General features: G+C 35.2%; 2 protein-coding genes, 1 long non-coding RNA gene and 1 pseudogene across 8 annotated transcripts in view; 2 read left to right on the top strand and 2 right to left on the bottom strand.

Moving 5' to 3' along the window:
* Window positions 1-3554: 3554 nt before the first annotated feature.
* On the bottom strand, window positions 3555-4304 carry LOC147547833 (uncharacterized). The gene has a single exon (XM_086667957.1). The coding sequence runs from the start codon at window positions 4302-4304 to the stop codon at window positions 3555-3557; it is 750 nt and encodes a 249-aa protein (XP_086524083.1).
* Window positions 4305-13425: 9121 nt separating this feature from the next.
* LOC147547832 (uncharacterized) lies at window positions 13426-14460 on the top strand. Its single transcript, XR_015238356.1, has 2 exons — window positions 13426-14028; window positions 14223-14460. It is a non-coding gene; the product is annotated as an uncharacterized LOC147547832 (long non-coding RNA).
* A 3383-nt stretch (window positions 14461-17843) lies between these two features.
* On the bottom strand, window positions 17844-21308 carry LOC147547831 (F-box/kelch-repeat protein SKIP11 pseudogene; annotated as a pseudogene). Of its 5 annotated transcripts, none has more exons than XR_015238593.1 (2): window positions 20878-21308; window positions 17844-20197 (listed from the first exon to the last, which is right to left on the bottom strand). The product of XR_015238593.1 is annotated as an F-box/kelch-repeat protein SKIP11 pseudogene, transcript variant X1 (transcript). The 5 variants fall into 5 exon arrangements; XR_015238594.1 differs by having other exon boundaries at window positions 17844-20194; XR_015238598.1 differs by having other exon boundaries at window positions 17844-20191; window positions 20878-21296.
* A 30709-nt stretch (window positions 21309-52017) lies between these two features.
* The window catches only part of LOC147547830 (ABC transporter B family member 19), a 7161-nt gene continuing 236 nt past the window's right edge, over window positions 52018-58942 (top strand). The window contains exons 1-10 of the mRNA XM_086670620.1: window positions 52018-53094; window positions 53184-53238; window positions 53331-53506; window positions 53793-53993; window positions 54079-54338; window positions 54445-54761; window positions 54864-55087; window positions 55254-56064; window positions 56200-56441; window positions 57706-58942. The exon at window positions 57706-58942 is cut by the window's right edge and continues 236 nt beyond it. Coding sequence (XP_086526746.1) covers window positions 52843-53094; window positions 53184-53238; window positions 53331-53506; window positions 53793-53993; window positions 54079-54338; window positions 54445-54761; window positions 54864-55087; window positions 55254-56064; window positions 56200-56441; window positions 57706-58914 — 3747 coding nt within the window. The 5' untranslated portion in view covers window positions 52018-52842 and the 3' untranslated portion in view covers window positions 58915-58942. The remainder of the gene's footprint in view (window positions 53095-53183; window positions 53239-53330; window positions 53507-53792; window positions 53994-54078; window positions 54339-54444; window positions 54762-54863; window positions 55088-55253; window positions 56065-56199; window positions 56442-57705) is intronic.

Below are 58942 nucleotides of genomic sequence, written 5' to 3'. Positions count from 1 at the left end.
ATATGAGTCTTAAAATTGACATATGAACTAGAGAGGGAGATCACTGCAAACCAAAAATAAAAGAATGAGTCTCCACCCAGCTGTTGACTGTGTACAGAGTACTGCTTCCATGGTTCCAAAAATTGCTCAATTTGTTACTTTGTACGGCCTCGACAAAACCAGGTAACAGAGGTACAAATGAATCTACTGACATGTACTATGCATCCCTTATGACTGCTACATAGAGACAGTGTTTTATCGAGACGAGTACAAGCTTAAAATAAAACCATGAATCTCCTTCCAGTTGTTGGTTGTGTACAGAGTACTACTCCCGGTCTTCTAGAAACTTTCCGATTTCTTACTTTTTGCAGCCTCGACCAAACCAGAAAACAGAGGAACAAATAAATGATGGAAAATTCATTACTCATGCATATAAATAACAAAACACAAATAATGAATTAAACCAAGATCCCTATTTGATGAATTAAAGAGATGTAAAAGGTTTTAGTTACTTACCCGAATCCATAGCTTGAAGATACTTGATATTTTAGTGTTACCCTTAAGATTTGGACAAAATCTTCTAAACCTTGAGAATGGACGTTGTTTCTGATTTCTCAAAATGGGAGTTGGGAAAATCACCTCTCTATTCTCTGGTTTAGGGATTTGCCCTGAATAATACGGGAACTGCCTAGGTAGTTATTAGCAGTTACCCAAGTAATTATTAAAGAGCCCATTATTCTTTGATAATTACTTTTGAGGGCTCTACACATGACATATTGCTAATACGCTCCCCACACTTCAAACTGATATTTTATGGTCCATAATGTTTAAATTAATTAGATCACATTTTGGGACCCTTAAGTGAAATAACATGTATTATGTAATTAATACATATATTAGTCCACATTAGTCATTAGTATTAAAAATACTAACAATCTCCCACTTGGACTTTATATGTTTCCCGAATTTCATAATACAAGAACCTTAGTGTGCACAAAAATTGTTATTTCACGACTTCAAATATCACGTACAATCTGGTTCATTAACCACATTAGCAAGGGATCAAAACGGCGTTCGTCGCATTAGTTCATGACTAAACCTTTAATGGTCACATTACTAACGTAATTAACAACATAGATCAAGTGTGGATGTGTAGCATGGAAATTGCATGCAATTGTGATCTAAAACATGTCTATTTCCAACTAATCCAGTGACTCCACAGAGTCCAACTTTCTCCCAATGATGTCCTCAATAGAAAGTTGATATCCTTATGTTCAGAGTACCAAATATAATACATAACTTCTGAAACTACGTAAGGTCAATACAAGAAACCAAACATTTCCAATGAGCACAACCAAATGGATCCAAAAAATTAAGACAACAAACTCCCACTAATCAATGGGATCCTAGAATCCCGATATAAACCACATACTTGCTGAAAAACTTTAGGCGGTAAATCTTTAGTGAGTGGTTCACCATATTGGAGTTTGTGTCAATGTGCTCAATGGATACCAAAAGACTCTGAACGTTACCTTTTACCGCAAGGTACTACATACCAATGTATTTGGACTTTGAAAAGCTTTTGTTGTTATTTAAGTACAACTCAGCTGCCTAATCGTCATGTTAGATCCTCATTGGTCGTTTTGCGTATCCGACCACATTCTAACTTAAAGACAAAATTTCAAAGCCAAATTGCATGATTGATGCTTGAAAGCATGTTAAGAACTCTACTTTCATGGTCGAGAAGGTCATAGGGATTGTTTTACACTTTCCAATAATTAACCCTTCCAACCACCACAAAAATGTAACCTGATCTGGATTTCTTATGATAAAGATATCCAGCAAATCCGTATCGGAGCAACCCATGATCTCTCTATGATCGGTTCTCCTCAAAAGTGAGCATGTAATCTTTCGCTCTTTTGCAGTTATCACATAACCCGTTGGATGAACTTTCAACTGTCTAGGCTTGGGTTACTTGGATATCTACCCAACATTCCTTCAACAAGTGTCAAATCCAAACATGTACAAACTTGTGCATGCATGAGACTTCCAACCACAGACGAGTTTGGGATTGTCTCAGTTTCTTACTCAAGATCGAACTTCACAAGTTGGAGCAAACTAAACTTGCCATCATTATTCACTGACATATCTCCTAGCGAATATTTCTGGATGCCATAGAGAAATTTACGATATAGGCCTTTTGGGAAAGACCAAGAGTGTCCTTAGGGTGATCTTGGTCTATCTGGATACCCAAAACATAAGAAGCATTTCCAAGGTCTTTCATTTTAAATTCGCTTGAGAGAAAACCCTTGGTCTAATGCTACAATCCTATATCAGTGTTTGCTAGTAGAACCACACCTACATATAGTTCTAGGATCATAAATCCACTCCCACTGATCTTGAGATATATGCACTGATCGATGATATTTTCCTCATAGAACCGAAAGAGGAATGACCTCATCAAAATTTTGGTACAATTTATTTTATTTAAAGAATACTTCGTAAAGTCAGGCGAGAATACCTCTTCGAAGTTTAATCCCCCTTATGAGTAAAGTCATTGACGACTAGACGTGCTTTATATCTTTCGATGTTACCTTTTGAGTCTTTTTGGTTTCGTAAATTCATTTACTACCAATTGATCTCACCCTAGAGGTAACTCGACAAGATCCTAATGTTAATGTCGTCCATAGACTTCAACTCTCCTTTCATGACCTCAATCCAGTCATCAAATTTTTTTTGAGCCCATTTTGACTTCACTAGGAGAAGTTAAATACTTCAAACCTTAAGTCATAATTGTGCTCATTAAGATAGACAACAAAGTCATAGTGGATCTTCTAAGTGTTTCCTTAATTCAAGGTCGTTAATGTCAACCATAATCTCTCTAGCTATTCCTCTGTTTCTTTTAGAGGTTCTTTATTAACTAGTACGAGAAAAGGTTGTTCACTAAATGTGGGATTAACCAACATGGTTGTATCTGATTAAATACTTTAATTCACAGGCTGAACAATAATTATATCAAAAAAAATTTAGTTATTGTCAGTCGTGACTTTAAGACGAATATTTGCATACTCATCTTCAAACACAATCTCTTTATTTTGATTACTCCCACTGTAATTAACATCCTCGACGAACATGAGTTTCTTGATTAAAAGAAGGGTTGTTTGAGCGATCAAACTGCTTCCAGTAAAGGTATTCCTAATGCCATGAGTCATTATTGAAGCAGACAAGACAATGTTTGTCATTTCACGATACCTAAGGGAATGAACCCCAAATATCTTTGCCTGACTCCACATTCGCCTTTATGGTGTTTGATCATATATCTTTAATCAATTTAAGTACTATAATCCACAATATTAGAATTTAAAGAAACACTAAATGATCTATTTCAATTGAACAATTAAAACCAAATTTGTCCAAAAGGAAATAGAAATTAGTTCCGTCTGAATGACGGTACATGAAAAGTTTCTTCTAAATTCAAATAACAATCAGTACATAATTGAACAACAAATAAAACAAACACCGATTGCTTCCACTGCAAGGTTGTTCTACAGCCCACAAAGATGTATCTTTCGCCATCAATCGGCTTTCAATAGTGGAGGCAAACCTTTCTTAGCACGCCAAGCGGCGTATTCATAACACATTTTCTTCACGATACCAGTCCTTTTGCAAAAGAAACAGGAATGCCTTGAATCCAAATTTCTTTTGCCTTTGACTTGTGAAGTTATTGTGTTTGCTATACCTTTATCCTTCTTTTGCTTATCCAGCCTTTTTACTCCTGAAGTTGATGCTAGGTGAGCACTTTCTGTCTTTTCCTGGTTAATCTTATCTTCTTCCTGAACACAATGTGCAATGAGCTCATTCAAGCTCCACTTCTCCTTTTGAGAATTATAGGAGATCTTAAGTGTGTTATACTGAACAGGAACAGATATGAGGACCAAATGAACAAGTATGTCTTCAGACAATACAAGTCTTAGTTCCCTGAGTTTGGTCACCAGGTTAGACATATTCATAATGTACTCCCGTATGTTCCCCTTACCGTTATACCGCATGGTGACAAGCTTAGATAATACAGTGCTTGTCTCCACTTTCCCACTCGCTGAAAAGCGATCAAAGAGTTGCTTGAGGAACTCCTTAGCACTCGCCTTAGTCAGTCCACTGCTTATCGAGTCTGGAATTGAGTTTTGCATGATCATCAGGCTCATCCGATCAGATCTCTCCCATTTTTCCATAGCAACCTTCTGTTCAGTAGTACTTAAGCTGGACAGAGGCATTGGGCGATCCATCCTAAAAGCAATGTCAAGATCCATGCAACCAAGCACAGTCATCACGTGCTTCTTTCATTTCTTAAAGTTAATGCCGTTAAGCACCGGAATGTTGTTTATGTTGGCAGATATAGATGATACTAAATACAAAAGACAATAAAACACACAGGCTCATATTAGAGTTCAATAAAATCATGCATAAAAATTAGCAATTAACCAAATATTGCAATTTGTGGGCCCATTTCAAGATATCAAGTGTAACATTACTATCTAGTCTTTGGACAGAGATAATAACTTACTAGTGATACTCTCTGATATTGATACAAGATCTGCCAAGTGTTATGCCTTTCTTTGGACCGACACAATACTCGCATGACACCTAAATATATCACATATCTTAGTCATAAGGCAATTTAAGGCTTCCCTTAGACCTGTCAAAGTAACCTTCCTTTGGGCCGATCACTTCACATGGACTAAGACATGTTTATCTACACCAACTATGGTATTTTACCCGACAGAGGTCACTTTGGCGACATGTCAGTTCAATCCCATAATTAATGCAATAACCATCTAAGTTCTTGACAAAAATTAAAATCATAATATTTTGTGCAAGATTAATCAATAGCCTAACCTTATGTTTAATGATTATTGACATATAATCACTTAATCATGTTTCTTATTACTTATTAAGCATATATCAACATAGATATTATATCCACTAAAGGTTGATAATCCAAAGTACACATATGCATGAAATCATCGTCAAATTACCATAATTAACGTTGATAATCCAAAGTACACATATGCATTAAACCAAAAATCATATGTGCATTATTTAGTAGCAGAAACATGTTGTGGTGCCTTCAAACACCCAATTAAGGCACTCAACAATAACTCACAATTCATGCATTACAAATAAAACAAGTGCATTGACGTGAGATACATACATTACTCCAAAATGAGTAATTGGAAGTCTACAAGTGCCCAAATATGATGTTGTATGCATCCAAGATTTCTGTTATGAGCACCCAAACTAACTGCTAAAGGCACCCGAAACGATCAGCACCAGGTGTTACAGGCGCCCCAAAACTATAGGCACCCTACAATTGCTATAGGCACCCAACCTGTGGGATAAATCCACACAACACTCTATTGCTATAGGCACCATGTGAATGCTATAGGCACCCTGCGAATGCTATAGGCACCCAACCAGTGCTATTAGCCCCCCGACAACGCTATATACACCCCTGTTGCTATAGGCACCGAACCAAATACTATATGCACCCTAGTTCCTCTAGGCATCCTCGGTAATTGCTATGGGCGCCCACACTGGAAACTACTTTATTTATTGTCTGATATATATGTATGATAACGTTTAATACCTCCAGTATCTAAAGCAATGGTAATGGTATCAAAATTTCGCTAAACAAATTTGATTTAGTGAAAAAATAACCATGTTAGGAGGAATTAATGGATACCCAATTATCTCTCTAAACAACCGAATAAGAGAGATTATGGAATGGAGAAATTAAAATCTAATCAATATTTCTCTGACCCAAAATAGTTGAACCCAAAATAGTTGACAGAATCTTAAAAAAAATTATACTAACCAATATTTTCTCTGTAAATAACCTAATCAGAGAAATAAAACTTAAAATTGGTTATGGTGTAATCTGCCAAAAATATCTGTTAACTAATGAAACATTCAACGCATAAATGATGGGAGATTAAATTAAGGAAATAATAACTACTTATATTTTATCTCTCCCAACAGAAACCGAAGAAGATAATCCAACAGAGAATTCATAAGAATATCATCTACCCAAATATCTCTCAACTACCCAAATATTCAAACAGAGAGATTAGGGGAGAGGAATAGGGGGAAATAACTACGATCTCTATTATTCCTCCATAACCAACCGAATCACAGAAGATAGCATTCAAGATCTTTATTATTAAAATAAAGGAAGTTACTGATATTCTTTAAATCTCCCAAATATTTGCAGAAATAAACAGATTTAGGGATAATCTAAAAGCAAAACAGTTTCTCACGAAATATCTTAAACATCACAAACATGGTGAACAGAACACATAAAACCATCTCAAAATTCATACAAATAGTGGCTCTGATACCACTTGATGGAAAATTCATTACTCATGCATATAAATAAGAAAACACAAATAATGAATTAAACCAAGATCCCTATTTGATGAATTAAAGAGATGTAAAAGGTTTTAGTTACTTACCCGAATCCATAGCTTGAAGATACTTGATATTTTAGTGTTACCCTTAAGATTTGGACAAAATCTTCTAAACCTTGAGAATGGACGTTGTTTCTGATTTCTCAAAATGGGAGTTGGGAAAATCACCTCTCTATTCTCTGGTTTAGGGATTTGCCCTGAATAATACGGGAACTGCCTAGGTAGTTATTAGCAGTTACCCAAGTAATTATTAAAGAGCCCATTATTCTTTGATAATTACTTTTGAGGGCTCTACACATGACATATTGCTAATACGCTCCCCACACTTCAAACTGATATTTTATGGTCCATAATGTTTAAATTAATTAGATCACATTTTGGGACCCTTAAGTGAAATAACATGTATTATGTAATTAATACATATATTAGTCCACATTAGTCATTAGTATTAAAAATACTAACAATAAAAACCCCATGTGAGAAGCCACTTCCCTTAGTCTTTCGTTTGGCCTAAACACGATCCCTACGTTGGCTTTTAGCATGTTGGTTGATCCATGTAGAGAGTCTCCAACACAAATTGCAAAGCAAGTTAAGCCCGATTCTTTTCTTATCTTCTCCTTTATTTGATCGAAGGCAGCAGCTTTATCATCGTAGCTTTGCATTTTTGGAATCAAATTCCCCGTGCAAATCCCATTTTTATATACGAAGTCATTTGATACTACATAAAGATTGTGTTTATCTCCTTCTACCGAATGAAGGGTGGATTTTATCAAATCCGCACTCCAACATCGTGAAAGAATGGCTATTCTTGCATCAAGGTTTTCTATTCTCAGAATGCAATTGAAAAATTTGATAGAACAAGTCATGGCATCCCTCCTTTTTACAATTTTTTCTCTAGCTGCCGAACACTTTCTATGGTTATGCCCTCTAGAACCTTACCTTTTGTTACTCGACGGTCGGTTTGTTCACAAAGATTCTTTAACTTACCAAGACAAGCCATAACAGATTTATAAAACTGACCTTGCTGGGTTGTAAATTTGTCAAGCATTATGTTACTTAATTCCTCTTCATACATATCATTATAATCATCTGACAAACAATGAAAGTATCCTTTTCGCATCAAAGATGACTGACCAGATGGTTGTAAATCTCCCAAAACGGCTGCAGATTTCTCAAGACTAACTTCTGAGAGACCACAAAAGAAACCCATGAACATTTTATTAGGGTTAAAATCACTTGGTTTGGGGTATGGTGGTGTGTGTTTACCATGTAGGAACAGTACCAACAGATGCATAGCTTGTTTATATATTTTCACCATGACTTCAAGCTCTATGCTAGATAAATCGGACATTAGGTTTTTAAGCAACTTTTCTATTTTCAAACCTAGTTCCTGAAATGTAGAATAGTTGTGGATCAAATGTTAGTATTTTTTAATACTAATGATTATGTGGACTTAATATGAGGCTTATAATATATAATATGTTGTCTATTTCGATTAAGGGTAACTTCCAATAACTGGTTGGCAGTTCCGATCAAGTGGTATCAGAGCCACTATTTGTATGAATTCAGGTAAGTAACTCATTTAAATTTCATCTCTCTGTTCATCAAATATGACTCCTGAAATAGTTTCATTGTTTAGACTTGATATATATTTGATTCTAGTTTATAATGATGAAATATCCCAACAAGTGGTATCAGAGCCACTATTTGTATGAATTTTGAGATGGTTTTATGTGTTATGTTCACCATGTTTGTGATGTTTAAGATAATGAGAAACTGTTTTATTTTCTGCAAAATATTTGGGAGATCTAATATTTTAAAGAATATCAGTAACTACCTTTATTTTAGAATAATAAAGATCTTGAATGCTATTGTCTCCCCTAATTTAAAGTTAGATTATGTTAATAACTTTTAACAGAGATTCGGTCATGTAGTATCCCTCCCTCATGGAATCATGAATCAAAATTGTTTTGGATACAGTAACATTTTTTGATACTTTTGATTCCAAATATTTAGGTATATGTTTGGTTGATTATTATGGATGTGTAACAAAATTTGGATGAAATTTCAAAATGTCTTTGTTTTATGCATATATTTGAAATTCTTTATTTGATTATCATGAATTGACATTTGTTATCCATGAAATATATTGATACATATTGATAATCATTGTACATAAGGTTAGGCTATTAATTTAATCTTGTATCAAAATAGAGAGAAGAAGAGAGAGAGAGAGAGGAAGAAGAAGAGAGGGGAAGAGAGAGAGAGAGAGAGAGAGGAGAAGAAGAAGAAGAAGAAGAAGATGAGAGAGAGAGAGGAAGAAGAAGAGAAAAAAAAATAGGTTTGAATGTCGCCGGTCAGAAATTTGTCCGACCGGCGCCCCCTGCTGGAGAAGATGATGATGTGGCGAGATATTGATGCAGGACCCAGAAATTCTAGATTGGGTTGTTTTTAGATGTCACACATACCTGTGTCAACACTGCAAAATTTATAAAATGTATTGGCCAAAGTTATACAGATCGTGTTATTCATGAAGTAGAGAAACTTTAACTGTAGTACCCTTTTAGATAGAAAAAGCTGAAGAAGCTTTGGGTAGCAAGTGTCTGGGAAAATCATTACATTCTAAAAACAATTTTATCCTTGGGAAATAATTCACATATTTGATCAGTTAACCATGGGCATCAAGTGCTATTCTCTCTTAAACATAAAGCTATAGTTTTCTTCTCAATTTCTTCTTTTGGCCATGAAATCGCTTTTGCTGTGACGCTTGTAAAACCCACATCTTAGTTCTCCCGAAAAAATTCTGTTATTCAAATAAACTTAGTTTTTACGTATGTAAAATACCAATCATAGTTTGATGAGTTTTGACATGTGTTTGTATGACTTGTCGATAATGGTGATAGTTCCTCTACTTCATGAATAACACGATCTGTATAACCTTAGTTTTTACGTATGGAAAATCATTACATGTGTTAGACTGACGAACTTCTGCTCGACACACATTACAATTGGATTAATGTAATGTTGCGCCATATGACTTGTCGATAATGGTGATAGTTAAATGAATTACACATTCTTAAACTTCTACTTGTATGGCAGGGTCGGGTCTCGGGAGGCAGGTTGTAAACATCCCATCGTTCACGGTGAGGCTTGACTCACAGAAAGCACATTGATTTCTCGCTCACTATCCCGCTTGGAGGCGGAAGACCAGGCAGAGTGATGAGAAGGAACCAGAAGGCAGCTATCAAGAAAGCTGCAGGATGAGATGGAGATGGAGATGATGAGGATGAAGATATTGCGAAAACCATCTACCCCTTGTCTCATTTTGGTAGAATCATATCGGAATTACTCTATATTTTGCCAAAAAACAGTAAGGAGCTTATTTAGAAACCTTTTGAAGATGATCATATTAAGAAGGGGTTATGGTTTTCTTTTGAATTTTTCGGCTTCACATTCGAGTTTATTGTTTAAGAAAGATATTTGATTTCTAGATTGAAGTTAGTAGAGAAAAAAGATTCTGTTCTAATTCTGTAAGATTTGAAGATTATGGAGTGATTAGCATTTTGCACTTGAGACTTAATGTTAGCAATAAGAAGCTTTGAGTTCTAGTTGGTCACTACAATTGGCTACCCATTCTTAGGTACAAAATTGGAGATTTTGTTATGGTACACTTTTACTTACTTGAACTTGGCTCCTTGAATTAGAATAAAAAAACATCTTTTTACTCTTATTTTCTTACTTGTATTTAGATGTCAGACCGTTTCAAAATGTCCTGGAAAAAATAACTACCTAGTGCTTATACATTTATCACATCAAAATATCGATAAAATTTGGGTTCTATAGTCTATAAAATTACTATTAGCGCCTCTGTTTTCGAATACTTGCTCCACAAAATTTGGTCAATTGGGAGACAATAGGACACCTCTAGCATTCTTCTTAGTATAATATTAAGAATCTTCTCCTCGTGTCATTTGTATTTTTGGTGCATTAAACTTTGTGGTTAGGAATTTGACAGATGTTGGTCAAAAGAGACAAGGTCTATTAAGTGGGAGTAAGGTCAGACTTCAGAGTATATGCATAAAAATATCTTAATATTAAAATTGGACAAATCTTTCCAGATGGAAAATTGCTAATGTTATAAGTGGAATTTGCTTAAGCCCTAGTATAGTTCTAATGTCACTGATCACATTTCTATACAGAGTAGTTGCTTTTGCCTAAATCCAATGGAGTATTATATTTTAATTAGAAGATGAGACTGACGTAAATTAGTTTTATGAATCCTCTACCTAGAGTGAATGATTGAACTTTCAACAAAAAAAAAATAGAGTGAATGATTGAAATTTCTCACCATTTTCTAGTTCTATAATGACACGTATTCAATTAAACAAACAAATTCTTAAATATTTGTAGGTTATTTTTCAAATAGCCCCTAACTTTGTGACCAGCTTTCTTCCTAACCCCTAATTTTATCAAATATTCTCATATGACTCATTTTTTCAGTTACCGTTAGCACACCCTTAACTAGTCGTCACCTTCTCTCCTCTATCTCATCTTCTCTCTGCCACATCATCTTCTCGCCACCTCATCGTCTTCACCAGCGAGGGTCGCCGGCCGACAAATTTTCCTACCGGCAACCTTCAAACATTAACTTATTTTTTTTTCTCCCCTCTTTCTCTAAATTTTTTTTTCTCCTCTCTCTCTCTAATCAGATCTAAAGAGAGGTGGTATGTTCTTGAACAGACCGTGAAGGTGTTCTTGAACAGACCGTGAAGGTGTGTTCTTGAACAGACCGTGAAGGTGCGTTCTTGAACAGACCGTGAAGGTGCGTTCTTGAACAGACCGTGAAGGTGCGTTCTTGAACAGACCGTGAAGGTGCGTTCTTGAACAGACCGTGAAGGTGCGTTCTTGAACAGACCGTGAAGGTGCGTTCTTGAACAGACCGTGAAGGTGCGTTCTTGAACAGACCGTGAAGGTGCGTTCTTGAACAGACCGTGAAGGTGCGTTCTTGAACAGACCGTGAAGGTGCGTTCTTGAACAGACCGTGAAGGTGTGTTATTGAACAGACCTTCAATGGTCTGTTCTTGAAGATACCTCCTCTCTCTAGATCTGATTAGAGAGAAAAATTTAGAGAGAGGGAGGAGAGAAAAAAATTAATGTTTGAAGGTTGTCGGCCGGTAAATTTGTCGGTCGGCGACCCTCGCCGTCGAAGACGATAAGGTGGCGAGAAGATGATGTGGCAGAGAGAGAAGATGAGATGGAGGAGAGAAAGTGATGACTAGTTAACGATGTGCTAACAGTAACTGAAAAAAGGGGTCATATGAAAATATTTGCTAAAGTTAGGGGTTAGGCAGGAAGCTGGTCACAAAGTTATGGGCTATTTGGAAAATAACTCAACACTTATTTTAACCTTGGTGATTAATTGGTAACCCACTACTACTTTGTCATTAGTTGACAAGTACAAACAAACAAACAAACTTTCCCGCCATTATTTTTGAAAAAGCTCGACTCATTCCTATAATAATTATTATTTTATGCACAACAAAATCCTCTAGCTATGTACTTCACGTTTTCATTGTATCATAACGATTATTTAATAATAATAATAATAATAATAATAATAAAAAAAAAGATTTGGCCGACAATAATGCAAGGAACGTAAAGTCCCGTATAAGAACGAGAAGTTCAAATTTTAGAATTCCAAGAGTAAGAGGAAAACAAGACTATAATATAGGCTCCTAATGATAAAATTTCGAAGTGTTTCTTTAAGGTATGTGTATCCTAGTTGGAACTCTGACCGTACATTAGCTGGACTTTGTTATATTGGATTACATATTTGTATCTTTTTTAATTCTAAGGAGATAAAATCCTACGTTTAGTCAATGGGTGGCGACTGTCAAATGAAGGTGTGATTATTATTGGAATGTAATCAATCCTTATTGATTATTTTATCGCATGGGATGATTTTCAGCTCACCCTAGGATGGGTGGGATGGAATGTCAGTTGTTTGACAGATGTAATTTTATATAATGTCTAGGTCCCTTCTATTCATTGTCATTTGATTTTGAGTCGGATGACCACAAAACTTAACATGGTATCAGAGCTACACACACACGTGATTGGCTTAAATGCCACATGTGCGTGTTAGACTCAGACAACGTCAAACAGGAGAGACGTGTAAGAATAGTCCCACATGGGAGGAAATGTATCTTTCAAAAAAAAAAAACAAATCAGTTGTAATATTTGGTTAAAAAATAAGTCTATCACTGTCCGAGAGCTAACATTGTGATAGTCACGCATTACTCACGAGAGTTTCCGGAGACTAGACTATAGGTGAATGCTCGAGCTTAGTAAGTACCGAGGTCTTTTGGAGGGGGTCATGGAGCCTTCGTCAAGAACAAAACCCCGTATATGTATGATGTGTCTAAAGCGGGAACAATATCAATAACTGCTGGAGTTTGAGATTGGACGGGTCGGTCAGGAATTTGTTAAAAAAGGACCTGGTCGGTCAGGATAGACCATTATACAGTATAACAGAGAGAGTATACCTAACCTGACCCATCTTAGGTGACCTCGTCACCCGAACTAAAGTTGTGACGGTTTTTGTCAATGTGTGTATGATTTTGTGAAACTGTTTGAACCGGTCCACTTGTTCAACTACTTAATCCCTGAATCAGCTAACACGTACCCACCGTTTTCTACATCCACGTCCACGTGTCCATGCATTAGTCTCGTGATTATCCGTGGTTAATAAGTAAACGTCAACGAACACCACTACCCGATCTACTGCTCCCGCAAGCATCTTATAATCAAGATCCCCTCTCCAGATCATTCCAACTAACCAACAAAAAAATCATTGTACCACGTGGAACTCCTTTACTGGCGTCTATAAGATACAGGTTTAGATCGAGGAATACGGAATCACAACTCGTAGGTTAACTTGTCAGTCGTCTCTTATATAAATGAAACGTGGAAACTGATTCTTTCTTCAGTTTTCTTCTTCTTCTTCTTATCTGAATTCTGTTTTCCGTTTTTCAAGAGTTTCTCTCTCTCTCTCTCTCTAAATTCATCAGATTGATTAATCATGACGGTAATTAATCATGGAAATGAATCAAGATCAAGAGAAGATCAAATGATGATGAGATTGATGTTATCTTGTAGTAATACTAAAGAGAATTCTATTTCATCTGATTATTTGATTAATTCTAGTCAATTTGATCACCAGATTGATGAATTAAACAAGAAAGATTTTTCTGATAAATGGAAGAAATTATTTCGAGGACATAATAATGAAACAATGAGTAATGATGGATCATCTTCATCGGAAGAGTTTGATCAATCTCCGAAATCGGTTGATGGGATAGGTCACGAACATCGAAATTCTAGGGTTATTCATCATCAGATTTTGAAGATCAGAGAAGAAGATTCTCATCTTGGTGAAGATATAAACACAAAAGGAAAACTAGCGGTGATGATTCAATTAAGCTCAAACGTGGGTGCTCTGATTTGGTCTAGGCCGATTTTGCCATCATCACCTCTCAGAGGCAAATCTCATAATATCAATTCCTTCCACTAAAATAATCTTGAGGTTCGATGATTTTAACAAATTTTTTTCTGATTTTGATTCGATTTTAAAAATAAAAATCACCCAGGCGGGAAATTTTATTTTTGAACTAATAATTTGGTGTCACTTTTCCTTTAATTTTTGAATTAAAATTCTTGTATATATTGAATAATAGTGGTATTTGATTGAAGTATGGGATTGTTTTGTTTGTTTTACAGAAATGAAGTAGGAATCGGGTGTGATCTAGAGAAAGAGATGGAATCATGGTTAGCTTTACGTGGAAGTATTCTCAAACTAACAACACAGCACTTGTTTCTAGAGAGAGAGAGAGAGAGAGAGAGAGAGAGAGAGAGAGAGAGAGAGAGAGAGAGAGAGAGAGAGAGTGGGTGTGATGTGTGTGTTTGATGATGTATATAGTTAGTTATGTTTGTTAATGAAATATGGTTGTTATGGTAACTTCAGGATCAGGTTTGTGGCGTAATTATTTAGTGTAATGAAGCAAACTATTGCAAGAATTCTATTCCTCCCAACCCTCGATTTGCTTGGTCCGCCACCCTCGCACTGATGGGGTGACGTCGCGACGTCTCTCAAGAGAGTGTCTTAGGTTATTGAATATTGATGTACGGCTAAATTTAGTAAGTGGTGAAGTTTTTCATAGGGGGTTCGTGGAGTCTTCGCCAAAAATAAAATATCGTACCTGTGGGAGATGCAAACTCGACTTATATAGGGGCTAGATGTCACAGACTGATTTTTCCGTAATGTATAACTGACGAATTTTTTTTTTTTTGAATTGTTCAGCGTGTGCCTCGAACCCTTGACCTCTAAGGTATAACTGACGAACTTGACTTGACCAGTCCGTACGTTATGTTCTTAGAGCAAGTTCATTTTGTCTCCTTTGATCACTAGCGCTCCAAATTTAATTGAATTCAAACTAAATAGCATGCTTGACAGTTATCATGTGTCATTGACTCGAGACGTCTACAGGCACCTGACCAGCTAACTTGGGTATTTAAGGGTGAAGTTCACCTCCATTATCTCTTGTTCCTTCTTCTTTTACCAATCCTTTACAACTTTCCTCTTCAGAATTATAAGTAAAGGTCTACATGGATTGGGACTTCAAATCGATTTATGTTTGAATATGTAAGGTATAGTTTGCTACACAAAAATAATATGAATTTGGGTTACTTACAGAATGGGTTGGGTCCGGGACCTATCACTACCAAATGGATTAGCTAACCAGTTTGGACATGTTAGGTCTAGGACTGACAAGTACGTTTTGACGTATGTCCTCAAGATTTTGGTCACAGACGGGTCAGTCTAGAGGCTAGATGTCACAGACTGATTTGCCTAATGTACAAGTGACGAACTCGACTTGTCCGACCGTTATATCTTTAGGCAAATTCATTTTGTCTTCTTTGATCACTATAAACGCTCCAAATTTACTTGAAAATCAAATTAAGTAGCATGCTTGACAGTTTATCATGTGTTATTCACTTCTTAAATATTTGAAATACCATCATAAAAATTTCGTAACAATCCTTTTTGGCTAATTTCTTCTAGTAAATACATCTTGGGTGATAGGTTTATGCAAGAAAATAGAGTATGAGAAAGAGAGGAGAGTAAAATTAGAGAAAGAAGTGAGAGAAGAGAGAAATCATATAGGAAAACGAACAAGAAATAGAAGAGGAGCTGGAGAGAAACGACAAGTTAACGGGGTTAAGAATAGCTACTAATAAATTTTCCGGCGCCTAACATTTCATGTTTTTGGGCCGCCATCAAGTAGCCCCACCCGCCAATAGTTGTTCCCTCTGTCCCTCTTGTATCATGTTCTGCCTCTCTCTTGATGGACTTGCCATTCATGATAGACAATTGAATTATGTTTAGGTTTGGGATAGGCCTACTTTTGTAGTCTAATCTGGTATTGCTTTTTCATTAGGCAACACCAATGATAAAGAGTCTGAAAATTGCCCCGATACCAAAAATATTCATCAATGAGTTGAAAATCCATTCATCAGGAGAGATAGAAAATGAAGAAGGGCCGGATGCCCACTTTCACAGATTTAGGACTCGGTCAATTTTTATTAAATGAATGTCATAGACATTATTACACCTCGTATATTTTTTCATTTTTTTTGTGGAGTGGTTGTAGTTGGGACATAATCTTTCCAAAAATGCGGTCTAGTCTCCAATGTTGTTACAAGATAGGTCGTTTTAAGCTGTAGATTGAGTTTGTGGACGAGCTTCAAAAGCTACTTTAACATAGCACAACTCGCATAGGGAGATTTTTGCATAGGCAGGAGGACTACGATGATAAATCAGATAACACCCGCCATTACGTTCCACCTATAACCTATAGCACCCACAGCCGAACTCTGGGCATTCTTGTAGCTGAAAAGGGAATAGATGGTAATGAGAGGGGACCTGAGTCGCTTGGCATTTAACAACTGCCAAGAGTTAGTTCTGTTACTTTCGAACTGATAATATGTTTGTAATGGACAGTGTCAAACCCCTAAAAAAGTATATACGAGAGTTTATGACAGCGCGCTTGATTCCCTTACAACTTTCAGGTCAATAACAACCCATGACAGGTCTGGGCTTCGGGTGCCAGTGGTGAATGGATCGGGTTTCTCGTTTTCCTGACTGAAATCCCGACCTGACCTGACCTGCCCTGCCCTACCCTAGAATCAAAAATTTATTGGGATCAAGAACTGCATTATATTTGCCTTAATCACCTAAATAAGAGTGGAAGAAAATAATAGGTGGGGGCAACTTATAACAACACACCAGATCCAAAGCCAACCTAGGCTTAGATCTGACAATTTGGTCCCAAACTTTAACTAACTCAAACCTCAATCACTCAGGCTGGACCAGAGAAGAAGAAAAGATCTGAGAATACCCTAGTCCCAAAAGAACTGCTAAAAACATATGTACTTTCAGAAAGCAGAGTAGAAAAGATGGGTAAAGCCACACCAAATATCATCTGGCTGTTATGTGTCAACTGGGATAGGTTGGATGACATGGGCTGGTGGTGTACTTGTGTGGGTCAACCAACCTGAACCAGAAAATGTCTCTGAAACAAAGGAGTGAGTGTTTTTGTGGGTTATGGTGAATCTACCCAAACTAGGGAACCAATGACAGAAAATGGACTCCACCCCCACTGGTGTGTGACATCTCAAATGTACTGCAACGGTTTCCACTGCTATAATAACCATATTCTGCAGCCCACAAAGTAAAAGTTTCTGCATCAATGGCAACAACTTACCTAACAAGTACAATATGACAAATTACAGAAAAAATTGATAACATGGTTAAGCGTGGTTGGGTGGTAACATATCTGTCTCTCAACAGCGGAAATCAAGGTTCGAATCTTACTGTTTCCAAAAAACTATTAACAACATCAAACAATTATTACCCGTGTATCATGAATCTCGTAAAAATCATGTATCAATGGCTAAGTGAGAACTGCTAACATAGAAGACGAAAAACTTGTTTATGGAGCTTGGGAGAGAATTGCAGAATGCAAATGTCAGATCAGTATCTAAAACAAAACGAAACACGAGGCACGGAGGGGTTTAGTTGCATCTACTAAAATTGAGTATCAGATTTAAGCTTTGTTTCAAACTGCAATATCTAATACCTTTTGAAGAACTCATGGATTATTCTAGCTAACCACAACCTAGACGATATTTGCTACTTACTAAGCTAAGTAGATCAAATTCTTCACTCCCTGGGATGTCAACTTTCCATTTTAGAGATGGCACGTGATAGACGATGTACAGACAGTAAAACTGAGAAGAAAATAAGATGATGACAAATCAATATATGTGAGAGAATGCAAGGAAAACAATCGAGCCGAATATATCTCATTTGAAGACAAATACAAGCACAATAATGGTAAAGAAATCAAATACACTAATTCTTTTTATGCTTAGAAGCTTGAGATATTTTCATCGCCTTACCGATATAGCACAGGTGCTTTAAATTATTGTTGTAATCCCTGTGCTACATGCTGCAAACTTTTCAAAGCTTTCATGGTAATAGATAAGGGAAGAACGAGACTCGATTCAAATCCAATGGATAAAACTAAATGTTAAAAGAAAAACTCAAGATTTCCGTACAAGATAACATTCTACTGAATCTTGAGTAAAACCTGGAAATCTTAAGAAAAATAAGGCAGAGATTACCCAATTGCCAGAATACTATGGCTTGAAACAAACAAATCTTGTACATCCGTTCCAACGCTAGAGACTTGTACACGCCACCAAAATCTGACATGTCAGCACCCCATCACAGCGCAGTTATAAACAAAGCTCCCCGAGTGTCTACTGGCTAGTAGATTCCACTGTGGTGGGCCATTATTCGGAATCCATGCGTTTAGTTCTATAATTCCTCCACCGGACCTAGGTCCGCTGATAACTATAAGATGTTCGCCACATGCCCTAAATGCAAGTCCCCACCCGTTCATAGAAGCTACCCTCTCGGGCAATCTGCCCACTGTCGACCATGAGACTCTTTCCTTATCATACTTCATCAGCTCATTCTCGGCATAATCAGCAGCGTATAACTCGTTATTTACTACTGCAACAAGAGGAGGTGCCTCAGCCGGCCCATTCTGCCGAGGGAACATGTTTGGAATTTCACGCCATGTCCTTGTCTCTAAGTTATACTCTTCCCCACAGGTAAGCAAGTCCGAATTTCTTCCTCCAACAACATAAAATTTCCCATCCATAAATACCCCTGAACACATTTTCCTTGGTTTGTTCATCCTTGGGAGAATCTCCCACGTTCCAGTCTCTGCGTTATAAAGCTCTGCCACATCTGATACTCTTCCCCGTGAATCGCAACCTCCGGCAAGAATTGCAATGTCTCCTAGACTGGCAGACCCAAACAAACATCTGGGGGCATTCATTTCCATACCAGACGACCACGAGTTGGTCAAAATACTGTATCGCCATATGACATGAGAAGTGATCTCCTTGCCAAATACAAGAAGCTCTGTACCCACGGCGGTTGACTCCTTATCAGATAACATGAAGCATTCATTTGGGCGCATAGGTGGCAAACTCATCCATCTTCGGCTAATGGGATCAAAGGCCTGCCACTGGATTGCGTGACAAGAGAAATAGACCCAATGCTCAATTATACCGGTCTGACGCCTCAACCTATATAGCTCTCCATTTCGTATGAGATTACGGAAGCTACGATTCAGTTTGGCCAGAGAATTATACTCAGAACGTGAACAACGAAGCAGACAGTTGATTGAAATGTCTCGTCCAAGGGGCTGAATGAGGGAATCCATGTGCCCTTGGTCCCCATTTCCATCCTGATCCTGTGGATTATCTTGATCAACCGCGAGAAAAATGAAATCATGGGCCATGTTCATTTGGTTCTCATCTTGGCCCTGCTGATTATCTTGTTCACGAGGGACGAAGATGAAATTGTCAACCATATCCATCTGCTCGGCATGACACTGCACCTGGTCAGATTGGTTAGCAGGAGATAGGGCAAGATCATTCAAGTTATGGGTCATCTGCTCTCTCTGGTTTAGTTCGATTCCATTCGATGACTCTCCATCCCAAAGTAGTAAGCTTTTCAATTTTTCTTCTGATGGTGGTTTGCAATTCGTTCCAGCTTGATCTTCTTTCCCGTGCTTAATCACTTGCTTCCCATGTACTTCTTGTTCTTCATTTTTACATGATTGAAATTTGCATATCACCTCAATTTGTTCCGCATCATGAAGAACATCAGTTATCTCCTCAATCTGGTTCAAGTCTATTTGCTGGTCTTGCTTTCTCTTCCCGAGTAGTACTTTTTTCTCGTTCTTGCTTCCTGTTTGACCAAAACCCCCATGAGCTTGCTGATCAGATCCAATGGCAAGAGTCAGAGAGAGACTGTTAGGTGTAATTTGGGCATAATTTTCCTTCTCATAAAAGTGTGTTGCTTCTCGTTTCAAGGTTTTTCTCTCGGCGAGTAGCTCTTCTTCTTCTCCTTCATCTTCAAATCGACGCTTACCATTTGATACTTCAATAAGATGGTAAGTCATGTAAACCCACTTGCTCTCTTGCTCACAGGAGCTTGGCAATGCCCTTGAGATCAGACAAGACTGACTCTCCAACATGTCTTTGTAATTTGACCAGCAATTACAGAAGGTAATTTGCTTATCCAATTAATCCAAAGGCCTCTGTTTCTTCTTCTTCACCAAAACAAAATCAACAATTAAAATTCAACAACAACACAAGTTCCAATTTTTAACCTACTTCATCATGCACTGTAAAGGAAACATGAATTTGTAACAGAAAAATATCTGATCTTGCAAGTAAAAAAAGATAAAAACAAACCCTAATTGTACATAAATTAAGAAGAAAAGAAGATCATAACAAGTCACAAAATCTAATTTTTAGATTGATTTACCAAATACCCATAGATCGAAATGAAGAAAGATATAATCTTTTGAATCAATTGAGACCAGAATTCAACAAAATTAGAAGAACAAAAAAAGTATTGAGAAGGGGAAATTAGACATACCAGATCTAAGGGGTTGGTGGGTGTCGGGAGTGAAGTGAGAGAAGAAATTCTTTGGTTCTTCAGATAAGAACTTACAGGTAAAAGAAGATCTATGTAATCAAATCTCTTAATTTAAGTTAGAGAGAGAGAGAGAGAGAAATAGGAGTTTAGAGAGAGAAAGAGAGAGAGAGATCTGTTGTTGTTTAGTTGTAATTAAATGAAAATTATCAGTTTATTCTTATCTATTTGACTCATCTAGAGTACTAGTACTAAATTGTATTGTTTTTCCCCCTTTTTCAAAATCAGAGATAATCAAATGAAGAAAGATCTCGAATAAATTAAATACTAAAATCAAGACGTAAAACTTACGGGATTGGATTAGAATGAAATAACAACACCCCGAGGACTTCTTTGGAATTTATTGGATTTTCTTTCTTCCTACCTTCTTCTCCTTCCTCTCTCTTTCTCTCTCTCTCTAGACTCTCAATTCTCTCGTCCTTTCGATTATTCTCCTCTCTCTCTCTCTCTCTCTCTCTTTCTGCAAATCACGCCAGAAACCGGAGACTCTCTCTTTCTCTTTCTCTTTCTCTTTCTCTTTCTCTTTCTCTCTCTGGTTTGGAGCTATCTGCTCCTTTAACTCTCTCTCTCTCTAAGAAAATTCCACTTTCTCTCTCTACTTTTAATTAATTAATTTTATTAATTAATTTAAAGCTAATTTGGAATAAAATAATTTTAATTAACAGAAGGGATGTGGGGACCACAGAGGGGGTTTGGTTTGGGGCGGCGTTGATAGGAGAGACGAGGGTGGGGGGAAGAAATCGAAACCGCTAAATGAGAAATATTTTTGAGATTATGTCGCCACGTGTTTCTGTTTAGACGGCTTTTAGTGATGATTAAAAGTCTTAATTGACCCTGCTTTCTTTTTCCTTTTTCTTTTCATTTTTTACGCCTCTTCGTTTTTGCCCTTCTTGGATTCGATTAGGATTTAGTGAGGACTAAGGGGGGTAGTGGAGCAAGACTTTCGAAAGTCTGAGGCATTCAAATCCAGACATTTGAGAGTCCACGAAAGTCTGAGGCATTCAAATCCAGACATTTGAGAGTCCACGAAAGTCTGAGGCATTCAAATCCAGACATTTGAGAGTCTATAAAAGTCCGAGGCATTCGATTGTAGACAAAATATGTCCCAGACTTTGGTGGACTTCATAGTTTGATGAATTTGTGAAGGATTTGGGACAAATTTGGAAGCCAAAATGTCTTTCAAAAAACAAGAGACATTTGAAGTCCATCATGTGATCAAACAACAATAATAATATTAAAATAATAAATGTCTACCAAATGTCCATCAATGTCCACAAATATTCACAGATGTTTACGAAAGTCGAAAAATATATTTTCGAAATGTTAGTATAAATATATTATTTTAATTTGGCTAATTTCTTGATATCAACAATTTTATGGACATTTCAACAAAATTTAAAAAAAAAAAAAAGAAAAAACAAAATTAAAAAAAGAAAAAAAGGCATTTCTGGACCTACAGAAACTACACTCGACTACTTGATTTTGTTTCTTTATTATATTAGGATTTTGATATGCGGTTTGGGGTGGGTCGCGCTCAAGCCTTGGTCCGTCTTTGATTAGACCAAGGTAGTCCAGCGTCTGGAACAAGTTTAGGCTGTACTGGTCAACCCAATTTACTGATCACTTTCATGCCCAATTCGCTTTGACAAATAGTAGAAAAAACTTTTTATAGGAATTTAACTGAGGTCTAAAATTAGAAGTGGTAATCGTATCTGTCGCACACGCCAGAACGTGCACATAAAAGAGAATGCTAGTCAGAAATCTTGTGTATTGCTAATTGTGGTGAATATTAATTCCTCATGCCATGATTGTCCATGTCCATGCTCAAAATTTCTCGTCCTAGACATGGAACGACATGACAACATGAGTATCGTGTTTGACGGGTTTATGGTGTGTTTAACGCACCACAAACTTTAAATGGGTCGTGCCCACACAACACAACATTTTGATCACCACCACCCCACATGTAATCATATCGCAGTTAGTTTTCGTAAGATAGTGATGACTAATTCAAGGTAATCACTATTGATGCGAGACTCATATTTAACGTTTTGTTCATTTTGGGACATCAGTTTTGATGATAGAAAAACATACCACACTCATTAACAAGTTGTCTTTAATTATATTTTGCAAAAACATACAGATTGAACGTAGAAAATTGCTCTCTTCTAATTTTAAACTAATGCATCCTAACTCATAATCTTGTTTTCGTCCTTGCAAGTTCGTTCAGATTTCAAACTAATCCAACCCTATGTTATTCGAGTCAAGAATAAAAGGCATTAATTTTATTATCAGTCTTCTTCTTCTTCTTCTTCTTCTTCTTCTTCTTCTTCTCTCTCACCTCTCACTCTCTTTCTAAGTTTCCAATATGAAATTCTAGCCGAATTCGTGAAGGAGAGTTTCCACCGAAAACCCTTCATTCACAAAGATGTTCCCGGTCTGGAGACTCTTCATTCTTCGAGAAGATTTCTGATAAAAAAAACTCTTCAGCAAGAGTTGCCGCCCTTCACTGCGGTTCCTACTGGTGAAGGGGAACTGAGAGACAGTAAGAGTGTGAAAGAGATGAGAGAGAAGAAAAGAAGAAGAAGAAAAAGAAGGAAGAAGATGAAGGGGGAAGAAGAAGGAAGAGGAAAAAGGAAATAAAAAAGAAGGAAGAGGAAGAGAAAGAAAGACGAAAAAAAATCTTTTTCTTGTTCAAGTTTGAAGATCGCCGGAAAATTTGGTTAATCGGCAATCTTTGTCGAAGAAGATGACGAGGTAGCGTGAGAGGTGAAGCGGAGGAGAGAGGTGATGAAATGGAAGAGAGAGAGTGAGAGATGAGGTGGCTTTAATGTTTTTAAAGTTTTTGTGAATTAATTTTGTTTCGACCCCCTAGCTAGGGTACTTCCAGAAAAAGTTAAAAAAATTTGACCTTGGAAGAATCGGACTGCCAGACAAGCTTCTGCTTTTGTTGAACTCATGGGCAGCGGTGAAAAAGAAAGAAGAGGCCTTCAATCAATGCTTTCACCCGAAGTCCTTGTCACTGTGTAGTTCCTATAGTTGATCAAGTTATGGAGCTCAAAACGGTGAGTTAGTCACAAATTGGGGACTAAAACAAAATTAACCCTTTATCTTGTAACAAAGACCATAGCTTAAATTAACTGTTTAACCATAATATAGTCAAATAAAAAATAATAAACATCCACTAAAAATTAATTGATGACTTATAAATTGTGGGGAGAAAATAAAATAAAATCCCTTCAAAGAAGGGAAGTTAGGGCATAAACCCGTGTTAGATCTCAAAATAGGGCTAATATCTTCGCCTGAAAAAAAAAATTGGAGGTCCTTTTGGGTATCTAGCAACCAAGAATATAATGTCTAGGTCCTCTCCACTCATTGTTAATTGGTTTTGAGTTGGACGACCACAAACTTAACATGGTATCAGAGCTAGGCCTACACGTGATAGGCTTAAAAGTCACACGTGCTCCACGTCACCCGAAAGAAAAAAAAACACACGTGCTAGGCTCAAAGAAAGCCACACGTGAGGGGGCGTGTGAGAATAGTCCCACATGGGAGAATGGGTATCTAGCAACCAATAATATAATGTCTAGGTCCTCTTCACTCATTGCCAGTTGGTTTTGAGTTCAATGACCACAACTTAACACCTTTTGACATAACAATTTGATTTTATCCTTATCTTCAAAACGCATTATCAAGAATCGTAGCATAGTATGATGGTTCATAACGTATTATGAACAACTGTTTTTCGAAAAGATTGTCCGTAATTGTTCGTAACGTATCATGACTTTCGTATGCTATTCTTGTCTAGCATCACACAATTTGTATATGAAATTTGGTTTATACTAATTTTATTAGATGTTCATAACGTACAATGAACTACCGCATGCTATTATTTGATGTCATTTGACATATAACTAGCTAGATTACATCGAATAAATATTACAATATCTAAAATCGTAGTACAATGTGTAAAGTCATTTATTGCAGTATGAGTTGTCATAACACAATAAGTAAAATCTTGTTACATCACATATTATGAATGTAGTGAATTTTATTGCATTATGAAGTGATGAAATACGATCCTTCAAAAATACAATTTAAAACCGTGAGGCCTAGGTGGGAGACAGGAGTGTGGTGCTCCTCTTAAGAGGTTAAGCATCCTTCCCTAGTGAGGCCTTTTAAAACCGTGGAGCCTAGGTGTGCCAAAGCGGACAGTATCACTAGCAGCCCGGAAGGCTGGTCCGCACCATCTTATAACACGTTATCAGCACGATAGTCTCTTGATTCGAGTAAAGAGATTTAAGGGTATAGAGGAAGGATTGTATTGAAGGCTATCTGAAGATTGAGGTAAGTTGAGTGGAGAATAATATACTCAAGCATTAGTAACTAAGTTTGGTTAATTAAGTGTTCATTTTACTATTTAAATTATCTCTCTCTTGGTACAATTACAATAGATAGGGGGTTCTTTAAAAAAATCTGAAAGGGGGTACTAGTGTGAAAAGAGGATTGTATGTGGGTTTGACCCAAGTCAAAAGAGAAGATAAGATTTTGGGTTTGGGAAAATTGACCAATTAATTATGGAATTAATCTTCATTTTTACATTAACCAAGTGATTTGTTGGTCTTGGGTCAACATGTTGACTGTTCAAACCAATCTTTACTCCAAGCTACCGGCCTCCAATATATGTGTACCCAACATCAACATCCTAATCCTTTTCACCGGGATCAGATGCTAAAATAGTACATCCTAAGATCTAAGTCACCCCCCTCAAAAAAAAAAGGTCCAAGTCACCTGCCTGGTTTGTCTATTGTAGTTTTATTTTATTTTTTGGTTTTTGTAGATTTATGATACATTAATCGGGCATAGTTGATTTTAAGCTTATTTGAGTGGGACCACTCTCATCCACCACAATGAAATTCTACTTTAATTAAATAAAAACAAGTAAACTCACAAATTAATCATTCGAAACCCAAAAATTGATTTTTTTTTTGTTTTTACGTTTCGTCACGTAAATAAAATCATCTTCAAAAATGTATCCACGTGTATTAAAACACATAGTTACTAATGAAATTTGTTTTTTTTGTTGAACTAGTAATGAAATATTCTTTTTCTCAACAAAAACAAAATGTAAGTAAATATTGTATTTGTACGACAAAAAATTGTGTGAGTTATGGGCTTAACCGTTTTCTAAAAGATATTCCATTTTGCACCAAAAAACTGTCTCCAACAGAAAGCGATATGATATAAAAATAAATGTTGATTTTACAGTAGTTTTATCAAATAATAATGTTACTGATACTAGCTAAAACCTCACAAACATATGAAAAAGTTTTAAGTTATTGATATGATCAAGCCTTCCTTCACAAAGAACAATAAATTTAGATTGGAAGAACAAAAATGATAGATTTCCCGCCTACTTGATCCTCTCACCTTATAATAATAAACTAAGAGGGAGAAGAGGCGTGAAATATCTGTGACCGAGAACAAGCAACTAAAAAGAAACAATAATCGTAGCGTAGTTCCATTTATGAGACATACTCCATGACAACTAATGGTGCTATGATTTCCACTAAGGATGAAGAACAAGATTCTAGAGATTTCTTAAAAAAATTAGTATTTGTAACTCACTAAAATTTTACCACTCAACCACCTATATTTTTCTCCCCAAAAGCTGACAACATCCTTCACATTAATAACGTCCCTTATAAGACTAGGACAAACATAAGTAAGGGGATCAGGTCAAAATTTTAACCTTCAAATGGTTTTCAAATCGTAAATCCAGTTAGACATCAACCCATATTTAATGCACTTTCAACACAAATGAAGTTTGCCCTCAAACTCATGTATCGGTCACGTCTTGTCCTATTATCCATTCCATATTGTTAAGTGGGAGGTCGAGTAGGCAACCAACCCAGCAATATTGGTAAAATATCAAAAACAATGTCAGCAATGTACCCTCGGCTAATAAGAGAAGAAAATCAAGTGAAGAAGAAAACAAGAGGAATAAGAATATGAATATGAATATGAATAGAAATCAATATTCTGTAGATGTTTATCTAGTATCCTAATATTTTTAGTTTCTCTCTGTTGTATGTTTTCATACATCATGGGATGCATACATTATAAGACGGGGTAGTCAACCATGACTTTGGATGACAATCTAAAGTCCTCGAATGTCCGTGGCATTCAGTGACGGACATTTTGAAGTCTGCAGTTGTTCGGGGCATTCAATCACGCACATTTTAGAATCCACAAATGTTCGAGGCATTCAATCACAGACATTTCAAAGTCCGCGAATGTCATTGGCATACGCAAATCCGTAGACTTTGGTGGATTTGGACTTTCAATGACATTTTGGTGGATTCTACTGTAAAAAGAGAGCGAAATTTGTCAACCAAAAAATAAGTGATTTTCATTGACATTTTAGTGCCTGCTACTTTAATTTGTTATTAATACCAACAATGATAATTAATAATAATTATTATTATTAGATTACTATTATCACTTGAAGAAATGACATATTTTTACTGATATTTCAAAAGTATCTTGATATTACAAAATCTATCTTTGATATTTCAAATATATATGATGTACAATCTAACCCGTTGTGTAATATAATATAATATAATATAATATAATATAATATAATATAATATAATAGATATATAATATAATATAATATCTATATAATAAAAAAGAAGAGAAAAAACTGACTGGTACAAACATCTTTTTTTAATAAAGGATATTGTCTAGAAGTTCTTCCCAAAATTTAAAACATTGTCCTTCTTAGAAATAAAATAACCTATTTAGAAAAAAAATGTCATTATTAGAAACAAAATAACTAATTTAAGAAAAAAAAAAAAAAAACAAAAGAAATTTCAAAGCTTAAAAAAAACCCTGAAATCTCTCTCTTCCTCTCAATAAAGATACTGAAAATCTTCACTAAGAAATTGAAATATCTCTTTAGATTCGTTTAGTGCAAGATAGTTTCTATTCAAATTTCAATGAAAGGAGTTCTACTCAGACGGGGAAAGTTTCTACTCAGATTTGGAAAAGTTTCTACTCAAATCTCATATTGCAAATTAAGAGGAGTTCTACTCAGATTTCAATTGAACTTCACTTTAGGATTTCAATTTAATCTTCACTTTCTCTTCATTGAACTTCAATTCCACTCAGATTTCTTGTGAGTATTCAACCTTACATTCAAATTATTCTTCTTCTTATTTTTTTTTCTTAAATTATTATCTTCGTGATTGTTAGTTACAAAATTTTTTTGTGAGCCTACGAAATCTCCATTGTTAAGTTGGTTAAATTACCATTATATTTCTTACTCATTAATTCTAGGTAAATCTTCATCGTTAAGTTAGTTAAATTATCGTCTCCATTGTTAATTAAAAGGTTTATTCTGTTTTAGCCCTCAATTTGTGACTGACTCACCGTTTTGGCCTCAATAAGTGTTCGGCCGTTCGATTTGACTCCCAATGGCCAAATTTTTTACGAAATTATCCTCGGGGGCCAAAATGGGATTATTTCTGATTTTTTTTTTTAAAAAAAACAAGGCCACTTCACCTCCTCTTATTTCTTCCACTTCATCAATTCATATCATCTCACATCCATGTCATATGTCCATTTCATCATTCTTTCTTTCTCTCTTCTTCTTCTTCTTCTTGTTCTTCGCACTTCTCTTTCTTTACTCTCTCTCTCTTTACCATTCTCTCTCTCTACCTACTGTCCGGCGAAGGGGACCCCTTTCGCCGGACAGTAGGTAGAGAGAGAGAATGGTAAAGAGAGAGAGTAAAGAAAGAGAAGTGAGAAGAACAAGAAGAAGAAGAAGAAGAAGAAGAAGAAGAAGAAGAAGAAAGAATGAAGATTTTTTTATGTTTGAAGATCGCCGGAAAATTCGTCAGTCGGCAACCTTCATCAGAGAAGATGATGAGATGGACATATGACATGGATGTGAGATGATATGAATTAATGAAGTGGAGGAAATAAGAGGAGGTGAGGTGACCTTGTCATTTTACAAAAAATCGTAGAAATAATTTCATTTTGGCCCTCGAGGATAATTTCGTAAAAGATTTGGTCCTTATAAGCCAAATCGAAAGTCACACACTTATGAAGGCCAAAACAGTGAATTGGTCACAAGTTGGGAGTCAAAACGAAATTAACCCTTAATTAAACACTATGAAATTTGTATCGGTTATTTACAAAGATTGGTGGTAAGCCTAAGTGAAATTTGAAAAGAGCATTATGTTATTTTGGGTGTTCATTATTAATTTACGTTTCTGGTGATCCTAATTGAAATTTGAAACACTATGAAATTTCTGGTGAGCCTAATTAAACACTGTGAAATTTCTAGCGAACCTAATTTATTTATGATACAATTATGAAACACTATGAAATTTCTGGTGATCCCAATTTATTTATGATACAACTATGAAACACTCTGAAATTTTTGGTGAGTCTTATGAAACAATACTGGAATTTTTGGTGAGCCTAATTTATTTATGATACAACTATGATATTTTCAGTTCAGGTTTGAAATATAACTATTTTTTGTTTTGAAATATAACTATGAGATAGGTTATATAATTTTGAATTAACATTGTGTCAACTTGAATGAATCCGGTCTATTCAAATCATATGTGAATGCCTAAGGTTGGTCTCATTGTAATGTTTTGTCCAAATTAATATTTTTTTACATGATATTTAATATATGATGTATCGTAATATTAGATACATCTGAAATTAATATACACACTAATATTGATCATGTTTCAACATGTATAGAATAAACCTCAACTCATCAACTTTCAACAACAAAAAAAACCTCAACTCATCAAATTGGTCTTGGGGAAGATAATAAGGGTAAAAGTGGTACTTAAGTCAAGTATTCATACCCAAGATACAATCAAGGAAATATTCTCACATATATCTCCATAATATGGATCCACTAGAATTAGGATTATTTCTATGTTTACGTTATTTATTTTCAACCATTGTAATTCTCTTCTATTATAAATAAATACGGAGATATATGGTTGTTCTCACCCAAAACCTAAATCTTTCATGGTGTCTGAGCCTAAAAGACTCTACCAAGTAAAGTTTCGATCCTATTTAGCTTCCGCTTAACCGGCGGCGTTAGCCGCTTCTATGACTACAGTCCGCCGGAATTATAGTTATTTTTTTTCTCCTTTATTTTCTTTTCTATTTTTTTTAATAGTTTTGTTTGTACTTCTCAATAAATTTAGTCAAGGTTTACCGTCGAAGTTTTTTGATATTTTTCAATAAGGTTTCAATGGTGGAGATTCTAGTTATCAATATTATCGGTTATGGGCTTGAGAGGTTTTGTTATCAATCATAGACGAACTATTTATAATGGGAAGGGGATCAATGGATGTTTCGAGAGTTAAATTGGTGTTCAAGTAAGTTCAAAGTCAATTCAATTTTGGTGCACGATCGATATCCATAAAGGACAGTTTTCGTCGATCGATAATATCGGTCGTCATTGTTGTCGTCGTTTAGAGTGCAAAGTAGCTGCCTCTCCATTGGTGTTTTTGCTAGGTTTGTCTTCACAAGGCAGACGTCTCATGTTGTTGCCATGAGCCTCTGAACCCAGAGTGGTTATGCTCACTAAGTGCAACCTTTCTCGTTGTTATTATGTCATTTTTGTTCGTTATTACTGCAGTAAATCTTATCGATCTACACCAAAGAAAAGCTTGTTGACCAACCAATTCCATGATTGCCTTAAGGAAGAATGTGTCGAAGAATTGTCCCATCAAGTTATTTACAAATTGAACTTTCGGTTTGATTCCCCGTTCAATTTACGGGAGGGTAATAAGGGTAAAAGTGGTACTTAAGTCAAGTATTCATACCCAAGATACAATCAAGGAAATATTCTCATATATATCTCCATAATATGGATACACTAGAATTAGGATTATTTCTATGTTTACGTTATTTATTTCCAACCATTGTAATTCTCTTTTATTATAAATAAATACGGAGGTATATGATTTTCCTCACCCAAAACCTAAATCTTTCAGAAGATAATGAAACTAATTTGACTTAATTAATCATATCTTTAGGTAACATAGGAAGTGAGTTTTGGAAGATAAAATTTAGAGACTTTTTGGAGCATATAAAATTTCAAATTTCGTAGGCACCTAGCTTATCTTCATTAGTGTTTCTTGGTTTTCGGCTTTCTCTTCCATTATTTTGCAGCGATGCAAATTAAGAGTTCTTTGTTTCTCCGTAGATTTCAAGTGAATTTGGTTTTCCCACTTCCTCGAGTTCTATCAAAGAAGAAGAAAAACGGGTATATTACTCCAATTTGTCTTCCATCAATCTCTCCTTAGCTATTACTTTTTCATACTTTTAAACTTAAAAATTCATGTGTATTAGTCCGACGTAAAAGAACTTAAATTTCAACTTATACATTCTTTCTTAATGTAAAAGACTCCGTTACACGATTGTTGGTTTACGTTGATATTAATATTTTGTACCGAGTATTATATTTATGGGTAAGATAAGTTTATGACAATTTGCTTGACTTCAACAACAATTTCGTTGAATTTGATTGATACAGTTGTCAGTGCCCTAAGGCACAGGCTATACCCTAATAATATAATATAATATAATATAATATAATATAACATAATATAATATAATACTCCATCCGTCTCAAAATGAAAGTCCATTATCGAAACTCACCCGATTTATTTTCGTTTTGTGTGTTCCCATATTGTCCTTATTAAATAAGAATGCTAGCATTTATTGTAATTCAATCTAGTGAATTTTATTGGACAAAAGTAGTACATGCATTATCTTTCCTCATAAATGCACTTGATATTGATAGAATTAAGGAGGGGTATATTTGTCAAAATCTTAAATATTATAGACTATATATGGTATGGGACTTCCATTTTGAGACATCCCAAAAAGGAATAATGGACTTTCATTTTGCGACGGAGGGAGTATAATATAATATAATATAATATATTATAATATAATATGATATTGGCAATCAAGTATATTACATTTTCATTGACGTGAATTCCATAAAAGTCCATACAATGTCGATGAAGATTGTCAATGAGAATCCATGAAAGTTCGTGAACTCTCCATTGTCAATGAAAATAGACAGGGACATGGACATGAAGTATATGAATGTCAACCGAAGTCTTGATTGACTACACCACCATAAATATGATGTAGAACCAGATTGATAAACTGAAAACTATTGATAATCAAATTCTTTCATGGTATAAGAGTTTTGAAAATTCGAACGAATATAACTCGATCAATCACAAAAGAATCATAGAGAGTAGCAGTTTTACAACGGGTAATTGTTGAAGAGTCTCTCTACCCAGATTGGGTATGTTATCCTTTTTATTGCCATGTACCTATAAATCTATTGTTAACATGTCTACTAAGTGAAATCTTTTATTGTCATGAGCCTTTGGGTATGTTATCCTTTTTATTGCCATGTACTTATGAATCTATTGTTATCATGTCTACTAAGTGAAATCTTTTATTGTCATGAGCCTTTGAATACGTTGTGATTATGTTCACTAAGACCATTTCGTCGTCATTGGCCTCCGAAACCAGCGTTGTATGGTCACTAAGTGCAACATTTTCTAAAATATCATCTCAATCTTTTGTGACTATGCTACGTTTGCTCATCACTTTTTTCCTAATATTACTTGGTTATTTACGTTATCTACACTAGGTAGTAATTTGATCGCGAAAGAGTTCCCTAATATTTTTAGTTTCTTTCTTTTGTATGTTTCCATATTTCATGGGATGCATACATCATAAATATGATTTAAGGTGAACGAGATAGATATACTGAAAACTATTGATAATCAAAAAAATTTCTTGTGGCGAAGCCAAGATTTTTCTTCTACGAGGACACTTTTTGGTAGTAATCAGTAAGAATGATTTTCAATCATGATAGGAAAAATTTACATCCACTTTATTTAAAATTTTGCTACGTTTCTAAGTTTTTTCGTTGCAGATTTTTAAAAAAGTCAATGAGAAATAGCAACACAATCATTAGTAACAATATTTTTACTTAGACTTGACAAAATGCACAAGAAAATTACCCTTTCAATTATGTGATTTATTAATATTCGTAACAGGAAATACACTTTTTAGCAATTGCGAACTAAGATAGTTAGTCAACATCAACGTTAATAGAAGTAAACAAGAGATACATCTTTTTCGCCACACTTTACAAGATCACTAGTTCTTTCATTTTTTTTTGTTGAAAGTTGTTCTTTCATTCTTATAATTCGTTATTAGTTGTGTATCAACTATGTAACATACAAGTCAATGGTGTATAAGAAAATACCTCAACAAAATATACAAATAAGTAACTATATTTTTTCAAACATGTTTTACTAAAGGCTGCTGATTTGGAGAAATAAGAAAACTGTTTGGGGTGCAAAGACTTTATAAGAAACTGCTCAACCTTAGTTGACTTTTTTTTTTAACTGTTAGAGGGAAACCATCTTGAGTGGGCCAGTTTTGCTTTCTTCTTTATTCTCCACAACTCTACCACCATTTTTTATCCACTCGGAAAATGGTCGCTAGCAAATGATCATTATCGATGACCTTCAACCACTTTTTTTCTCTCTTTTTTCCTCTCACTCCCCCTCTCTTTCTCTTTCGTCTCTCTTTCTCTTACCATCTAGGGAAAACGACACTGCTTTTGGAGAACCCAAAATCACTAGTCGAATCTGGTTTGAGGATTTCCCCAAACCGTACCAAATCGGCTTGCCAGCGAAGGGGATCCCACTTCGCCATATTAAAATAAAGAGAGAGAGAGAGATAGGAGTAGAGAGAGAAATGGAAAGGGAGTAAAGAGGAGGTTGTAGTTTTATTGGAAGAAGAAGAAGAAGAAGAAGAAGAAGAAGAAATGCTGGTGGTCGGAGTTAGAGGTGGTGATCGGATCCCCTTCGCCAGATTAAATAAAGAGAGAGATGGAGAGATAGGGGTAGAGAGAGAAATGGAAAGGGAGTAGAGAGGAGGTTGTAGTTTTATTGGAAGGAGAGAAGAAGAAGAAAAAAAATGGTGGTGGTCGGAGTTAGAGGTGGTGATCGGAGTTGGTGGCGGTAGCCGGACTTGGTGATAAGAGATGAGGAAGAAGAAGATGACTTGTTTCCCTTTAAAATTTTACACTCCAGAAAATTCGTCAAAATTTACATCTTCCTTTTAAAATTTTCTACTCCGGATAGTTTTCTTATTTCCCCAAATCACCACGTTTACTACAAGAAAAAATAAACAAGTTACTTTTTTTATTTATTTATCTACGACATATAGCAGAAAGAAATATAATAAACACAAAGGGAAAATGGCTATTTAGGTTTACAAAATTATCATAATAACTAAAAACACCTAGACTTTTTCATATTAAGTAGAAGTTACCAGAATAATATGGTTAATGGTATATTAAGTTTGAAATAATATGAGAAATTACTAATCAGGTCATTTCTTATTCTCTTTGTTCCTAAAATACCCTCCAACTAAAACTAATTTTCTCTCTAAAAAATCTCAATTTTTTTTTAGGGTTTTCTCATTGTTCTTCTTCTTCTTTGTTGCTGAATCAGGTGATTCTATGGCGAAATTGTTCATATGATCGCAATTATCTCTCTCCATCTCTTTAACAAACAAATCAATCCATAGGAATGAAAAATGAATCGATTGTTACTTGTTGGAAACCAACTTCGTTTGAGATTGATATGATGATAATCACTTTCTGATGGTTTTAGTGATTTCTTTTCATTTCGTTTGGATATCTTACGGTTGGATTCGGAAAAGGTACCTTTCTTCCTAGTTCATCGATTTATATCTATATCTAACGTGACAATGATCCAACCATCAGTTTTTTTTTCAGATCTGAAAAATATTCAACTGAAAACATGGCAGACATATATTGGGTACGATCGGAATCAATTTTTCCGGTAGGAATGAACATGAAACCAACTGGTTGCCAGAATAATCTAGCTCAGTTGAACTGTCAAAATGGGTAAAAGCATCACGATTGGGGTTGGTAACAGTAACCTATTGAGAGAAAGTGATATAACAGTGTTGTCAAAGAGAGAAAAAGTTGGAAGTTGAGCTGCTTCAATGGAGATTTTTGGGTTTTGAGGTTTGAAAAAACGTGGGTAGTTACAAGGGTGATGATTATTATGAAGATTAAAAAGATTGTTACCATTATAGATGAAGCTAGATTTGTACGACTAGTGGAAGTTCTTTGTGGGTTGTTGATGACCATGGTTCATTTTTGTTTCTCAATTAGTATTTGATTTGGTGTTTTTCTTGTTTGTTAGGAAAGTTTAGAGTTACAATTAAAGTTGATCACGGTGTTGTCTCGAGAACAATCTACCAAAACATTTCAGAAGCTGAAGGTATTTACAGTGCACTTGAGAAACTAAGAATTGATTTGAACGAAGTCCGATCTCAGCTTGAAGTGGCAGAAGTACTCTTTCGCGAAGAGTTTCGTTAGTCTTTTCGTCACCCTGGCAGAGAAGGCAAGGTCCCTCAATTTGGTTAGCATGTAGGCTTTACATTTCACGTTAAATGATGCCAAAACAGACTTGAAAATAAAGCAGGTTCCTGTTTGTTTGTTTGTTTGTTGAAATCAAACATATAGTATAAGTGATGCGTTGTCAATCTGAATTTATACTTGGAATAGATTTGAAGTTGTGATCATATCTATATTGTAGTGTTAGATTTTGTTCGCAATCTATATTTATTCATGCTGTCATAATGCATATTCATATTACTTGAAGTCCTTAATGAATCGATGTGCCTTCAGAAGATTCGGCTATGAAATATGATGAGCACAGACGTAATGAATCTCAGATGAACTTGGTCACTTTCAGTCCGACAATAGTGGGTTTTGACTTAATCGACAATAGTGGCATCTGAACAAAGTACCGGAATTGATACCCCAATGAGAGATATTCAAGACTATACCATGATTCAATATGAATCAGATCAAATTGCACAACAGACAGTTGCAAACACGTTTGCACAACAGACAGTTGCAAACACGTGTGCACAACAGAATGTTGCAAACACGTTTGCACAACAGATTGTTGCAAACACGTTTGCACAACAGATTGTTGCAAACACGTTTGCACAACAGAATGTTGCAAACACGTTTGCACAACAGATTGTTGCAAACACGTTTGCACAACAGAATGTTGCAAACACGTTTGCATAAAAACGTAAAGGAAAAAAACGCCGTTTTTTTCTGGGTTTTTTTTTCGAAAAAAAGTATTGAAAGTCGATCTTGTTAGAAAGCTAATGAAAAATCATTTCTAAATATATAATTTTTATTGAAATCCGACATCTCAAACAAAAGTTATATCGATTTAAAGTTTAAAGAAAAATAAAAGAATTTAGTTACACAAAAAGACAAAAAGGGGTAGTTTAGTATTTGCACACTTTTTGACCTGAATAATAATTTTCAAATGTTTTGTGCTTTTTTAATCATTTTCAATATTATTTTGACCTTTGTAGAAATTACCTCAAACACAAAAGGGTCCAAGAGAGATTTTCCATGCACTCCTTAGGTTAATGAACCCAAGAGCCCCCACCCTAATTCTCACAACTCAAAGAGATTGAGCCAGATGGTAGTAGCTGTTAGGGGTGGGAATCGGGCGGGTATGGGCACCCGCGGGTAATTCTGAGTCGGGCTCGGGCGGGTCGGGTAAGTTTTTCCTCTGCCCACTCGGGTTCTCGGGCGGATTCGGGCGGGCTTTTCTGAAATCTCCTATGATCAAAGCCCGCCCATGCCCACTAAAACATCGGGCAAGTCGGGCTTCGGGCAAATCGGGCATCGGGTTTCTTTATCTGATATTTTTCTACCAGATCAGGAAACTCTAGAAATTTGATATTGTTCAAATAAGCTTCTCTAAACAAATTGATACCAAATCTTTACAAAACTTATAAATCAAGAATGAAAGAAATAATCAGATTCCGTAACATAAGAAATCAACAACTGATATAGATCTATATATGCAAACATGAGACTTGGTTGTTTTCCACTTTTTTTCTTGTCTTTGTATGTTTCATTAGTTCTTCTTTGTTCTTCCTTCACATCAAAATAATCTTAAAATTTGACCACTACATAGAGATGGAGGATGATCCCAATAACTTATTTAATAGAGAAGAAGGTTGGCACAAGAAGGTCTAGTAAATAAGAGAGACAACGTAGATTCTTTTTCTCTCTCTATGCTAACGAATTTCTCAGATTCAATGTGGTAAACTATTAGGGTTGCTTCAATGTGTAGTTTATATATCTTGGGAGAAACCTTAAATCTACTTTGGGCTTTATAGTGAAGTATAATCGACACTCAAAGTGATTGGCATCTATAGGCACCCGTCGGGTGAGCATATCGGGCTCGGGTATGGGCGGGGTGGCGGGCAGAGCTTTTCACCCGAGCCCGCCCACGAAAAATCATCGGGCTGGGCGGGTAGTACCCATCTTCGGGCGCGGGCGTCCATGGACATTGTCGGGCGCGGGTAAACGTGACGGGTATCGGGCTTACGGGTAGAATTCCCACCCCTAGTAGCTGTTACTAGCTGGGGTTGACTTTTAATTTCATGGTTTCTGTGGGTGCAACATGAGGCTCAACCACGTTTTTATGGTGCTCACCAGTTGAAGTTCATCTATTGTTTGGAGTTCAACTTGGGGTGTAGAGGCACGTACCCCCATAGATCTTAATATCCATCATGTCTGTTTAACCCACAAAAAGGTAAAGAAGAAAAAATATATATTATTATTATTAAGTGTATCAAACCTAAATTAATATTGAATCGACATCGCTAGTGATCTCTCAACCATCTTCTATTTTCTTTAACGTTCTTGTCTTGAATCAGAGAACTAAAGGGGCAAAAAAACCAACTTCATAACCACCCAAAAAGGTTTTAACTTCTCTCAAATATCTTAGATAGAAGAGTGGTCTACTGATCTCTAATTTGTTTTACATGTATAGACTTCGATATTGTACATGAGATCTGATAGATTAGCTAGAAATACGATATGAAATGGATATTATCTCGAGATCAATAGAACAATTTAATTTATTATAAGTTGAGAAAAAATAGAAGGCCAAAATCCCTTCAAAAATCGAGGAAACATAAAAACATCAAAAGGAATTGTGGAGCGTGTCATCTGTTTGTCTAAAGACTTTGTGGTCACGTGAAGCATTATTAGATGCTCATAAGAAAAAAAAAAGTTGTTGTTTAACAACCACTTGATCATTCTCTTTTATCCTTATTGCTCATTATAATATTTAAAGTAAAAAATAATTAATTAATTAATTAATTAAGAAAAAAGAAAGGTATTTCCTGATTGAAGTTGTTTGGGGGCAGATGAAATGAGGGATCTATCTATATTAACTCTCTTATGTTACAAGCTAGATGGGTAATCACCCGTTTTCAAAAAGAATTTGTCAAGTTTTGTGTTTGTTTAATGGACAGTGACTAATCGTTTTTGAGTTTCTACAGATGATAATGAAACATTAGTTACACGTGATAATATTAAATGAGGATATTCCATATCATTTGTTTTCACATGTCAAAGAACTAGTACCAAATAGGTCATAGAATTAACGTAGTTGTGTTTTGTACTTGTACATTCATTGATTATATCAAAAATTATTTTTATCGTGGTCGGTCTACTTAGGAATGTCGTATAACTCATGTGTTAGTGAGCATAAAGTTTTCTCCTTTTCCACCAATGTTTGGTGGGTGAGCATTGAGCAAGAGTTGAGAAGTTGGACTTTAGGACCCTTCACATTAGCCACATAAATATGAAATTTGGTAGGGATAAGGTTAAGGGTAGGATTAGGTTAAGAGTAATACATATGTTTTTTATTTATTTATGTAAGATTTTTCCAACTCAATTTGAAAACTTTTTTATATATATAAATATATTTCTTTAATTTGCTTTATGCAATACCAATTTATTTACATATATTTATTAGTGTATATGTATTATTCACTACAATAATAGTGCATCAAGAATGTATTATGAGAACCCACTTAGCTTTGTGTCATGTCCAATATGATTAAAGAAAAGATGCAAAGAAATTTGAGGCAATTTAACCTATGGGAAGTGTCCTCTCTGAGTAGGGATTTTCGGTTACATGACAAATCATTATATTCCTATCAAAGAGAAAGAAAGAAATTAAGAATAACATTAAGAAATAGCATATTTTAAATTTTGAAAGATTCTTTTAGATCTTTATTCAATGAATTTTAATTTCTAACAAGACTATTGGACTTATCTTTTGAATCAAAGATATAAGTTGGGGAAAATGCTCAATTATTATTTTAAAATTCTTTGAAAAGAAATAAAGTAGGTGATAGTGCCTTCATGGCTTCAATATGAAACTTTATAGAGTAGGCAAAAAAAATTTCATATAGATTTAACTACTCAATAGCTTAGTCCGAATAATACAATTAGAATCGATTTTATAAACTATAGTATGAACTTACGACTCAGTAAAGTTGGAACTAAAGTGTACCGTTACTTATTTTCAGATAGTTTAACTGAAGAGATAGCATATTTTTCTTCTGCTATCTAATTGGGTAAGATTTTAATAAAGATTCATGAAGTAGTTATTCGTCTGACTGTTGCAACTGGCGCAACTAGAAACTAGACTATATCGACCAAGTTAGACTACTTGCGTATTAGACCGGCTGACTTTCCAACATCTAATTGGAATCTATGGAGTACTTGTGTGATCAGCCAATATGGTCCAAACTCTAAATTGAACTACTAATGATTTATGATCTATAATGTTAGTTAGAAGTTCTATTTGGACTACATAGGTTGACCATATGACCAAGGGCCGGACAAGGTGGGAGCTAGTGAGGGAATTTAAAATCCAAGTAGAATTCCTCAAACCCACTAACATTTGTGGCACATCAAGGTATCACATTCTCTGCCTTAAAGGAACCTCTCTTATGTGATATTATTCAATGGAAATGATGGGTTTTGAATTAGGTTTACTTTCATAGCTCAATGAGTGATTTTAGTAGTGGGGTATCAATCATAATTTTTTAGGATGAGTTGTTTGATTCTGTTCTTCCGATTGCTATGTTTCATAGGAGAAAAGAATAGATGCGGAGGGGGACCTATATGACGACAAGCTCATATTGTATAACGGGCTCGTGTGAATGTACTTGGTATTAGGCTTGCGGACTCTATTCCCACCCCAACTCATGTCTTACCTAAATTCCAAACAAATGCAAGTAAAGAGGGCTTCAATCTAAAAAATAAAGGCTCTAACAAACTAAAACCCATAGTCTGTTACAGAGTAAAGAGCAATTCCAATCGGGCTTTTGTGGTGCCTATAGAACTCATTTGTCTATGGCTTTAACACAAAAAGTGGGGTGAAAGAGCTATGAGGGCGCACCAATTGAATGAGATGGTACAAATGGGCTGACCAAACCCAAGTGGTGGAGGAGGCGCCATTAGCAAAAATGGGAGACATCTATAGGACTTCCCTACTTTGCTTAAGGAAATGTAGTAGAGAAATGTTATATACACTTACTATTTTACCTGCCACACTTGACTTAAACAAAAAATTACCTTTTTTTTATGAGAACAAACAAAAATTACCTTAGATGTGAATGTATATAACAAAAATGGTGAGTGCATTTAAAATTTCTCAATGTAATAATATACTGTGTTTTCTGTACTTACACTGCAAAAACACTTAAATCAAAGAGAAATTTTAGTTACACGATAATGTGTATAACAAAAGGAAAATGATAGAGTGACTTAGAGGGTGACCATAAAAATGCCCAAATTTCCTCATTTACAAACAAAAGCGTCCCCACTGTAATCAAACTTAGAAAAAACCTTGTCTCATAGTGAATTCCACGTTATTATGTCACCCTTTTGGGCACCCTCTAAGTCACTCTAGCATCTCCCATAACAAAAACCTTCGTGAGATATGATGAAAGCAAATGAAAGAAACTGCTAGACATTTTCAAACCTCTATGGTTTTATGAGAGATTTGTATTTGGGGGAAATCGTCATTGATTTAACTACGTTCTAGTACGAAGAAACTGCTCAAGTTCGCTTAGGCCCGTTCAATTACGTGGAATAAACGTTTTCTATTTTTAACACCATGTAAAACATTAGTTATATTGTTTTAGAACATCCACATTCCAACCACCATATACATACCAAAAAAACTAAGTAACATAAAAAGAGAAGGGTTTTGGTATAGGAAGAGCATTTTTTAGCAAAGGCAGTGCATTAGATAGGGAGAGCACTCTTTTTATAATAGAGAGGGATAAACATTTTTTTTAAATATCCCAAATTTATACTTTGGTCCCTCCCATCAAACTATTTTGGACCAAAAGAGAGAGAAGAGAGTATCCTCATGTTCGACTAAAAACCTTTGTAAGAGAAGAGAGAATCCTGTTCGACCTAAAACCTTCAATCAATTCAAAGAGAGAGAAGATAGATAAACATCCTGAAAAGGAGAAAAACCCTAAATCTGTTTGATTCTATCAAAAAGAGTGATATAGAGATAGAAATCTACCAGATGACTAACACTGTAACACAACACTCATCTCCATAGAGAGTTTGTAATTCTTGTTATTGCTTGATTTCTCCATAGATTTTTAGGGTTTTAAGTTTCAACACTAATTAAAGTAACTTTTGAAGATTTCAAGTATCAATAGTGCAATGAAGAATACAAACAAGGATGTAACTCGGAAAATATATAAGTGACATTTACATAAAAGAAATAAAAATTCATGAATACCAACTGAAAATTTTAAAAAATTTTGGTCAGAGCGGTTGAAAAAACAGACTAATTTCAGCCATCTCAGCAGAAATATTTATTACTATTTTCAGCGGGACCGGCCGAAATTTGTTATCTTTTTCAATCGACCCAACCGAAATTTGTCATCTTTTTCAGCCGTTACGACCGAAATTTATTGTCTTTTTCAGCCGACCCTACCGAGTTGTCTTTTTCGGTCGATCAACCGAAAATTCATTAAGAAAAAAAACGACCTAATACCCAAAAACGTTTGTTCAAACATAGAGGAAGACAAGAAAATGATATTTCTTTATCTGAGACATATTATATTCATTATAAATGTCCTTGTTTAAGTCGATAACTTCGTTTAAGTCGATGTCTTTGTTTAAGTCGATGGTTTCCTTTAAGTCGATGGTTTCGTTTAAGTCGATGTCTACGTTTAAGTCAAAGAAATCTACTTTCTTGGTGAAGGTTCATTAACGGTGGTTCCTCATCCATGAGATCTTGAGGCATCATTAAAAGTTCGAAACTAAGACTATAGTGATGGTAAACTTTGCAAGTTTTTTAATACTAATGGTGATGTTGATAGTAGTGACGATATTAGGGGTTTGGTTGTTTATGTAAGAGAAACTACAAGTAAATAAAATAATAGATTTCCTATTAATTTTTATCTAAGTCCTTCTATTTTGACACTATTTATTAAATGATCCTTATAACGCCCTCCTTAAACTAATTTGGTAAAGGAAGAGCAAATTCATAAATTGACATTTCTAACGCACTGCCTTTACTAAATAGTGCTCTTCCTATACCAAAAGCCAAAGAGAAACACAAGTATCTGACTCCATCTCACTACTTTGCATTTCCAATTTAATCATCATGAGTTAACCTTATCTTTCCTTTCCAGCTGCAATGACCAAAAACCTAATCGAAAACCTAATCGAATTAAATAAAAAATAATTTGATTCTAGAATCTAAGTGATGGTTTCTTAATTTGCAACTTTTCGTTGTATTCACAAATAAAAAGGTTTCGAACCAACAACAGGGTAAACTTGTTAATATACTTACAGCGAAGGATGTTAATTACTTTATCGACATGCTAGGTTTTCATCTACTATATTATTACTTTTTTTTCTAGTTTCCATTATAAAATGAAATTAAATCTAACTTATTTTAATTAAATCCATGTTTTTCAACAAAATATAAATAAATTCATGCTTTATACAATAAAGTATGGGGTCGAATTAGGCATGGGTAGCAGTCACATGCTATGCTTGAATTAGTAACTTTAATTTCAGAGTATGGAAAATCCACAAAATGTGGAGTTTCATCTGTCACAGGTGTATATATAATATGGTGGAATGCTCATTGATGCATTATGGGCATCTCAAGTAAATTTAAGAAGACCCTGCAAAATTTCTTGATATCAACAAATATAAGCTAACCTGGGATTCACACGAAGATGATAAACGAATATACGAAGACTTATTTTAGCTTTTAAGTAATCTGTTAAGTTTTTCAATTCTTAGACTATTTTGTTTAACGAAAATGGACGAACAAAAATATACATATTAATTAACTTAGACTACAAAAAAGATCCTAATTGTGGCCTTCGTTTTTGTATTGGTGTCTACTAGCAATATTAGTCTCATCTTAAATCAAGCTTTAGAAAATTTGGACAACTTTGTGATTGGAGTTGCTAGAATCTTTCTTTTACGTTAAAAGACATGCATTAGCATGAAAGTATGAGTCTAGGGCTACAAAGCTGCCCTACTTTCGTTTTCTAGATAATAAAATTTCAGTCTACAAACCTATGATTTTGCATAGATGGTAATGTAGAAATATAGGTAGGTCATGACTGTTCAAGAAATTAGACCTAAATAATTGATACATTTTAAATTTGACTAATTTTATAGGGCCCCTCATTTTTGTTAAAAGGCCCCCCCTCAATGATAATTTATCAAGTAAAATGGTTCATGGGGAGGCCTTTTAACAAAATTGGAGAGGCCTTATAAAACTTCTCTTTAAATTTTTAACATCTTTCAACAAAAAGAAATTGTTTTAACATCCGAAAAATTAAATAAGGACTTAGATAGTTAATTAGTAGTAGAATAGTAGTGATAATATCTACATAGTTAATGCTATCCCAATGATGGTGGCAACTTCGGTACATTATAAAATGTCTAAGGGACGCCTAAGATTTTGGGCTGAAATATCTTTCTTAGAAGTCCAAGCCCCATCACCATTTTTTTTCACAAACCCCATTGCCTTTATTCTTTTCACTTCAGACAGACTAGCATCTCTAGTGACCCTTCAAAATAATACGCTTTCGCTCCTTTTTCTCTTCTTTCTCTCTCGACGAAAGGCACATAATCCCATTCTTTGAAACAAAACGATAGTTTGAGATTTTTGCTCAAAGGAAAAGATTGTCTGATTTGAGACGAAAGAAGAGAGATATGAGTATAGAGAGGTTGAAGAGAAAAAAACAAGAGGAAGAGAAATGAAGGTATTGACCGTAGAAAACAAGCAAAAGAAATATTTTTTATTTAACGAATTGTCACTAGCAAAAACAGTATGTCGGTGATCCTCGTCGGCTTGAAGAGAAAAGGAGGTGGGTGGGGGTATCCATATTTTTCCCCACCCAAAATAATGAACACCCCCGAGATTAACAATGGGTAAAATCTTTTATAAACATCTAGAACTATAGTCTCTTTCCTAAAGAGCAGCCCCAAGGGTTGATGTCAATTGTCAATTTTTTTGTAGAACTATAATCTCTGACTCTCGGTCCTAAAGAGCAGCCCCAAGGGTTGATGTCAATTGACAATTTTTTGTAGAACTATTGTCTCTTTCCTAAAGAGCAGCCCCAAGGGTTGATGTCAATTGACAATTGGGTTGCCAAAGAATTTGTCAAAATGAAAATGTATGCTCATCAAAAGAATTCCAATACCTTTTAGGAACTCAGAATCCTAGTAATGAGCTTATCTTTTTTTAGATAGTAAGATAATTTCTATCCACTTACCCACCTAATATAGAGAGATCAATGCACGTGGGTAGGGTTAATGAAAACTTGAGTAGGTATGATCTGTGTATATTAAGTATGATTCTATGTCCCTAAAAAAGCCTACAAATACAACTTAAGTCACTTTATTTTTTTTAATCACTTATTCTTAAAACAACTTTTTTATTTCATTTTTTAAGTTTTTGAGTTTGGGAACCTTTGGTAGAAAGACTGGGGCATGGGGTATGTTTTGATGATTTTTATTTGTTTGAGCTTCCTACCAAAAGAGACACTAGGAGAGGACATAGATATATCTGTTTGTTTGGATTGATTAGGTAACCTTAAGCCTACTTTTGTCCACTTAAACTTATTTTAGATTTAAACATGCATCTTCTTTAATGCTTACTAATTGTACTTTAAAGAACAATTAGATGACAAAATACAGCTTACTCAAAGTGTTCGAGATATTTTTTGAAGATTTTCCACAGTTTGCATCTTTAAGAGATTGACATTGTAAATGTTGAAATTTAACGATGGTCAACTTTAATAATCTGGTTGGTTTTGAGGAATGTTTGTATTTTTTTTTTCCTGATTCAATGCGTGCCCCTCACGCTTGCACCAATAGTAAAGGGAAATTGACTCAAAAGACCCAAAAGTGGAGAAGATATCTATTGTCATATCTTTTTTGCAGAGTTGTGACAAGGAGGGAGGAGGGTCGTGTTGAGCCAAATATTGGTCAGTTCAAATTGACTGACTTGAGGGACATGTGTCGGAACTCTGAATACGCATGACCGCGACTTTGAGAAAACCAACAGAGAAGAGACTTGAAAGAGTTTTGTCGCGTAGGTTCCGAAATAGGAGGACGACCTGAGTCTCCTGGAAACCTCGAGTTTTCTCATGACTTTAAGATCAGCAGAAGGGCAAATTCGAGTTAGCTCTGCAACCTAAGCCTTGGAATTGGAGATCTGTAGAAGTAAGCTCGACACTTTGATCTATGCTTCGTTTAAAAGAAATGTCAATTACGCGAAAAACAAATAAATAAACGTAAAATTTGAATTGAAAGCCGAATACCTCTTAAGTTATGTTGCTTATGTGATGCAGATAACTTTATAGCTTCCATTGCTAGAATAGATAAGAAAAGAGACAAATGATCTCCTTGAGGAACACCACTTGCTAGAATAAATAGGAAAATAAAGAGAAGATCTTTTGACGAACACCACAAACGAACTGTCGCCAAGTATTGTTCTTTCAAAACTGATTGGAATTTAAATTAAATGTTGGAGATACCCTAATCGGGCACAGATTGCCACCCACCAAAAAAAACATTTATAGGGCAAAGAGTCGGGTGAATACCATCTAAATTTATGATGTGGGACTCTTTTATCAAACTGGACGGGCCATTAGAAACAGTGATAGGAAAACATTGATAAGCATGTAAGAAGTTCATGGTAAATAATACACAAATAAAATCTATATTCAGTCTAATATCTTTTCTTAAAATAACAAAAACGACAAAATAGATCAAATAATGTGAGTGACACTACTTGTTTGTCCAAACACTAAAATTGTGCATCATTTATCTCATCAAAAATTGTGCATCATTTCAGTGTACTAAGATTGGTAGCACAATCTTCTAAAAAAAAAGATTGGAAGCACAATAACAACATCGTGAGTATGGTTTTTAGTGATGTCATTGGTAAATGTTACAATTAAATTGCAAAGATTTCTAACCAATACTTTGTTTTTTTGGTTTTGCGAAAGGATCGTAGATAAGTACCGGATTTTGTGAAAGGGACATGACTATTTGTTATTTTTATGAAAATTCCAACCAATACTTGTTAATATTTTTACGACTATTATTTCCTTCTTAAGTATTTTTTACGAATTCCAATCATGACTTAAAAAGGTGCAGCAAATGAGAATGAACATCAAGCGTGAAACGACAAATGAAAACTAAAATGCTCTTCCATTACCTAGAGAAGCCCCATAAATATGATCAAAAGGCCTCACCCTTGACATTAGGAGGTGATATTGGATTAAAAAAATTCATAGACCTCCATGTATTTTATGCCATTATGTCCATATATTTCTTTCAAGACTTCATTGTCATTTTGACCCAAACTTTCATTGATATTTTGGGAGACATCTTATGGGTTTTTACGTTCCTTAAGATTTTAAAGGCGGTGTATGGGTCAGACTGGCAATTTTTTTTAGAAGGTTGACTACAATTCTACGAAGTCACTATAGAGACATTGATACATCGTCAAAGTGTGATAAGCGCGGTAACCGCATGAAATAAACATCCTAACTATTAGGCCTAAAGCTCATATAAACTAGTGGTCTAAAGTCCGTTAAATTACTTTATTTATACCTTAAATAACCCAAGTTCAATAAACCATGAATTCTACCTCCGTTGGGAATCGAACCTGGAACCTCCAAGATTTTGGAGTTTATGTCAACAATATAACCATTTGAACAACCAAGTGTTGACCAGACTGGGCATAAGAACGTCGAGTTTGGGCCGATTCCGCGCAAAACACAATACTAGTATACTATGATTATATTGTCATTATAGTATTTACATAATTATTCTTATATAATAATACTTATTTGTCATTATTTAATTGTATATTAATAAAGGTGATTTGCCCACAATAACGTTATTTGTGTTCGTTAAATCCTTTTATATCATTCTGTAATACCATAACTCTTTAGAAACTTTTAGGTTTTCTCTCATTAGGTGTAACCCATATTTTCTCTTTGACAGAAAATGTGATTTTCTGTCTCCAACTGAATCATAGTTCGTCTTCGTAATTTATCTCTTATCCAATAATGTTTATTTTTTATTTCAAGATTCGATTTTTAGTTATTTTCTTCCATGGATGCAACCACGTTTATCTTCAAACTAAACACGACCAAACCATGTTCAACTATGATTTCGGTTTTTCCATATTTAAAGATGAAACAATCAAATTTGATGATGAACATGAATGTTTTGATTTTGTTCATCATTGCTTCAATGGTTTTGGTCGTGTTTTGGTTTTTGTAGCTTCAAATACTATTTCCACCTTCAAATATGTTTTCTTAGCTTTAGATCTGTCTTTTAATGGATTCTTAAAGTTTTTTTTTTTTTAAAAAGTACAAGTTTGAACTGTTTTTCTCGTTTTATCTCTCATCAAACTGCTGTTTTTTCAGCAGCCATAGTTTTTTACAAACTAAATTGTATCCTGACGAGAGCAATATGTATATTTGTGTGCTCTAAAAGATATGTTACTTTCAGCAAAATGTTGTTTCCTTTTGTAACAAATCTATGTGTATAATTTCAAATTGAGTATCTCAAATTTCAAAATTCGTGTCATGTCCCTATTAGGTATGCTTGACTTGACCTTTAGAAAAAAAAAATTTTGTAACGATCATTCGTTGTTATGAGTCATCATATTCACCGCAAAACGTGTTTTGTTTGGAATATACTTTGGACTTTTATGGCATTACAAACAATGTCGTTACGTAATAAAAAACGATTATAGCTTGTCTTAAATCAAATTTGTATTGAGCAACATATATATTTTGTTATAGTTTGTTATGTTTCGACAATTGCACTTCTTGTTCTGAAATAGTAATTAACGAAAATATAGAATTTGAAGGCAACATTGCCGAGTATGCATTACATTACTGAAATTTTCTTCATACAAAATATAAGAAACTATATACAAAAAGACAATTGTCTTGTAAAACAGAGAAACAAGTTCGGAACTCAAAGGTTGACCATGCATGTCGCACTATTGTGGTAGGCGGGTTGCTTACTCCTACCACAAATTCTCATATTCTCAGGAACGTTAACCGAACTTTCCAAAGGGTCTGCCCTTGGTCTTCCGGGTCCGCATCGCATTACAAGTGAAGGTGTTTTTGCCTCTTCGTCAAAAGTACGAGGTTCGTTGAAATTAGGGACGTGATAAATATACTCCTTGTAAGTGTTCATGTAGGATTTTCTAGTCTACACAGGATCATAAAATATTTATCCAACTATTGGATTTGAGTTGTCATTTGTAGGGGAGTAGATGGATTTGAAGCACCGCACACATATTAACATGAGATGTTAGAAACGTAAATAAAACCGTACGAACAAAATGCATTGTGTAACATGAAATCTCAACATTGATTAAGCAAAACCTTTATTGTTGCAGAAAAGGTATCTTTTGTGCATTTTATTTCTACATGACCCGTCAAAATATTTTGTACCTTTTTTTTTGTTGAAAGAAAATATTTTGTACCTTGAGAATGTAGAGCAAAACCGATTTTGTATAAAAGAAAATCAATAATAAAAGATCAATTATTTAAAATAGTGATTTGAATCTTCATATATCAAACATATGTAATATTATGATTTACATAATAGTTTTGTAAGAAGAACTCTAGCTTGCATCAACATCAACATCAATTCGAATAACAATTAGTATAAAATGTTGGAACAAAGTATATTTTGTAATAGATGAACAAGGGAATGAACAAGGGAATGACTAATGTAAATTTTACTATTTGAAAATGAATAAGGTAAAACAAATACCAAAAATGTGTTTTGAGTAACGTACATAATACGTTTTGTAAGAGGATTTCTAGCTTGCATCAACATCAACATTAACATCAATTTGAATAACGATTAGTATAAAAATGTCGAAACAAAATATGTTTTGTAATAGATGAATAAGGGAATGACTAACGTACTAAAAATGAATATGGTAAAACATATATCAAGAATGTGTTTTGACTGACGTAAATTTTTGTTGAAAATAAATTTTAATTAAGATTTAACACATAAGACGAATAAAATTGTTTTTAATTTTGCATTAAAGCCAACACCTGGTGGACCAGGTGGTGCATAGTGTTGACCCAAGCTCCAAAATACTGGAGGACTCAGGTTCAATTCTTAGAGGAGGTGGAATTCATGGTTTATTGAACTTGGGTTATTAAAAGTACTACAAATAATGTACTTAGGTGTCCTTCATGTCATTTAATTCGTTGGACTTTAGACCAGTAGTTTAGTTAGACTTGTCACATCTTTGACTTATCTATACCACCGTAACGACTTTGTAAGTCAGTTTCAGAAGAGAAAAAAAAAACTTTAAAAGGAAAATCTTCCTCATCCTAACGTATGTAAGAAGAAATTATACAAATGGAGTAAGACATTAGAGTTTGAATTCCGTAGTTTCGTGCTTATCACATATTTGGATAAAGACATTTGTAGACATTTGAGGATTCTCAAATGTCTGAGGCATTCAAATTCAGACATTTCAGAATCCTGAAATGTATGGGCATTCAAATTCGGACATTTGAAAATCCTGAAATGTTTGAGGCATTCAAATCTAGACATTTACAAATCCTCGAATGTCTGTAGCATTCAATTATAGACAAATGTCCACGGACTTTGGTAGACTTCATAGTTTGATGGATTTTGTGAAGGATTTAGGACAAATTTGGAGCAAAAAATGTCTTTACAAAAACAAGAGACATTTAGAGTCCATCATGTAATTAAACAACAATAATAATATTAAAATAATAAATGACTACCAAATGTCCATCAATGTCCACAAATATTTACAGATCTCTACAAAAGTCGAAAAATATATTTTTTAAATGTTCATACAAATATATTATTTCATGTGATTAAATAATAATAATAATAATAATATTAAAATAATAAATGTCAAACAAAATGTCCATCAATGTCTACAAATATTCACAGATGTCTACAAAAGTCGAAAAATATATTTTTGAAATGTTAGTACAAATATATTATTTAATGTGATTAAACAATAATAATAATATTAAAATAATAAATGTCAACCAAATGTCCATCAATGTCCACAAATATTCACAGATGTCTACGAAAGTCGAAAAATATATTTTCGAAATGTTAGTACAAATATATTATTTAATGTGATTATACAATAATAATAATATTAAAATAATAAATGTCAACCAAATGTCCATCAATGTCCACAAATATTCACAAATGTTTACGAAAGTCGAAAAATATATTTTTGGAATGTTAGTACAAATTTATTATTTCATGTGATTAAACAATAATAATAATATTAAAATAATAAATATCCACCAAATGTCCATCAATGTCTGCAGATATTCACAGATGTCTATGAAAGTCGAAAAATGTATTTTTAATTAGTACAAATATAATATGCATTACACATTTTGTCAATTGATTCAAGATCTTGGAATGTCCCGAAGACATTTTGTCTATGGATCAAATGTCTATAAAGACATTTTGTCTACAAACTCAATGTCTTGAAAATGTGTATGAAGACATCTATTATATTAAAACAGATCAGTCTGTTATCCAGGGGATAAGTATGACCGTTCATTTTATTTAGAGATTTGGTTGGGAACACATCCGACGGATGATATAATTTTTTTTATGTAAATAAACTACAAAAAGAAGGGTATCTATGTAAATCAACTAAAATTAGTTAGAGTAACTACTACCCATATATTTCTCTTTTTTTTATCTATTGAGTAGAAAAACGTGGGAGGATGAGAAATTAGTGGGGAACTCTCTTCCACATTCTTGATGGGCTGTTTTATGAAAAACTTCCCAAAGTAACTGCTTCGAAAAATATATAAATAGGACTCTTGCGAGACTGATATCTTTTCACTGTAAGAAAAAAACAATCTCTGACACCTATTTTATAGTTCGCATCTATTTTATAGTTCAGGCTTCAATGAAATATTATTTTTCTTTTTTAGATGTAATTCTCTTTTTTAAAATGTAAATAGCTTAGTATTTGATTGCTCCTCTTGGTTGTTTAATGTATAATTATTATTTTCTCTAAATGTAAAATGGCTATTCAACTGTTACAATATTCTTAACACGACGGCGCAGCCAAAAGGGATCTACCGCGTCCGTAAGACGCGGTGGGAACCTAGTTTTATCTATGATAAATCATCCGAAATATCTTGAAATGTCTACGGAACATTTTTATTTATGAATGTCTGTAAAAGTTCCAATTCACTAACCCGTACATCAATTTCCAAGAAAAACAAAAGAACAAAAGAAAAGCCATTGGGGGTAGAGGACACATACACACGAGTGGACGATATCATCAATACAGTAAAAGCGTAAACTGTTCCGAGCAACGTGTCTTTCGCACACAAAACGAGGCAGTTATTTCCAGTTAACTAAAGATTCCCTTTAACCACAGTTAAACTCTTCTCATCAACAACAGTTTATAAACTTACTTCCATTTTGACCCCTAAAATGTACCTAACTGTGAAATCCCATAGTTATCCAAACATCAAATTTAGCCCTAGTATTCTATCTTGTTGTTTTGCAAGTGAGCAATGACCAAATTAATGGTCCACTATTTTTTGGTGCAGCGATTGAACACTCGTTCTGTAACACGGAGATTCAAATTCGATCTCATAAAAGTGTAAATCTAAAATCTATTGAATTTACATATGAACAAAGTAGAGGTAGATGGACTCCTCGCCCTTAGAATGATCATTAAAGACATATGTATATGATTTTAAGAGCTCAAATCAGACAGTTATAATTTGTGTTTAATTCAGTAATCTTGATGTATTATCTACTTATGACATATCAATCTTGTAATGATGACTCTTGTAGTCCAATTCCGAAAAGAAAAAAAAAACTCGAACTAGTGATTCTGATTTTCTCCAAAATTATCAACACTTGGTTGCCCAAGTTGTTGATAGCGTTGAAATAAATAATGTAATAAGTTTGTCGGGCTTTAGGCCTCTTTCGTGATGTTGGGACTTAAGCCTCTTTTATTATTGGTTTAACTTAGGCGATTATAATGCTTATCACATCTTCATGGTGTATCGATGCCTTGTAACGACTAACGTAGATCAGATCGTATGTCAAAAAAGATTTTCTCCAAAATTTGACTGTTGGACAAACATAGGACCAAAGCTTATAGTTGATCAAAGATTTGGGACCAAAGTGAAACTAGCCTCTTATAAAACTAGTCCACACGACTATCTATAACTCTAATTTCTCCTAGCTTTCTTTCCTTTGACTGACCATAGAGATTCATCACTCTCTCTCTCTCTAACTTAATCACTTTCTCTCTCTAAAAAATACAGTGAAGCTCTTGAGTCGAAGACGAAGAAGACGAGGACTCGTCGTCTTGGACTAATAAGCAGAACCGTCACTATCAGTTTTACTTGAGTCCCAAAAGTACAGAGAGAAAGTATTAAAGCTTGATCACTACTCAGCTCTAATGGCGGAAAAGCCTGATCATTAACCACGTGATAACAAATACGGAGCTAGATATAGAGAGAGAGATTTCATTTCTTCCTCACTCAAATTTTCTCTCTCTAAAATTACAGAAGAAATGTCGCTCGCGTGATTCTGATTCAGTGAGATTTGAAGGTAGTAATTAGTTGGATAAGAAACAAGTAAGTAAAGTTTGATTAGTGGAATCAATGGGAGAAGTAGCAGAAATGACTAAAAGTTCAATACAAGATGCGGAGAAGAAAAAGGAAGAAACGTTACCATTCTATAAGTTATTTTCATTTGCAGATAAATATGATTATCTACTAATGATAATTGGAAGTATTGGAGCTTTTGTTCATGGTTCAGCTATGCCTGTTTTCTTCCTTTTATTTGGTCAAATGGTTAATGGATTTGGTAAAAATCAATCAGATTTAAACAAATTAGTTGATGAAGTTTCAAAGGTTTGTTTATTTCATTTCCCGATCTGTTCATCTCAATTCTTTTGATCTTCATTCTCAGATCTAATTTCTGTGTTGTTTTCTTATTGCAGTACGCTTTGTATTTCGTCTACTTTGGACTCGTTGTCTGTATGTCTTCTTATGCAGGTAGAACAAATTTCTCTCTCTTTCTCTCTCTAGATTTCTCTCTCTCTCTCTCTAGATCACACTCTCTCACTATCTCTATTGTATTTTCACAGAGATTGCTTGTTGGATGTATACGGGAGAGAGGCAAGTGAGTACATTGAGGAAGAAGTATTTGGAAGCAGTGTTGAAACAAGATGTTGGCTACTTTGATACTGATGCTAGAACAGGAGATATCGTTTTTAGTGTTTCAACTGATACTCTTCTTGTTCAAGATGCCATTAGTGAGAAGGTTTGAGATCTTCTCCACTTTTCAATTCTCAGTACTTGATTTGAATTTTGCCCTAGTTGGTTTGCAGATTAACACAATCTGTTGGGCACATTGATTAGAAATTAGGGCTGAGAAGCCCTTTCTGGAAGACAATTTGTTGCATCATATTCTTATTTGGGATATTTCTTTAAGAAACACACTTTCTGTTTCGTTGTTAAATCAGTTTTCGGTTTTTTTTGAGTAATAGTAGAAAAAAGTGATTGAAAATCAGTTTGTGTTATTTATATATGTGAGTGGATTGTTTCAGGTAGGAAATTTCATACACTATCTTTCGACTTTCTTGGCGGGATTAGTTGTTGGTTTTGTTTGTGCATGGAAGTTGGCGCTGCTCAGTGTGGCCGTAATTCCGGGAATTGCTTTCGCCGGTGGTTTATATGCCTATACTCTCACAGGGCTCACGTCAAAGAGTCGAGAATCCTACGCCAATGCCGGCATTATTGCAGAGCAGGTGATTCCCAAAACCTTTTATCAAGAACCATTGTCAACCTTTTATCAAGAACTAGTAGAGGCTAAATCATTTGTTGCATGAACAGGCTATTGCACAAGTTAGGACAGTCTATTCGTACGTGGGAGAGACCAAAACCCTAAATTCATACTCAGATGCGATACAAAACACATTGAAGCTTGGATACAAGGCAGGAATGGCTAAGGGTCTCGGAATTGGATGTACATACGGGATTGCTTGTATGTCATGGGCTCTGGTTTTCTGGTATGCTGGAGTTTTCATTAGGAATGGTCAAACAGATGGTGGAAAGGCATTTACAGCGATATTCTCGGCCATTGTGGGTGGAATGTAAGTAACAAACTTGAATCCAGTCTGGTGTCATTTGAGCAACCAAATCCTTTTTCGCCTTCCGTAATTTATGTAATCTTTATTGTTGTTTCTTATTGTTATACAGGAGCTTAGGCCAATCATTTTCAAATCTTGGTGCATTTAGCAAAGGTAAAGCAGCAGGATACAAGCTAATGGAGGTTATCAATCAGAAGCCTTTGATAGTTGACAATCTCTCAGATGGGATATGTATGCCAGAAGTTCATGGAAATATTGAGTTCAAAGATGTGACCTTTAGCTACCCTTCGCGCCCAGACGTGATCATCTTTCGAGATTTCTCGATTTTCTTCCCTGCAGGGAAGACTGTTGCTGTGGTTGGAGGTAGTGGGTCGGGAAAGAGTACTGTTGTATCTTTAATAGAGAGATTCTATGATCCTAATCAAGGTAATTGAGATATGCATCTTGTCTAAGCGAATTACTAATTCAAAATAGTAATGATTGGGGTCACAACCTTCTTTTCGATTAACTTTTTCCTCTACTCTATAGGGCAAGTCTTGTTGGACAATGTGGACATAAAAACACTCCAGTTGAAGTGGCTAAGGAATCAGATTGGTTTGGTGAACCAAGAGCCAGCACTCTTTGCAACCACAATATTAGAAAACATATTGTATGGAAAACCTGATGCCACCATTGAAGAAGTAGAAGCTGCTACAGCTGCTGCTAATGCTCATAGTTTTATTACTCTGCTACCTAATGGGTATAATACCCATGTGAGTATGAACCTTTTCTGTTCTTCAATTTGAATTAAGATTTTTAGTCTCAAATTTGTTCAAGTGGTTTTCTTCGGTTGCCAATTTAGGCTAAAATCAAATATATTTGTACAAGGTCTTTATTTCTCATATTCTGAAATTTTTTATACTCAAATTTTTAAACCAGGTGGGAGAAAGAGGTCTCCAACTCTCAGGTGGTCAGAAACAGAGAATAGCTATTGCTAGAGCTATGCTGAAGAACCCAAAAATTCTACTTCTCGATGAGGCTACTAGTGCTCTAGACGCAGGTTCTGAGAGCATCGTTCAAGAAGCTTTAGACCGTCTTATGGTTGGAAGAACAACAATAGTCGTTGCCCATCGTCTCTCCACCATTAGAAACGTCGACAGTATCGCTGTTATCCAACAGGGACAAGTCGTTGAGACTGGTACCCACGAAGAATTGATTTTGAAGGCTGGAGCTTATGCATCCCTTATCAGATTCCAGGAGATGGTAAGGACAAGAGAGCCTTCTGTCCATCATTCACGCTCATCTCGTCTAAGCAATTCTCTCTCTACCAAGTCTCTGAGCCTCCGCTCTGGTAGTTTAAGGAACTTGAGCTATTCATACAGCACTGGAGCTGATGGTCGGTTAGAGATGATTTCTAATGCGGATAATAATCGTAATCGCCGAGCACCAGCTGGGTACTTTTTCCGACTTCTTAAGCTGAACGCACCTGAATGGCCATATGCAATGATGGGAGCAGTTGGATCCGTGTTATCAGGTTTCATTGGTCCAACCTTTGCCATTGTCATGAGTAATATGATTGACACATTTTACTACAAGGATGCTGCTGTAATGGAGAGAAAGACAAAGGAGTTTGTGTTCATATACATAGGAGCTGGTCTTTATGCTGTTGTAGCTTATCTTACCCAACATTACTTCTTCAGTATAATGGGAGAAAATCTCACTACTAGAGTTAGACGCATGATGCTAGCAGGTAATTTCATTACCCGACACTATCAAGCATCAATTGTAAATGGATTATGTACTGTTTTTGTTTTCTGAGTCTTTCTTATTATGATTTTCGTCCTTAGTTATTTTTCTAACTTAATATGTTAACTTAAATTTTCAGCAATTCTGAGGAACGAAGTTGGATGGTTCGACGAGGAAGATAACAATTCAAGCCTAGTTGCGTCTCGGTTATCTACAGATGCAGCTGACGTGAAGGCGGCGATTGCCGAGAGGATTTCCGTTATACTTCAGAACATGACTTCGTTGCTCACCTCCTTTATTGTAGCTTTTATAATCGAATGGAGGGTCTCACTTCTTGTTTTAGCTACCTTCCCTCTTCTTGTCCTTGCCAATTTTGCTCAGGTAACCCATCTTTCTCTTACCTTAATACTTGGGAGGGTGTGTCCGTCATTTTCCACATATTTGAATTTGAATATATTGGTTCTATATATATATGTGTATATGTAAATGTGTGTCAGATCCAGGCGGTTTCTTTGGATCTCCGGAGTTTCAATACGATTCTCGAACATAAAAACTAAAAAACAACAAAATCCACCAACCTGAAATAAAATATTCCACTTCACGTGATATCTCTTTGTCCATTCAATTAAACTATTGAAATAAGATAACATTTAAAAAGAGAAAAGAAGAGGAAAGAGTTGAAAGGATTCTTTGAAACACAGATTGTCTGTTTTTGCATCTCCAGGCTTTAGTCTTTTTGGTGTTGTTATTTACTGTGTTTGACATGTGGAAACTGAAGTTACCTGTTTTTACTGTTGTTTCTTCTCAATCATGTTATCTTACACTGACATTGAAGAAATAGTAATATTAGTTTTCTGTCTTTGGAGGAGACCAAATTAAAACTTTCAGTATTTTCAGTGGACCATAATTCAAGCAGAGTACATCTTCAGCCTTTACTGTTTTATTTACTGTTAACTCTGCCGAGATTCTTTACTCCCGTGATACATTTCTTTCATTGTTTTTTTACTCTCTATTCCATAGTCTTTGGTGTGGTATCAGTCATGCCACTGCAAAATCTCAGAGTTCTGGGCTCTGTGCCAGTCTCACTAAATATACATACCCAAGTTTATGTGGTTGCTGTTTTATTTTTTTTACTTCTTACTATTCTCCATACTTCTAAACTCCTAGTTTTGATGCTTATTGACTTTATATACAGTATACAAGTACCATTTATTGTAGACCTCGTATACAGTTAGTCCTATCAAACCCTGCTTGGGGACACCCTCGTACATTCCCTGGTGTACTCCCCCTAATAGGACAAGGGGTATTTTAGTCTTTTCACACCATTTTCACTGTCTAAAAAGGCTGTGAAAAGACTAAAATACCCCTTGTCTTATTAGCCACCTAAGCGATGAAGTGCACCAGGGAGTGCATGGGGTGGTACCTTTATCATTTTCGTGGTCTTATGGACTTTGGTCAAAAATCAAGTCAACCTTCTTTAGAATGAATTTGTAAGATTCCTTTTCATTCTGTTTTACAACTTTTCTAGACTTTTCAGCAATTGCCTTTCCCTGCTTTCTTTATAGTATGTGACTTTTAGATTATCTCACATCTTTGATAGAAATGCCTAACCATTATTTTTGTTCTTTCGTGTTGAATTATTCAGCAACTTTCGTTGAAAGGATTCGCTGGAGACACGGCCAAAGCACATGCAAAGACAAGCATGATAGCTGGGGAGGGTGTAAGCAATATCAGAACAGTAGCCGCCTTTAATGCACAAGACAAGATTCTTTCATTATTTTCTCACGAGCTTCGCCTACCACAACTTCAAAGCCTCCGTCGAAGTCAGTTAGCAGGATTCCTCTTTGGGCTTTCCCAACTTGCTCTGTATGGATCAGAGGCCCTCATCCTATGGTATGGGTCTCACCTCGTGACTCAAGGTGTATCAACTTTCTCAAAAGTCATCAAATCTTTCATAGTCCTAGTCATTACTGCCAACTCAGTCGCTGAAACTGTGAGTCTTGCTCCCGAGATTATCCGAGGTGGCGAGTCAATTAGCTCTATATTCTCGATCCTTGACCGGTCAACTAGAATCGATGCTGATGATTTCGAAGGTGAGCAAGTAGAAACTGTCCGTGGTGATATTGAACTTCGTCATGTTGACTTTGCTTATCCGGCAAGGCCCGAGCAAATAATCTTCAAGGATCTTAACCTTAGAATCCGAGCGGGCCAAAGCGTAGCTCTTGTTGGAGCAAGTGGATCTGGAAAGAGTTCAATTATCTCATTGATCGAAAGATTTTATGATCCAATTGCTGGGAAAGTTATGGTAGATGGAAAAGACATTAGACGTCTAAACCTAAAATCTCTTCGACTTAAGATCGGATTAGTCCAACAAGAACCAGCATTATTCGCTGCTAGCATTTTCGACAATATCGCTTACGGAAAAGACGGGGCAACCGAAGCAGAAGTAATTGAAGCAGCTCGTGCAGCTAATGTCCATGGATTTGTTAGCGGACTAACAGACGGATATAAAACTCCGGTCGGTGAAAGAGGAGTTCAACTATCAGGAGGTCAAAAACAAAGAATCGCTATAGCAAGAGCAGTTCTTAAAGATCCGTCAATATTACTCTTAGATGAAGCTACAAGTGCATTAGATGCAGAATCAGAATGTGTACTACAAGAAGCATTAGAAAGACTAATGAGGCGAAGAACGACAGTCCTAGTAGCTCATAGATTATCAACCATTAGAGGAGTCGATAGTATCTGTGTTGTTCAAGATGGTCGAATTATCGAACAAGGTAACCATTCTGATTTAATTACTCGACACGATGGCGCATATGCGAAGCTTTTACAATTACAACACCATAACATTTGAAATAGGTTTTGAGTCTAGTGAGTGATGA

This window comes from Eschscholzia californica, unplaced genomic scaffold (genome assembly GCF_041429995.1).
Source record: "Eschscholzia californica isolate CP2 unplaced genomic scaffold, dmEscCali1.0.p SCAF_3, whole genome shotgun sequence".
NCBI classification, from domain to species: Eukaryota; Viridiplantae; Streptophyta; class Magnoliopsida; order Ranunculales; family Papaveraceae; genus Eschscholzia; species Eschscholzia californica.
The sequence above is the reverse complement of the archived record's forward strand: the minus strand, read 5'-3'. Positions and strand labels throughout refer to the sequence as shown.

What these genes read in the sequence shown, in the direction of transcription:
- LOC147547833 (XM_086667957.1), bottom strand. Translation starts at nt 4,304, where the DNA reads ATGACTGTGCTTGGTTGCATGGATCTTGACATTGCTTTTAGGATGGAT.